The 72,089-nt window shown below is 42.0% G+C and overlaps 1 protein-coding gene across 1 annotated transcript; it reads right to left on the reverse strand.

Moving 5' to 3' along the window:
• Positions 1-17,613: 17,613 nt before the first annotated feature.
• Positions 17,614-19,788, reverse strand: LOC311495137 (leucine-rich repeat-containing protein 4C-like; the record flags this gene model as incomplete). Its single annotated transcript, XM_084554482.1, has 1 exon — positions 17,614-19,788. The coding sequence occupies one exon, from the start codon at positions 19,786-19,788 to the stop codon at positions 17,842-17,844; it is 1,947 nt and encodes a 648-aa protein (XP_084410608.1). The 3' UTR covers positions 17,614-17,841.
• Between the last annotated feature and the right edge of the window lie 52,301 nt (positions 19,789-72,089).

The following is a 72,089-nucleotide window of genomic DNA, read 5'->3' on the forward strand; positions in this document are numbered from 1 at the left end:
TTTAATTTAAAAACAAAAATGTCCTCCTCTGTCACCATCTATAAAGCTTCTCGATCTCTATCTGCTATCTAATAGGCAACAATGCCAGAAATGTTGTACATTTAACATTCTGGCACAATATAAAGTACAGTAGGTTAATATGGGTCATTTAATCCTCCCCATCTGCCAGAAAACACATTTGTAACATTCTTCAAATCTGAGCGAGTGTGTCATTCCTTTGCACTCGATTAAATCATCGAACCCAATTCGCAGATATCCAGGGCCACAGCTATTGGAAATTTCAAGCGTCTCCTCTGCCAGTCATCATCACAGGCCATAAAATCTGCGGCCCCTCTGCTGGTTTCTTACCTAAGGCTTGTATTGGCAAGAGGCTCCAACAGTATCAAATCACTCAATGTGCATCATTGTATCATTATGCGAGAGTATTATGCACACATACTGAGAACCATTTAGGGGGAATTTATTACTCTTGAATAATTCATTCCTGTCAAATGGTCATTGCTGTTGGCGTACATTACTCAAAGAACTTGGATTACTAATGAGCATTTTTCAGTCACATTAGTGCGGAGCTTTACGACTGTTGAGCGAAACAATCAGAATCAGTTATGTCGTACTAAACATCCTATTGGTTTATTAGGTTGTATGCTACTTTAAAGCTGCAGCACAAAAACTGCAAGCAAAGTACACTTGCAGCTGGCATAACATCATGTCGTAGCATTTATATTGCATGGTGTCTGTTTTTTTAAGTCTTAGTCCACCTGTGATAGTTATCCAATTATTTATGATTTTGTGTTGCACCTGGTGCAACATGCAGAACCTACTGGCATTTGCACCTAATGACAATAAATATTAGGGTAATACTTGGGCAAGTAAGGGTCGAATCATGTACTTATTTATTTATTTATTTTTTTCATCTAAAGCATGTGCTTAAACAACAAACAAGAGGGTTTGAATGCACATTAACATTTGTACGGAAGCGTATTGCTGCCACACTTTAGAAAAAAAAAGGCTCAATATTATGTAATTACGTGAAAGTTTCTTGTTATAACATGATATTTTTCACGTTTTAACAAGATAAGTATCACGTTATTACATGAAATTATCACGTTATTTCATGATAATGATATTTTCATGTTATAACGTGAAAATATCATGTTATTTCAAGATATGATATTTTCACGTTTTTACATGAAATTATCACGTTATAACGTGAAAATATCATTATCATGAAATAACGTGATAATTTCATGTAAAAACGTGAAAATATCATATCTTGAAATAACGTGAAAAATATCATGTTATAACAAGAAACTTTCACGTAATTACATAATATTGAGCCTTTTTTTTTTCTAAAGTGTGGCAGCAATACGCTTCCGTACATTTGCATGCAGTAATGGAGAGTAAATGGTGAATGATGAGTTCCATTCTGGCTTAAACACGAGAATCACTCCAGCCCTGCTTCTTGCCTTCATTTACTTGTAGAACCATTCTTTACTTTCATTTCATTATTTTATATTTAAACCTGTTATTTTGTACACATTTTGTTCCGTAGTGTTGCTTTAAAATATTGACATTATTTCGCAATTTCCCATAAGGACATCCTTCTCAGAGACTCAATATGTTTAACATCTACCGAACAGAAACTGATGGTTTCCATTTCAGTTAATTGATGATTGGTTCTAGACCCATATACACTGCATGACTACTGGGTTTTCCGCTCCACTCCGACAGAACTTGGCAGCAAGTCCTCCAGCCCAAACAACTATATAGGTTTTTTGACAGTACCCTACGCTTAGAGCCATAGGAACGTCCAGTACTTTTATCACCACAATATCACCAACTGTTGTAAAGGCACAGTAATTTAACTCACATAAATCCCATGGTTGGATTATTTTGTTGTTTTATATTTAAAATACTTTTATTTTGTTCGTGTTTTTAATCTTAAAGAGGTGCATAATGAAGTGCATAATCTAAATTCTAAAATCTCTTTGTTCAAACGTAGTTCACTTGTTAAACAGGTTTGTGTTTTTTAATGTACAATAGTAAAGGTACCACCTGCAGACTGGGGTGTCTTATAACTCCCTCACTGTTATTGGATTTAATATTTCCTGCTATACAGAGATGACATGCAGCCATGCATTCCCATACCTGCCAAACAGTTTTTCCACTAAGTGGTTCAGTATATTAATTACATAAACTTGTGAATGTCAAATAATTCCTATGAGCTGCACAGGCTGGCGGTGAGGCTTTAATTGCTTTGACATAAAACAGATCTAAGTTTTAAATCTTTGAAATTCAAAACTCACTTCAGTGGAACGTTTGCTAAACAGTTAAGGACAGTGTAAAACAAGCTGCTATAAAAAGCCAACGATTTAACATACAGTACATAACACATGACCGTAAGCCCCTTTGATTTATTTTTTTGCCCTTTTAACCTCAAAGAGGTGCAGAATTAATGATAAAAACGTACAGAGGTGCATGCAAATGAATACTGTAAAATAAAAACCTCACACTAGTTAAACCCAGATTTATTCATTTTTTTTAAAAATGATGTATTATATACTGCATACAATGGCGAAGGTACCGCCTGCAAACTTCTAATCACCTAATTAGTGACAGGGATGTCTTATTGCTCCCTTGCTGAGACCATGGAAATGATTTTCGCCGCTATGCACATGACATGCCGCTGTGTATTCCCATACCACCCAAAGATGTTTGCGCTAAGTAGTTCACTGTATTGATGAGATCAACTTGTGAATGTCACACAGGTCAGCTGCATAGACAGATTTTTTTTTAATAGCCTCAAGGTCCAAGAGAAAGCTGAAGCCAAACTTGAATCCTTGCCATAGATTCTGAACTCTGGGTTTTGATGTACAGTACGCATAAGGAATAGAATATACTGTCCCTTTCCCCCCTTAAAAACAGACTTTTTATGACTTCTACAGGCTTTCAATACTTGCAGACATAACTCCATCCTCTTTGGAGGTCACTTGTACCGGGATCAGTGTCAGAAAAAAAAAAAAAAAAAAAAAAAGTTTGTTGCACTTAATTTTAGCTGCATTTTATATTTAAACTTATTATTTTGTACATATTGTACGTTCCGTAGTGTTGCTTTAAAATATTAACATTATTTCACAATTTCCTATAAGGACATCCTTCTCAGAGATTTTAGCTGTAGTTCAATATGTTTAATATCTACCGAATAGAAACTGATGGTTTCCGTTTCAGTTTATTGATCATTGCTTCTAGCAGAGACCCATTTACACTACATGACTACTATAGTTGTTTTTGGGTTGGAGGACTTGCTGCCAAGTTCTGTTGGAGTGAAGCTGAAAGTACCCTGCGCTTAGAGCCATAGGAACGTACACTGTACTGCCAAAAGTATTCGCTCATCTGCCTTTTCACGCAAATGAACTTAAGTGACATCCCATTCTTAATTCATAGGGTTTAATATGACGTCAGCCCACCCTTTGCAGCTATAACAGCTTCAACTCTTCTGGGAAGACTTTCCACAAGGTTTAGAGTGTGTTGGGAATTTTTGACCACTCTTCCAGAAGCGCATTAGTGACGTCAGACACTGATGTTGGATGAGAAGGCCTGGCTCGCCGTCTTCGCTCTAAATCATCCCAAAGGTGTTCTGTTGGTTTGAGGTCAGGACTCTGTGCAAGTCAGTCAAGTTCTCCCACACCAAACTCACTCATCCTTGTTTTTATGGATCTTGGTTTGTGCACTGGTGCGCAGTCATGTTGGAACAGGAAGGGGCCATCCCCAAACTGTTCCCACAAAGTTGGGAGCATGGAATAGTCCAAAATCTCTCGGTATGCTGAAGCATTCAGAGTTTCTTTCACTGGAACTAAGGGGCCAGCTCCTGAAAAACAAGTCAGACAATTGCCGTTCTAATGGCAACCTCCAAACCCAGATTCGTCCATCAGATTTCCAGATGGAGAAGCGTGATTCATCACTCCAGAGAACGCGTCTCCACGGCTTTGGATCCAGTGGAGGCTTGCTTTACACCACTGAATCCGACGCTTTGCATTGTACTTGGTGACGTACGGCTTGGATGCAGCTGCTCGGCCATGGAAACCCATTCCATGAAGCTCCCTACCAACTGTTCTTGAGCTAATCTGAAGGCCACATGAAGTTTGGAGGTCTGTAGCGATTGACAGCCATGCATTCCCATACCAGCCAAACAGTTTTTCACTAAGTGGTTCAGTATATTAATTATATAAACTTGTGAATGTCAAACAATTCCTATGAGCTGCACAGGCTGGCGGTGAGGTTTTAATTGCTTTGACATAAAACGGATCTAAGTTTCACATCTTTGAAATTTAAAACTCACTCCTTGCTAAACAGATAACGGTTTTGACCAGGACAGTGTAAAACAATCTGCTATAAAGGGCCAGTGATTTAACATACAGCACATAACACATGACCATAAGCCCCTTTGATTTTTTTCCCCCCTTTTAACCTCAAAGAGGTGCAGAATTAATGATACAAACGTACAGAGGTGCATGCAAATTAACACTGTAAAATAAAAACCTCACACTAGTTAAACCCAGATTTATTCATTTTTTAAAAAAATGATGTATTATATACTGCATACAATGGCGAAGGTACCGCCTGCAAACTTCTAATCACCTAATTAGTGACATTGATGTCTTATTGCTCCCTCGCTGGGACCATGGAAATGATTTTCGCCGCTATGCACATGACATGCCGCTGTGTATTTCCATACCACCCAAAGATGTTTGCGCTAAGTGGTTCACTGTATTGATGAGATCAACTTGTGAATGTCACACAGGTCAGCTGCATAGACAGATTTTTTTTAATAGCCTCAAGGTCCAAAAGAAAGCTGAAGCCAAACTTGAATCCTTGCCATAGATTCTGAATTCTGGGTTTTGATGTACAGTACACATAAGGAATAGAATATACTATACCTTTCCCCCCTTAAAAACAGACTTTTTATGACTTCTACATGCCTTCAATACTTGCAGATTCAACTCCATCCTCCTTGGAGGTCACTTGTACCGGGACCAGCATCGGGTGCTTATCTGTAAAAACAGTGTGGAACATTTGTACTTAGAGGTACACGTAGAGGTGCACATTTGAAAGAAAGGGAATCTGTGCGTGCTGAACAGGGTCGGTCAGTCAATGCATCCCACCGTCACAGTTTCCACGGGAACACAGACACAGAGCGGTGCAGCAGTCGACACTGCCTCCAGTGATCGCCCACACAGAAAGAAGCTTGATCATTATTGCGTTTGTTTTGTGTATGCGTCTGCATATTTCTGCATTTAAGAGAAGCAGAGAGACAGAGAGAGAGAGAGAGAGAGATGGGATTTATATGGCTTGCTGGGCACGTCTGCTGTACATGCAGCTGGGCGGCTGCTTTGCTGCATTGCTGCTGGTAAGTTGAAACATAGTGAACACGCCCTCAAGAAGTAATTCTCCTCAAAGTGAAGGGAAGCTCTGTGATGGAGAGTGAGTTTTGCTGCGTGCTCAGAGTTTGAGTGCTCCTGGAGATCAGGAGGATGACAGTAGCTGCACTGTGACTCTACTTGTCCTTTAACAGGCGTGTCCTGATTATAGGACAGAATCCGCTGTCAGATATATCAATTGTCTGTGTGCTTGCTTCAGTGTCTTAAGCTACTAAAAAAGCTGTTGCTTTACCTGCCGTTACATTTAATACAAGTACAGCATTCACTAGAAAACCTAGCTAATACTTACTGTGACTGTATGTACACCTGTTGACCCACCCCTGGGGTGGGGTAATGTCTGGTTTTGTGTGGAAAGAACAAGTGGTATGCCCTGCCCTGTTTTTCCTGTTGGACATAAAAGTCGTCTCAAGGTCCACACAATTCTTTTCAGTCTCATTTTGCTTAGTCTTATTTAAAACTTTCAATGGTGTGTTAAAACATACGTGCACTGAGTTATTGGTATTTTCTGGATTCGAACTGGCAACTGAAAATATTCAAGGATTTTGCTCAGAGATACTGGGCCGTCGTGGTAATAATGGTGCAGCTCAAATCATGAAGAAGGTTATATTTCATATTTAATTGCCTTTTCCTTGATGTTGCTTTGGAGTGGCATATATTCATACAGTCAAGGGAGATTTAATTTTTTTCCTTCTTTTTCTGTAAAACTATTTTGCACTGGTTTCTGCCGGTCTTGGAGGAAGAGATTACTGCTTTGATAAAATGCGTTCAAAATGTTACTAAGTGCACTTCTTGGTCCCTGAAACAACATCTCGAATCGTCCTTAATGGATCTCTTCAGTAAGTAAGAGTATTACCTACAAATCCCAATGCCTCATTAGCTGTGAAAACAAAACTATTTGGATTTCAGGACTGCACTTTCATAGAGGTGTATTGAACTGATACTTGAAGTCCACTGTGTTACTCAAAGATTCATTAAACTAATGTCAGTTTCACATCCACAAGAGTGCCTCATGCTTTGATCACAGGAACATGCCTTTCTGGATTGCTGTGTTTTCGAAAAACAAAAATACACTCAGAGTGTTAAGAACAGCGAGTCCTGCTTGATCCAGCTTGGATTGAAACCTTGTGTTTATTCTCCCCCGCGGAGCAGTGAGCACTGGAATTTGCATGTTCTAGTTTAGTCAAGATGAACCGAGCAACCCTACAGTGTGCAATATAGGCTGTATGAAAGGCCACCCCAGCAGCATTCACTTTTTCAGCGACTTAAAGAGCAACATGACATTAAAAGGAAGTGATTAGCTACTCACAGTGATGCCTCAGCTTTGATGTTATGGCACCCCTTCTGCCTTAGTCTCACCGCTACTGAAGTAGAGCTTACTCTCAGCATCTAGCACGGCTTCTGCTGCAGCTTGCAGCCCTCTGAGGCCTTATCTGATAACGGAATAGAGGGCAAGGTGTTTTCGCTCGCTTTAAGTGATGACCACTTCTATCATTTGAGAACCCGGCCGTCACTTCTACCCACCCCTAGACAGTCACTGGCATAAATAGTGATCGAGTTAAGATACAGACCTAGAGTTTTAATCATTATAAGATACAAACGCCACACCAATAACAGTTCTGTAGTGCATGGTATTTGCCAAGTGACTATGTGCAATGCCTTATTTTAAACAAAGAACTCTAAAGAACAAAATCCTGTTTTTATTAAAATGTAAATGGGACGGGGTTAATAGTGTATATGACCGTGTGTGTTGAGTGTGCAGAAATTCTTAATGAATCCTATTTCTTCATGAACCCGTATACTTACCCATACAGCAACTGATTAAGGATGGACTGTGTAACCTTTACTATGCCGTGTGCTAATACAGCACAATGGTACGCCAGGGTCCTTACGATGTAGAACTCATTCTTTTTCGATATCATCTTGAGCTTGTCTGATGTCATGATGCAGTATCTGCAGGAAAAGGGCAGCCGGAGATCTCAAAAGAGGCTTTGTCATCTTGGGACTCCGGCAGCTAGTGATCCCAAGGCATCAGATGCAGAGTATAAGGGTACACAATTAATCAATCACATGGGCCATATGTGTTCAAGTCGATTCCAAGTTACCATTTTACATGCCTGCCAAACAAAATAATCCACTAAGACATATGCATATACACGCCCCAAAACACCACTCAAAATATAACCTTTTTAATGTGTGGAGCCTTGAATTTAATGTAACAGAAGAAGATTTTTTTTCCAACTTTATTAACACTGAATTCATTCATTCATTTATTCATACATTCATTCATCTCCTGTAACCACTTGTCCTGTGATAGACTGCCGACCTGTCCAGGGTCGGTAGTCTATCACAGAGAGACAGACAACCACTCACAGTCACATTCACACCTACGGCCAATTTAGAATCACCAATGAACCTAACCAGCATGTCTTTGGACGGTGGAAGGAAGCCGGAGTACCTGGAGAGAACCCACGCAGACACAGGGAGAACATGCAAACTCCACACAGAAAGGCCCAGTCTGCCCATGGATTCGAACCCGGAACCTTCTTGCTGTGATGCATCAGTGCTAACCAGCACCCCACTGTGCCGCCCCAACACTGAATTCATTCAACAAACCCAGGTCTTCAATGCTCCAACTTTTACGCTTTTAAACATGTTCCCTCTCTGTCATCGTGGCCAATGTTCCAGTACCTTACATGCACCCCAAGGGGGCTAGGAAGTGAGGAAAGTGGAAGCTCCTGGAGGAGATCTTATTAAGCAGTGTGACATATAAATGTCACCTCCACATGTTGCACACAGGTGTGCAGCATGCCATTAGGAAGTGAAGTCACTCAAGACCTCAAGACCGACGCTATTGGACCACGGATTCCTCATTTGGCAGATTCGACTCTTCCATCCTCGCATCTCTTGCTGCCTTCAGATGGGACTGTGTTCACCGGAAAGGTTCAGGTCATGTGGTACGCACAACCTCAGACCGGACATTTCCGGACGATAAGGCCCGAGTTGTTACTTGGTGGTTTGTTTGCTAAACCGTTAGCGTTGCTGACATACATTACAGTTTTTTTCAGTCGCTAACAAGCGTTTGTCCAATCAGTGGTCACATTTTCAAAACTCTAAACACAATTAGCACAGCATCGGACTTTTGTGGCCATACCATTCACACATTTCATGTCATTTCCACACAATATGCAGTCAGTGAACACATTTTCACAATGCTTACATTTTCTTAACAGACCAGCTGTACCTCCCAACAAAATTATGGATTGTTTTTGTATTATTTACGAATGTTAACACACAACATCCAACAATAGCAAAAACAATATTCCAAACCTTAGATACAGTATAAAAACCTCTTCTTCTGCAATGATATCAATTCAAAAACAACATATCTCAGCTGATAATACAGTTTTTTTCAATCGCTAACAACATGGTTTGAAGTCCACTGTTGAAGAAAAAAAACATCCAAGTCTAGTTCCAAGTTTGCTGAAGTGGTGCAAGTTTATTGGAGTTCCAGGTCATGGTGAGCCTACCGACACAGAGTGGGTCTGAGACCAGAGACTGACCCTGAATGTAGGGCCAGAGCACAGATATACCCTGTCCCCAGGTGTGGTTGCATATTGGTCAGTCGAGGGCAACTTTACACAGGAGGGTAAACTCAGTGGAGGGGCAGAGGTGGCTCCCAGACATGGTCAGAAAAAAAGGACAAAAGGACAAAGGAGTGACACTCAGGTAGTATGATCAGGAAACTCTGATCAGCAGGGGAGCAGAGGCAGGAGGGATCAACATATGGCTGGAATTGCCCCAGACGTGTCAATTTCAATGTCCCTTCTTCACCACCCAAGACTGGTACGTCTCTTCCTTCCACCCTATTCACCTTTCCTCAACCCCATAGAGGAGTTCTTTTCTGCATGGAGGTGGAAGGTTTATGACCATCAGCCACATGACCAGATGTCCCTCCTTGAAGCCATGGATGCTGGCTGCAGTGACATCACAGATGATGATTGCCAAGGGTGGATCCGACATACCAAGCGGTTTTATCCCAGGTGCATCGCCTTGGATAATATCAGATGCGATGTTGATGAAAACATGTGGCCTAACCGTGAAGATCGCAAAGATTAGATACAGTAATTTTGTGCTTTTTTTAGTCCCCCCCCCCCCCTTTTTTTTTTTATCTGGGCTTTTTCCTGTTGTATTTTTTGTTCAGAATGCTCTTGTGTGTTTCATGGATATTTTGTTGCTGTAATGTAAGCAATACTGTAAAACTTTTTCTGTTCTATCATACTGTAAACAGTATTTCTACTGTGCCTCCTGTAGTAAACAGTAAAGGGAAAAAAATGATTTGCTTTTTACTGGAATGCTTTTGAATGTGAACATTACATGTGGACATACAGTTCCCGACCAAGAAATTTAGTGTAAAAAACAGTGGATTGCATGTTTTGCATGCAAATACCTGTAAAACTGAAGCATAAAAGTCTATGCAGTTTTTGTAATGTCAACAATAGCCATTATTTTGAAACCTGGTGTACTTTGATTCATTGCATGTACCTTGTGAAGTGAATTCTTTGACAGAATAATTTCATTTTGAGTCATATTTCCAGTGTTTTGGTATAAAGTTGGTGTGTGCAGAGAAAGATGTGTTCTATTTTGAAATGAAGAGTTAGTATATATTTAACAAAATGTGTTTTTGACAAGAAAATTATCCATTTGGCCAATTGTGTTTTGTAGGCATGAATTTGTGTTAAGAGTTTAGAAAAAATATCTGAAGTATGGGTAAGCGCTTGTTGGCGATTGAAAAAAACTGTAATAAACGGCTGATATTACATTTTGAGGCCAGGACTTTCAAGGTTATAACCGCACCTGTTTTGAGGCAGCATCTCTCTTATTTCCTAGGTGTGAGGAGCTTATACGAGAGGAAGAATGCCGCATATCCCTACCATCCAATACGAATCGTATAATATTGAGTATCAGCCGGTCCAAATCCCGATCCAATCTTAATTCAACAATACTTCCTCTAAAGGCTTTTCTTTATCTTACTTGCATTCTGCTAGATCGGTTGTGCACCATGTGACTGTATTAAGTGCAATAAATGGGGCTGTCAAAGTTGATGCGGTCGGGAGGGTAGCTTGTACCTTGGCTGCAGAACCTCCAACAGACAACGAAAACCTGTTCCGTACTACAGAAATGGGGTGATCACTGAGCGGCGTAACGCTTGACGCTGTCTCAGTGATCAGTGTTTGTTGTTGTTTCGGTGCAGCCTTTGCCTGAGTGTCATCAGGAGTGTATTCCTTCTTGTGATTTTGTAGGTGGTAAAATAAGTTATTAGTATTGAACAACAATCTCCTACAACCACCTCAGTTTTTAAGCTAGCCAACCAGCATTAAAACATAAAGGGAAGAAGATGCTTTGACTCTACAGGGATGTGGTTTATTATGGCTTATGGCAGACCTAAATAAATAACTACAAAAGATCAGGCTTGGCCGATGCCCGGTCCAGATCTGATCATTTTATTTGTCCACTGCTCTCTCCCGATCACCTTATTTCAATGTCTAGACTTTACAGACCCCTATTATAAGCACCTGAACAGTGATCTTTACTCATAAATACTTAAGTATATCATAATATTATAGTGTATAATGAAAATTACCACCTAACTTCTCCTTAAACATTTAATTTAATGACACATTTTTCTGCACAGTTTTCTATTGGAACTGAAATATTGCGTGAGAAAAAAAAAAAACACTAGCATACCAAGCGATGCGCTGGCATTAAGCACCCATTAATTTACCCGAGCCTCAGGAGCAGAATAAATAAGAAGATGAGGAGTTTAATGGTGCATTAGTGAGGAGCCAGTGGAACAGACCCTGGGCTGCTGTTTTGAATAGACAACTGTTACGAAAACACACTTCAAAGACGAGACCAGTTGGCAGCACGCATCGTAACGTTTCCTTGAGGAGCGCGACTCTGCCTGCTCATCAGCTGACACAAATGCACAACAGAGGTGAAGAGGTCGCATGAGTCCGCTCGGGAATAGTTGTTTGAGTCTACCTTTACAAATTTGCAAAGAAATTATTTCCCGTCTCGGAATCATGCAGCGATCACATTTATATTCAAAGTGAGCGAGCAGCATGTGTTGCAGAGTTTTCAATTAGTGGCTGCCAGTTAATGTATCTGATTAGAGACCTATTTCTAATCAGGTTCAGTTGAGCCTTTGTTCGTGCGGTATTTTCTCCTGATTTCTGTTGTCACATTAACGTTAACAGCTTTGTAATCCCACAGAACACGGAGCTTTTTTATTTTCACACTTGGTTTGACTGACACTCCCTGTGCAGCGGCTTTACCCTTGACAGATACATCTAATCAAAATTCCCACTGTGAGAAGAAGTGCAAAAGTCTATTTGCGTCAGTCTTTCTCACGTGTCTCACACTAACTCTCACACAAATATGTTGAATGAAGAATGGTGATAGATAATAATGCTGAGTAAAGACTGTAGGTTGGTCAGTTCAGTGTCAGCATATTTATGGTTGATTGACTGGTTGAGGGGTCTGGTATTTGATTGCTACTTGCACATGTATTGTACTATACACTGATCAGGCATACTATTATGACCACCTTCCTAATATTGTGTAGGTCTCCCTTGTGCCTCTGAAACAGTTGTGACTCATCAGAGAATGGACATGGGCCTTCTGAGGGTGTCCTGTGGTGTCTTGCAACAGAATGTTGTTAGTGGGGGCCTTTGGGTCCTATGGGTTGATGGGAGGGGCCTCTGTGGATCAGGCTTCCAGTGCATCCCACAGATACTTGATCAGTGTGGGATCTAGTGAATTTGGAGGCCGGGTCAACACCTTGTGCTGTTCTTCATGTTTTTTTTGAGTGTTATTGCTATGGGGTGGGGATGCCTGGTCTGGTCTAGGTGGTCTAAGTTCCCCAGCAGAACGTTGTTTTGTCACAAGATGATAAATGTGATTTACTTCTCCTGTCAGCGGTCTTATGCCTGATTTGTGTATGTACATTTACAGTAAATGCATTTGCTTTATTTATGAATCAGTTTAGTCATCACTACAATGACTTAAACTAGATTTTCACATTTAATTTAATTTAATTTGACTAATGCAGCTTTTACAGGATCTACGGCGAACAGTCATTCTACTGTTGAATCAATTAGACGACGCTAAGTGCGGAAATCATGTCGGCGTCTTACTTAATTTCTGCCTTAACACAGCCTTAAACAAGACCATCATACATGTAAAGCGCCTTTAAAGGCAAACATTTAGGAAGAGGATCACATGAGAGCTGCACCAGATTCCTCACATCTACTACTACTTCCAACATAAACTAATCAGACCAACTGTCATCCAGCAGATATCAGTAAACGGAGATCTACTATATCATACAACCTGACTCTGGTCCATCAGCTGGACACATGTTCTGCTGTCCTGCTCTCCTTGTATGAAGAACAACATAGTGATTGCTGGATTGTCTACGCAGAAATGGTAAAACAAATAAAACAGTCCTTTGCGTGATGACTTGACTTGATTACAAAATGATCTGAATCTTATTTTATCTGGCTAATTGCCGAGTGGAACAGTCGGTCACGGATGCTAATGATGGAGATATTCATTTGTAAAGTGCAAGCATCTTGTTTGTCTAGTACTAAAATTTGCTTTGGATAACAACATTAGGTGTTTAATATGGTTAGTTCTCCATTAGCTTAAAAAAAAAAAAAAGGGGGATGTAATGACTGAATTTTACAATAAGCTTTACGTAGAGATAAGCAGTTTGACGATGACTTCCGTAGGGTATGGAGAACGGTAATGTCATTAAGTATACCGTGCGCTTGGGTTAGAGGCTAAAGGGACCAAGATGTTCATCATGTTTCTTGTCGTTGTTACACCTCATCATCCAAAGACAGGTCCCACTGTGTATCATTACCACTGTTATCACTTATTAGATTTCCGTTTCCAGCCAGTGCCAGTGGTGTAGACTAAACATGTGTCAATATGGCTGCCAAACGATCATTAAAAATGAGAAAACACCTCTTGCCCAATTACAGCTGGGATAGGCGACCCTCTCGAGGACAAGCAGTTACGGGAAAATGAATGAATGAATGAATGAATAAAAAAGAAAAAAGAAAGTTAAGGGCGGCACAGTGATGTGGTGGTTAGTACTGATGCCTCACAGCAAGAAGGTCCCGGGTTCGAATCCATGGGCCTTTCTGTGTGGAGTTTGCATGTTCTCCCTGTGTCTGCGTGGGTTCTCTCTGGGTACTCCGGCTTCCTCCCACTGTCCAAAGACATGCTTGTTAGGTTCATTGGTGATTATAAATTGGCCGTAGGTGTGAATATGAATGGTTGTCTCTCTCTCTCTCTCTGTGTTAGCCCTGCAATAGACTGGCGACCTGTCCAGGGTGTACCCCGCCTCTCGCCCGATGACAGCTGGAATAGGCTACAGCAGACCCCGCTACCCTTCACAGGAACAAGCGGTTACAGAAGACAAATGAATGAATGAATGAAAAGAAAGTTAACATATTTGTTAGTGATTTGAAATATCACATAATGACACTAAAGTCGATTTACTGTATAGTCCAGTCATTCATAGATCTTGTTTATTCTGCCCGGAAATGTCTTAATTGTTAAGCACGTCAGGAAAAGGTGCAAGGACAACCTAAATTTTCCTTAAGTATTTCTGCTTATACACCGATGCCATGTAAGAAACCCTTTAGATTGTTACGGTCATGTCAAAAAGGGTTAGGGTTAGGGTTAGCGTTGTATGCTTGTTCAAAATCATCTTACATAAAGGAATTAGTATCAATCTCCCTTGTTTTGTCTCTCTAAATGTTTGCTTCACAGATAATTGTTTGGAAAAGGTTTGCACGTATTGGAAACATACAGTTTCAAAAGTCTATAGTATTAATGTTACGCTGTTATGCGTCAGTCCTCTTGTGGCATAGGTTGAAAGCAAGAATCAGACAATACAGAAAAACAACAATAGTTTATTTTAACCATATTTTGTGTATGAACTACAAACTCTGGTCTCTATAATCGATCTCCATATCTTTTAAAGGTCATGAAAGTATGATTACATGAAAATCAATCTCTTATTCTTTTACAGCATGTTTCTCTTTTTTTTTTCTTCCACTTTTAGAACAGGTTGTTGGCACATGTAAAATCAAAATTTTTTAAAAATTTTTGTTTTTGTTTTATTTTATTCTCAAAATGTATTTTATATAAATCTACCACTAGAACAGCATTCCCTCTCAGAAAAATAAAAGCAAATCATGTGGAAAGAAAAGAAATACTGACCAAAAATATTTAGATATCTTACATACATGAGACAGCTTGACTAAAATGCAACAAATTTACCATTGAAATTTTCAGACGATTTACTTCCAACTAAAGGCAAAAAGGGAAGATGGTTACAGCCTCCGACGTCAACCCGAGTGGTATTGTGATCCACAGCCCCCACCACTACGAACTTAAACATAGAATAATGACACAAACCCGGCTCATTCTATGGTTTACAGATGTGCCAGACTCCACACAAGTGCAATTATTGGATGAATAGTGTCCGGGTGGAAAAAACAACAACAACAACAACAATGGTATTGGCTAATCAATTATCTCATTCAGTCATGACTAATATTACCCGGGGACCTCGGGTTTATTTAGAAAATCTATCCCCCCATTTCTGTATTGTGCGCAGCACATTCACACTGGATAATTAAACTATTGTGTTTCCCCTCAGATTTACAGAATAAATCTTAAGTCGTGTGGTTCTGCGCGGATTGAATGACGGCGACTAGGACGCCGTTGCTTGCATCCTAAATTGTATCAAAGCTCTCATTAATAATAATTCTTTATCTGGCTGAGGAAGAAAAAATGGAAAATAAAACTGCTGTACTCTTTCCTGCAAAACTAATATTATTAAATTTGTGTTAGGGGTATGTGTTTGCTACGTATTACGAACATTTCATTTTTGTCATATATGATCCATGTTTATTACACATCACAGGTACCCCAGGTAATACTCGTCCTGTGCAAATTGGGCTTTTGATTACTCATGTTTAACACCGTTCAGTTTTTGTATCCCTCTGAGGCAAACTGTATCTCGTTTAATCTCTCTACTTGCTGAAGCGTTGCCGAGTACAGCCTTTTTCTAACCGAGGTTAAAAGCTTTCTTTCTGAATTGAAACCGGTCTCTGTAGGCTCTAAATGTTTGTCAGCTTGACAGGATTTTCTTAATTAACTGACAGCTAGACGCACGCTCTCCTTTACTGTCCTTCGCTGTTTGGAATTTTGAAACGAGGCTAGTACAGTATATTGTTTTGACCAATGGAAGAGGAGGAGGCAGGTTGCCGTAACACGCTTACTGCTGGTAAGCTTGGCAGTGTCCTACACTGTTACTGAATTGGAAATAATGTTTTAGCCATATTTTGGTGAAACATGTGATGAGCACACAGACGGACCGCAAAAGAAGTTGCAGAAGGAGTGGATTGACCTTCTGTAGTCTGAAGCTAACCACAGCATTGGCCTATAGACGATGTATGATGGAAACTTTGGGTGGCGTACCAGCTTCCAGGTCAGTGAATCCTCAGAGAGTACATGACACTATCTGTGACCACAGATTCTTCGAGGCATTATCTTATGTATCAATCCTGATGGCACCTTTATTTAATAAAAACACAAAAGCGAGTTAAGCATGACGGCGCCCTGACCTTTTTGATAGATCTGACGGTTGAACAAAAACTCTACTTCCTTACTAAAAATAAACCTAGGGCCATCTGCCAAATGTCTGCCAAACCCCTGCATTTACAGTGCCTGCCACCATTTTTCAAAAGTGGGGACTTTGAAATGGCTTCCAGGCCGCGGGCACCTGCAGAGCTGTGTCCATCCAAAGCCCATGGGCACATCGATTAAAATGTAAATTGTGTTGTCGCCGAGCGAGAGGGCGAGAGGCAGGTGCAATCCAAACATCTGGTTGATGACCGATCCTGCGCGCTCACCCCTGAAGTCTCTCGCAGCATAAGCCTCGCCACTCAGGGCCAACTGTGGTTGGCAAGGGGCAGGGTGTGAATCTGAGGCTGCCAGGCATGGCCTATGTGGAAATGTGGCACGCGGATGACAAGCAATGTGCTCAGACAGCTGTATAAAGGGTTTAAGCTCTTTCTTCAGCTCATCAGTCTGCTTCTGACGGCACCCCTATAGTGCCGCAGATGAGGTAAGGGGTCCCAGCATGAAAGAGGTGGCTTCAAAGCAGTCATCCTAATATGCAACAGTACAAAGCACAGTAAGGTATAGGTGAGGCCTTGATACATTGGAAACATTTGGAGACAGTGGACTTTTTTGCCAGAATTTAAGATAATCTACTGTACATCTACATTCCCAACCTTCCTTCAATCGCAAATATGTTGTTTCTCTCTTGCGTCAGCGTCATGACTTTCAGAAACTTAATTCCTCTTAATGCAACTAATGGTATGTTTTCTATAACAATCCGAAGATGTCTCTGAGAAGCTGGGACTCCAGTCAAGAGAATTTGAGATTAGGTAGAAAATTATAATTTTGCATATACATTAGAAACACAAAGACATAGAGATCAGTGAAATTTAATTTAACAAAAATGTACTTCTAATAGAGAGCCTCAACTTTTACAATAGCAGAACACAGGACTTTGTTTTTTGTTTTTCTCCCCTCAGCCAAGATATTCAGTCTATTGATGACAGAGCAGAGAGGGCCTAATGTACGCGACGGACATAATTTAACAGTGAATCGTTATCAAATTTCATCACCGACAGCTCTGTCACTCACTGCAAAACGATGAACACGTGTTTAATTCATCTCGGTTACAGATGGCCACAAAATATCTCATCACTTGATCCACAGCTGGAGAAAATCACTGATGTGCTCTAGATTTCTTTGATACATGGGGGAAATTATGTTACTATCTCATCTGATCCAAAGTCTGCAGTTATACCAGAAAAAAAAAAGATTATAAAAGGAACAGTAATTTGCTTTTGCAGGATTTTTTTTTTTTCTTTTTCAACAGATGTCTTATGACAGTTTGAAAGCATATTAGTAAACCAATCTTGTGACATGAGAGGAAGAAAAGGAAAAAAAAAATGAATTAAGTGCTGAAAAAATAATTGCAGAATACAGTTTTTTCTTGATTTAACCACAATATTTTTTTTTTCTTAAATAAATAACTTCTGTTTTTGTAAAGACACTTTTTGAAACAGTAGACATACTCTAATTCCCAAAGTCATTGAATTAACGTCACCGGCCGCTGATTTGCCAAACACATGAGTCTGTTCCTCCGTGCTTGAGCTGCAGTCCTCACAACCAATTGTCAGTAATGTCCTATCAGTAATTCCTGTATATAGTTCCATCAGTTTTATAATGTTTCGCCAAAGCATTAGATCTGGGTCTCTTGTACATTGTCTTTTGAGCTGGCCCGGATTAACAAAGGTTCGTGGGCTGAGCTGTGTATCGAATTGATAGTGGAGGCATGGTTGTACGCAGTCTTATAGGTGTTATAGTGGTTGAGGTGCTCGTGCTCGAGAGGGGGCAGCGTCAAGTGGCCCTCCATGCCCGGGCCTCCTGTTACACAGTCCTCGTCCACGTTGATGATCTCAATGGTGCGTGTGGGTGCGTGGTGGTTCTGCTGGTGGTGCTGTTTGCGCATCTTGTAGAAGATTATCAGCATGACGGCTGCCATGAGTGTGATTGCAACGAAGCAGCCAATGATGATCTTAGTCGTCTTCATTACCTCGTCCAGGCCGTTCAGGGAGCCCTCCCCGCCCAGCTCGGTGACGGGGATCGTGTAAGTCTTCTCAGTGGCGCGGGTGGAGAGCGGGGTTCGGACTGTAGTGGTTGTTGTAGAAGTGTGGGTAATAGACTCCCATGAACCAGCAGAAGGTGTGGGGCCCACCTTGTGTTGCACAGTTGTGGTGAAGCCTTCATTATGCGGTGTCTCTATTGTCTCCACTGTCACTGTGGTGAAGTAGCTGAAACTGCTGTTCTCTGTAGAAGACACATTGAGTGTGGCAGATGCTGTTGTATTACCTGCAGAGTTACTGACCATGCACGTATATGTGCCTGTGTCCTGCATGGTGACGTTGGTGAAGTTCAGTGTACCGTCATTCAGCACGGAGATTCTGACCTTGTATGCGCCGTGTGTCATGATGGAACCATTGGGTGTAATCCAGCTTACTGAGGTCAAGGAGCTGGCTCTGCATTTCAACTCTGCAGCGCTTCCCTCTGTCACATTTAGGTCTGCGGGAGGCTCCACAATAACAGGAGCATAACAGTGAAAGTAATTCTGGTCCAGCTCGCCAATGTATCGTCCCTTGTGCTGGGCCGGTGAGCTGCAGCGGGCACAGCAGCTGGTGTTTGCTGGTACCATCTCCTTAAGCCACCAGCTTAGCCAGAGGATGTCACAGTTACAATTCCATGGGTTGTGGTGCAAGTGCACCCTCTCCAGGTGATGTAATGGAGTGAAGAGATCGTGGGGCAAGAGGGTAAGGTTATTGTGGGCAAGATTGAGTTCCACAAGTGACTGCAGGTCATCAAAGGAGTTCCTTTCTATGGTCTGGATCTGGGCATGCATCATCCATAGCTTTTGCAAGTGAATGAGCCCTTTAAATGAGCCAGGCCGGATGACAGATAGCTGGTTTCCTGACATCTCCAGCTCATCCAGCTTCACCAGGGGAATAAGATTGGGGATTTCCTTCAGATTGCACATTCCCAGATTTAAGTAGCGCAGATTGCTCAGCCCTTCAAAGGCCCCCTCAGATATGTAGGAGAGCCGTTTGAGCTCCCCAAGGTCCAACCTCCGTAATGAGGGCACTCTGTTGAAAGCATAGGAGGGAATGCTCTCAATGGGATTATTCCTCAGCCAAAGCTCCTTTAGTTTGGACAGGTACTCAAATGCCCCGTTTGGGATGGTGGTGAGGCGGTTATCAAAAAGCTCCAAGGTATTGAGGCTGGCTAGTCCATTGAAGGCCCCAAGCTCAATTTTGCGTATGTGATTTTTGCTCAGCTGCAATATCTCCAGATGTCTTAGGTGCTTGAAGCTGTCCACCTTTATGACCTGAATGAGATTTTCTTGCAGATTCAGGTAGCGTGTGTTGGTAGAGATGCCATCAGGAACATCTCGGAGGCCTCTGCGGGTGCAGATGACTTTGCTGAACTGGTTGCTACAGGAGCAGACAGACGGACACGTCTGAGCACGTACCAGTCCTGCCACCACCAGCAGTTGGAGGGCAAGGAGCAGCACAAACAAAGGGTCGGACAAGGCCCGGTTCCACCTAGGACCTCGCATCGTCTGCTGCTGCTGAGAGGAGGTCATCTTGTTTAACATTCATAATTCATTGACTGGTCTTCCACTCTTTGGAAAGAGGATTTGGGCCAACTGGAATGAAATGAAAGGAAAAAAGAGAAGAGTTTAATTAGATAAATGAATGCAAAAGTCTTATTCTTAACGTCTGAATTACTCCGAAACCAGAATAGCAACTCCTAATCACACACATACAGTATGCTCACACACAAACTTCCAACTATGATGGAGTGCCTTAACATCCATTTTTGTTTCAGGGTGCACCGTCCTCACACTCTCAATTTCAGTCACATAAAACTAAATCACAATGAAGCTGCCGACTTCTGTTCTGTATCTCTGCAGGAGGAGGAAAGGAGGGAAGAAAAGCAGCTATGACTGCTGTGTTGTGTGATTTATATTTGAGACTGAGGGGACATAAATAATAAGGAAGCTCACCACCCACCAGTCCTTCAATCGAGTCGAGATATCTGGAAACGTCTGATTACAACTCACAGTTCCTCAAAGGCATGTGTGCGACTGGAATGTCAAACAAGCAAGCCAAAATGGAACCGGGGAATTTGTTTGTGTAACTCTATGAATCATGCCAGAAGAAACCGTGGTAACACAAACAATGTATTCTTTGATTAAGATTTACTGTGTGGAAGAGAGAGGATGCTGCAGCAGCCATGAGTGTGGCTGATTTTGTGTACGTTAATCTTATTTTCTACTCAACATTATCAGCATTCCTCAAAGTGGTTCATGTTTTAATTATTGCACTGTGAATAATGGTTAAAAGGCTGCTATTTATACAGTATACAAGTTCAGCGAAAAGATACAGTAAAGGAAATGCAAATTACCTTCGATGACAAATATCAAACTATACAAAATTAAATGTAGTTGTATGTTAAGAAGCTTGTGCAATCATGCTTTCTTTTACAGCCAGGATATACCCCCACGATCAGACATTTATGCTTTAGTGTCGCATTTATGCTTTCATTACTGTAGTTCTTAATTTTCTTTCCTTTGTCAAGGAGCTGTAGATATTCTAGATCAAAACACGGTAGCCCATCTTTTTTAAAAGGACAAAGTTTCAGGGAGCATATTTCTCCAGCCTCTCTTCAGTGGGTGCCAGTGGGATTTGGAATACAATGTAAAATTTATCAGGCTCTTCGCAGTGAAGCCCCAGCGTGGCAGCTGCATCTTCATAGAAAGCTGCAGTCGCTCGAGTCGGCTAAGCAGTAAGTCCTGCATAATTTTGTACCACAACTTTGGAACGCAACCTTTTCAAAACTATATCATCAACATCTTTGTTTGTAAAGCATTTTGTAACATTTGTGTATATCAAAGTTGCTATATAAATGAGAGGGCAGCACCGTGGTGTGGTGGTTAAATATGTGGTTAGGTTAATCTGTGATTCTAAATTGTCCGTAGGTGTGAGTGCGAATGGTTGTCTGTCTCTCTGTGTTAGCCCTGCGATAGACTGGCGACCTGTCCAGGGTGTACCCCACCTCTCACCAAGTGACAGCTGGGATAGGCTTCCCCCCCCCCCCCCCCCCCCCCGACTCTCCAGAGGACAAGCGGTTACAGAAAATAAATGAATATATAAATGTCTACTACTACTGTGTTTAACTGTGTTTCAGTGTAGGTATAACATTTCTGTCAACAATTCATCATTTTATTTAAGTGGGTCTACTGGAATATATTTGGACACTTGTACGTACAAAACTGTTATTTTTCTCATAGTGCATCTTGCGCCGTCACCCCCTTTTCACCCTCTGTCTGAAACACTCTGTTGTAGCTCCTGCCTTTATAAAAACCACTTGCCGCCATAAGCCATGTCTGCTCTTTAGTGATTTGTCAAACCGAAAAACAGCGTATTCCCTGCCTGCACTTTTTTCGAGGGGTTATGAAACTAGCTGTTTTGGAACTAAACAAGTTGGTTACATAGAAAAGTTAAATGAGTAATGGCGGGCAAAAGCGCAAAAAAGGCTCCACTGTTCACTAGCTGGGCGATTTCTGTATGCATATGCAAATACTATGTATAGTCCAGCGACAGTTTGACAGTTGCTTATCATGGAGTTCATTTGTACATTATCTTCTCTCCACAGAAAGCTGGATACCTTTTTTTCTTTCTGCTTTCTAAGTGAGTGACAGGGAAATACTCTGGGCAGGTCGGAAGAGAGTCACAGAGCTAACACAGATAAAGAGAAACATTTATAGAGTCTCTAATCTACCTGACCTGAATGTTTTTTGAATGTGGGGGAGGAAAGTGGAGCACGTTCAGAAAATCAATGTGAGCACGAAGAAGGAGACGTAAACTCCCAACAGAAAGTGTTGGGGTTACAACCTCCGGTGAAATGTCGGTAATAAATACCGGTCTTCTGCAGGAATATGTGTCGTTAAGCTACAAATAGCAAGTCTGAAAATTTGACATGAAGACGAGTCTTGACAGACACAAGTTTTAATCTATAAACAGGGCTCATATGAGCTCTAAGAGACAAAGAGTCCTCCTGGGATGTGTTTGATGACTAAAATGTAAAAAAAACAAAAAAACTGTCATATTTAAAGAAGCAATTCACAAATAAACATTTCTATTTATTGTCACTGAGTCAGCTGTCACTGATGTGCGTGAGTGTAGAAAGCACATTATAAAAATATACAAAGGTGTGTGACATTTTTAAAAGGATAAGCGTAGCTGTAAATAGACCAGAATATTTCCCTCTTTTCAGTTCTAAGCTGGGGAAATGGTGTAGACAAAGACGTTAGAGCAAAGACATTAGGCCAAAACCGGCCCGCAAGAAGATCTAATCTGGCCGTGGCATGAATTTGCAAAGTGCAAAATGCAGAAATTACATATAAGACTACCAGTATTTGGGAAGGCTCATTAAGTATATGGAATGTCCTGTGTTCAACCTGGTTCGTGAACGCACCATGGTCTTGTGTCGTTAGTGGTATGGACAGGTGTGAAATCTGTTTAATTAGCCAATTAGTGATGTTCAAGTTAACCTACCGGGTAACCAGGTGGATGGGAACGAGAGGAAAGAGACAGAGTGAAAAAAAAAGTCACCACTAAAACTTAGTTCAGTAAGCCATAGTGTTTTAAGATAGTGTGATTTAGTTAAGTGCCTGCCTGCACGACTTAGTGTATTTGTTTTCTGGAGGGACTAGACGCTCAGTGGGAGCCTTTTTCTGTCGGGAATTCCACTTAATTGATGCTAAACCGTGACCACACTGCGGACTGTTGCTAGTTAGCTCCTCATGCTAGCAGTATGCGAGACTTGTTTGGGAAACACCTGTTGCACCAAGCTGCTGAGAACCTGTTGGAGGCTTATGAACATGGCTAGAGCCAGAGGACGTGTTTCTTCACCACAGTGATAGGACACTGCTGAAGGAGGGTTTTTCCAAATTATATCTAACAGCCTTCTGCATCCCAGGAACTGTGAGTACCGTTAAGACACTGAACTGGATTCAAATGAACTCTAACATACGTGTGCGCCAACGGTTTGGTACCATTGACTAATCTATTTCATTGATGGATTTAAGTGATATTAAATTCAAAGGTGGGGACCACCTGATCAAAAATAAATGTGTGTTTCTAGAAGTACCATTGTGATAATGTATTTCCTTTTAACAAGTATGGACCTATGGGGCTACAGTGGTTTTGTTAATGCATGGGAGGCTGAGCTCTCATGGGCAGAATAGTTGTATATGAAGCTAACCAGGTCTATCTCCATCCTAGAAAAGTCAGACATTCTAACTGCTGCTATACAAACACCCCAAATTTAATACTTTCGTAGACCTGTCATCCATTCACCTCCCACGCAAAGAGTGATTACTAAAATAAGAAAACAGAGTGCTACAAAAGTAACTGCTATTCCTGATTTGTCCTCTGTCATAGTAAGAGTAGCGCGTAGTTGCACTAAAACAAAGGAAAACATTTGGAGTTGTCATTATTTATAGGTTATTGTACTATAATAATTCTGGTCCGTCCCACTTTAGATCACATTGAGCTGTATGTGGCCCCTGAACTAAAATGAGTTTGACACCCCTGCATTAGAGTGCCCAAAGGTGCGTTAGAAACTCTTGACAAATAATACGTTTCAGTCAGCCGACAAACACGCGCAGACACACAGCAGATTTTCTTTCACTTTGCAATATTTTTGCACGATTACCATGACAGCTAATTCTACATGAATGGAGTTGTTGAATTTTGTGCTTTCATGCAGTTTGCAATAGAAAGCTCTTCACTTAAGAAGGAGAAAGCCATTACTGTAACTACTGATTAATTGTTAGATTACTGACTCCATTAAATCTTCAATTACAAAATTCAAATTCCAAGCAGCCAAAGCCTTCGGGCTCAAGGAAAAACATGTTTTCATGCAGGAGACCAGGCATTTGTGACAGGGATCACACACCAGGCTGAACATCACATTCCATTCTTTTTTTTTTTTTTTTTGGGGGGGGGGGATTAAACGGTGGCACAAAACAACAGACTATAGCACAATCTGCTTGTGTTGTTCTATTGGAAATATTCCCATTATAACTGAATATTTTCAGAAATATTTATGGCACTATGCAGATAAGAACAATGCTCTTTCAAGGTGAAATTCCATCAATAATATGAGCTACGAGATGAAAATATGCCGCAGTTAGGATTTTTGAGCAACTCTCCCTCAGTCCATGCATCTCATCCAACTATTTAGTCATCCTCCCCTTTCAACAGATCAAACCTCGAAAAGAGATGAACAATGAATCAGCAGAACGGAATCCAAATTGTGGCAGCAGAAAAGATGAAGCTGATTTACAAAAGCAAAACAATCCGTCTGCACACTCTCAATGAAAGGAGCAAAATTGGATTCACGCAGCGCAGTGATGGAATTAGATGAAAGGGGATAAGGGAAATGAGATTAAAAAAAAAAAGATGCATTTTTTAAACTTTTGTCCTAGCAGATTATGAACCGACGGTTGTTTCTTTGTCTGGCATAGGAGTACTAAAGCCTGACCCAGATTAACAAGGAGTGCAGACAATTGAACGGCAAGATCTGCAACATTTGTGAATTGATTTGGTTTATTAAAGGGAAACAGCTCAAACACGGCGGCTAATTATTTAAAGAAAGACCATGCTTGGCTATATAGCGCTGTTCACTAACATATTGTCTTATATGACAAAGAAGCACATTTAAAATTACTAATCAAATGACGAATGCATATGCTAAAAACATCTGAGCTTTGTGTCCTTGCAGGATATGACCGGCAGCAAAGAATGGAAGAATTGAATAATAATGGAAAAGTATTGAATACAAATTAAAACAAAAGAAGCTGCTAAGGATGTGAATGCATTTTGGATTTAAGAGGGCGATATAACAGTGATTCGGTTGCACAAAACATAATATACATTCTTTTTGCGTTCGTGTAGTACGCCTTTATGCGCACAAGTTCGAAAAGTGTCTAATTACCTCTCCATGAACTTATAATGGAGAATAATTATTGCTGCATTGTCAGGCTCTTTGGCGATTGAGCCCAAAGCAAAGTCAAATCAGCTACTGCGAAACAAGCACATACGAATGTGCCCCGTGGGAAAAAATATAAAATAAAGAATAACACCAAGCACACATTAGCCCTTACGCGTGGGGCTAATGTGTGTTTGGTGGGAGTTTCATCGACCGGCCAGCTCTTCAGTCTTTTTCTCACAAGCCTTTCCTTGGCATCTGCCGCGAGACCACTTCCAATGAGAACGCCTTAGAGACAAGTGACTCATCTTTTTGAATGACACAACTAATCAATATGTATACAGCCGCCCTGGCCAATATTGCCCAGCTCTCCTTGTCATTCAAAACACATAGCCACTCAGAACAATGACCAGTCTTCTTAGTCTTCACACAAGCTTCAACTGAAAACAGCTTTATGTATCTTAGCTTTTTTTGTATTAATGATGAAAAACACTTTATTTTAGAAAATGTGTCCATGGAAAATATAATTTTCAAAAGGTAAATGGACATATCAACACAGAATTGATGCTGGGTTACTAATCATGCAACAGTAATAATGACTTATATCAGCAGATTACTTGGTGCAATGCACTTGAAGACAAACTACCTGTAGCATGAGGAAACTGTGTATTAAACAACAGCCCTAATACTAAAATCTGTCACGTGGAAGACATTTAACAGCTAGCCAGGATTTATATTTTAAATGTATTTTAGATAAGACATTTAACTTCTCAGTTTGCATGTTTTGCTGTGCTGCAGATTTCACCAGCTCATAGTCCCTGGCATTTTAATGAGTACTCTAATTCCCGAGTCTGTATCACATATTGTCATTATAAATCAGCCAGAAAGGATTGAATTATTTAGCGAGGCTACAGGATATTCAAGGCCCCTAAAATAGGTCTGGTGGCGTCACTGCTCGGCGCAAAGCGAGCCGGCCGGTTTTCTTCCGCGTTCCCTCTGCGGTCAACAAGAATTTCCTGCCTTCACTCTTCACAAACACTTCCACGGCTTCGTCTGAAAGGTGCAGAAAGTGGGAGGGCGCTCGCTCAAGGCTTCCTTCACTCAGTTGCTGCTTGAGTGGCTGCTGATTATGAACTTTTCGGCGAAGAGAGAGACTGACAGAAGCTTTGGCATTCACACCGCGCGGCGTGGACGGGAAAGGGTGATGAGAGATTGCGGAGAGACAATTTTGACAGAGGAAGGTCGGCACGTACGGTGGAGAGAGAGAGAGAGAGAGAGGGAGAGACAGAAAGAGAAGGAGGGGGGGAGATTAATGAGATATAAATCAAATCAGGTCACTTCTTGATAATGCCAGCAATCTTGCAACGGTTCCAAATATAAACCAGAATCCTTTAAGGGTTCCAGTGTGGGAGGGATACCCACCGCATGCACCGAGAGCCTTCATTTTTCCTTCTCCCCAGCCTCACAGCATGAGCACATCGCGGCCAGTGCAGTAAATAGATTAGACAGATTGAAGGCAAGCCCCTGTATTCTATCACGTAGTTGCATTTAGTCATGTTGAGTTGAGTTGATTCAGTCTTTTTTTTAATTTATTTTTTTATCTTGGTTAATTAGTATATCAGAACTTTACTGGGGTAAAGAAAGGACACCACATCCTCCCCCTGAGCCACCATCACGAGCTGCTGCGTATCTGTTGAGACAGTCGTGTTAATATTTTGAAGATGAGAACAGTGTGTCACTTAGTGTGACTCAACTGCTTTGCTTCTATATTTGTAATTAAATGTTTTTTTTTTTGTTTAATTCATGCTTTGCCCTCTAGATGAGACAGCCCTTGACAACAAGATATCAGTAGGAAAAATGCTGTATACATTTGCTTGCTCATTTTATTAGCAAGTAATTATCTTATCTTATTATTCTACATTTACAGAGGCTATTTCACTTTATAATTAGATTATTTTGAGCCGCCATCATATACTGACCATATGAAGTTAACACATTTATGCCCAATTATCTCCTGTACCAAGTATATTTCTGTAAGTGTAAATTTCAGTAATTAATACACAGTGGAAAGCATAAAACTTTCCCGCAGAAGGAATATATCAACCTTTTCTTCTCATGCACTCACATAATTAGCCAGTTGTTATTTTGGCAAGGTTTAAGAGAGATTTGCAAAGAAATAACTGACTGCTGCTTCACTCCTGACTCTTTGTCTGGGGTTGGTACGGTATAGTATAATACCGCTTGTATACGCACTGATCAGGCATAACATTATGACCACCTGCCTAATACTGCGCTGGTCTCCCTTGTTCCCTGCAAAACAGTTCCGACTCTTTAGACAATGGACATTGGCCTTCTGAGGGTGTCCTGTGGTGTCTGGCAACAGAATGTTGTTAGTGGGGGCTTTCGGGGAGGGGAGGGGCCTCTGTGGATCATACTTGATCAGTTTGGGATCAGCTTCCTGCAGGGGATGGCTGCTGTCACCAAGGAGTGTCATTGCTATGGGGTGGGGGTGCCTGGTTTCGTCTAGGTGAGCGGTGCTTGTCTAAGTGACATCCACATAAATGCCAGGTCCAAATGTTTCTCAGCAGAACATTGTATTGTCAAAGAATGGTCAATTTTATTCACTTCACGGTCAGTGAAGTCACAATGTTATGCCTGATCAGTGTATTATAACTTCCATTATTTTCATGAATACTTCTGAGCTTGGTTAAAGTTCAACTTCACTACTCAAATACGATAAGATACAAACATTTATGAAGTGCTATTTGAATTCCATAGCAGCCGTATTTGAATCTTTTAGGTATGTTTGTGAGGATTGTTTCCTGCACGTACAAGCTGTTGGACCAGCTGCACGCAGTGACTGAGCTGTTCATGCATTATCATTTATAATTAGCTCTTCCCTTTGTTGTCTATTTTTGCACTGTAAAGTTTGTGACTTGCCATTAGCCGATTCTCAAGGGAGTTTCACCGTGAAATCTCTTAAAACACTGTGGACATGTTTACATGAAACAGCCGCTACACCATTTCCATCCGATTCGCGTATCAATGGACGGCCTAAAAAGTCATTACAGCTATAAAGTCATCTACTTTGCACATTTGCACATTGCACATTCATATGCACTGTATTCAGTACCCAGTACTCTGCTTTTCCACCGTTCAGGATACAGATGAATGCACTTATTTTAAGCTGCAGTAAAATAAAGCGTTCAGGGATTTTGAGAGGGGGGAACAAAAAATTGGCAAAAATTGTCATACTACAACTCTTTCTCTGTGTCTTTTGTTTTAACCAGCCAAGTGAGACAGTGCAAGCCGAGTACTTTGAATTGGTGCTAACTAGCCAAGTGAGACAAACTGACAGCTGCTCCCCTGCCCACAGCCTGACATCCTTCCTCTCACAGCTTGTCTGTCTCATCCGTAACAAGATGGTGAAATGAATTTGATGCATCTAACAAATATTGATTTAACCAGCGTACCCTTCCTACTCAGTTGATCAAACACTTTTCAGCAAGAGAATACATGTAAATTAGTACACTTGCATGCCGAGATGAGTCCCAGCTCAGGTTAAGAATAAAGGGGAAATGTCGTACATAAAAAGTACACTTTGATCTGGAGGTTTGGTAACTGGGTTGCTGCTTTTTTTTTAGAAAAGAAACATTATATCTGTACTATTTATTATTTTAATCCCATGCAAATATGCTAAGGGGTGTTGTGACTTTCTTCTGTTTCAGGGTGAACTTTTTGTTCTTGCAATTATGTACAAGACACCATGCTGCGATGGGATCACACTAACCACAGTGCTGGTTAACATGCTGACGTTCCAGCCCTTGTGTACTTAGTGAGTTCTTGAACAACATCCGTCTTTGAATTTGGCCTTCATTGCGATCTCGACTACACACCTGTGAAGTTTTTGTGACCGAACCTTTCAAGGTTCTGATTACACTGCAATTACACTGACAAGACGGACACATAAACACCTGCCAAAGTACTCCAGAATGCTTTTGAGGTACACCGATCAGACATAACATTACGACCTAATATTGTGTAGACCTCCATGTGCCTCCAAAACAGTTGTTTGCCACTCATCAGAGAATGGACATGGGCCTTCTGAGGGTGCCCTGTGGTGACTGGCAACATAATGGTGTTAGTGGGGGCCTTTGGGTCCTGTGAGGTGAGGGGAGGGGCCTCTGTGGATCAGACTTGTTCCAGTGCATCCCACAGATACTTGATCAGTTTGGGATCTAGTGAATTTGGAGGCCAGGTCAACACCTTGTGCTGTTTTTCATGTTTTTTTTTTGTTTTTCCTAAACTGTTTTGTGTGTGTCTGTGACAGGCTGCATCCTGCTGGGGATGGCTGCTGCCGTCAATTAGTGTCATTGCTATGGGGTGGGGGTGCCTGGTCTGGTCTAGGTGCGTGCTACATATCTAAGTAACATCCACACAAATGCCAGGTCCAAACGTTTCCCAGCAGAACATTGAATTGTCACAAGATGGTCAATGTTATTTACTTCACCTGTCAGTGGTCATAATGTAGTCCCTGCTGCAGTATCAGCAGGTTCAGGGAAGCATTGGGATTTCTCAATTGTGGTGCAAGCCATGCACATGTGTTTCTCTGTGCCGGGCAACAAGCGATTCTGCTCCACTGCTCTGCGTGCAGATGATAATGACCAAATGAATTTATTCCCTAAAGGTTTTCATGTGCTTTTAGTAAACAGCTGTACATGCATCCACTCCAAGATGGTCTGTATTAATAATGTCAGGGGAGAGATATTGAGAGAACGGCACGGACAGAAGCAGGGGGATCAAAAGGATCAACACCTTGTGGTGTTTTTCATGTTTTTTTTTAGTTGTTCCTAAAGCGTTTTTGTGTGTGTGCCTGTGTCAGGCTGCATCCTGCTGGAGATGGCTGCTGCCATCAAGGAGTGTCATTGCTATCGGTGTATCTTATAATACATTATTAGTAATTATGTGTTATTTCATGCCACATTTGAGTGCTGACGCAGGAAAAGGTTAACAGACACCAGAAAATATGCAAGATTGTGAGTTGGCCACGAGCTACCCACCATAGCAGTCATAACAGCCCAACTGCTTTACATGGGTGCCAAAAGGAAGCTGGGAGTGCTCCTCAGCGCTCCGCCGCCTGTCTTAACCTACTGCAGGTGTCTCTAGGACCACAAATATCGTGATGACACATACACACACACACAGGCAGACAGACTAACAAGGTGACAACATAACCAACCACGCTTTCGGGGCTGGTATAAATCCAATCCACGCAATTAAATATGTCTCCAAGACTCTGCGCTCCAGGGGCCGCGTTTCCAGTTCATGTCATCTGCTTCAGCAATCTCTCAATGCAGAGTTTAAGTTCTGCGTGACAAAGAACAACATTTGCCAGCTTGTTAACACCAACAAACAATCCTAATTTGAAACAATTAGTCTACAGTGAAACGAAAAGAACAAAAACAATAGGCATTACAAAGATACAAACTCCTCTAATGAGCTGTTGTACAACGTGTATTTAGCTGTATCAGGACATAGTCTCTCTTCTTATTGTACATACACATCTACTGGCATTTAGAAACTGAACTTCAGAAATAGTTCAATATCAAGTGACTTTTACTGTATTTCTTTGGAGAATGCAGATCTGTTTTGGACAAAGGGGTATAACATGCAACAACAACATCTCCAGTCAGAATGAAACTGGTCATTTTGCGGTGGTATGCGTTTTACCTTTTGGCCTCTGAAAGCTCTGAAAGCTCTCAGTCTGGAAAAAAAAAAAACACAGAGAGTGGCACATTCAACCAGCTGCTTGCCGGGCACTGTCAAAGCTTGAGTGAATTGCTCTGGTCTCTTTAGGGTTGAAAAGACAAATCCATAAATCATTTGAATCAAATTGGGCGTAAGGATCAATCAAGCCACTTCACAGCAGGTTTTTCTATAGGTTGTACTCAACCTTAAAACGTCTGAGTGTTGCTGTGTACCACCAGTATCACAGTATTAAAGATACCAAAAAAAAAAACTTCTGCTAGTCATGTTTACCATGGTAACAGAAGAAACATCCTTTGTAAGATTTGACAGTGGAGATAGGAAGGTGACGTTTGAAGGACACAGGCAACAGAGAAACTCAAATATCCTTGTTGTTTAAGAAAGTATAAGGGATGGGATGCGTCCATGATATGTGTCATTAAACGATCCAGAATCTATGAATATGTACGGTATTTACAGAATACAATTATAACAATTGTGTACAACAATTATGAAATAGTTGTCTCCTATGGAAAAGTTAATCATACATGCACCGGTGGTTTTGAAGTTCCACATTTATCTCAAGTTGCATACGTACTTGACTCTTGAACTTTGGATTGTACTTCTGCAGTGGATGTACGCAGAGCCAGTAGCCTATTGTGTTTTAGACATTTTACTTGTGCACTGGAGTGTCAGCATTGTTCTGTAGTTACGCTGCTAAAGCACTAGTGTCTGGAGTCAACGCCGCTGAGTTTCATGTCTGCTTCAAACAACAGCGTTTGGAACGGAGAAGCTCGTGTTGGAGTTGGACCCATGAATGTTGAACAACAGACACAAAATCACTACAGTGCAGATAAAATAGGAGACGTCTGAGTGGGTGTTGCGTAAGAGGCGAAAGGAGGGGGGATTTTCTGTGCTTGTATGGCCACAGAGAGACGTCGATGAAGAACGGCGCAGGTGTCGCCGCGAGATGCAGGAGGTGTATGTCAGGCTAAGTTGCAGGGCACGATGGAGCTAAAAAAGTCAACATAAAAGTGAAATAGCCAGCAGAACACATTTTTCACTGCAGCTGGGCCAAGAACAGTGAGCAGTTCTCGTCTAACATACATAAAACAAGCATTGTGCATCATTAACTAATATTCTGAAGACCCAAACTGATTTGTAAGTATTTTGTTATTTGGGCTTTTTTTCAGTGTTTGAATTAATGTTAGACTGTGAAAAACAATTTTCCGCCTCATAATTAAGGGCTTCTCTGTCAGTTTCTATCTCACAGAGTCGGTGAATGGTCTGTATCATGATATGGTGTCAAGCAGTAGACATCGACTGATTGTGACTACAGCCGGTGCTCCTTCAGCTCTGCTCCCTGCACCATAGCATTTAGAAAGAAAACTAGAAGAGCTGGTCCACCAGGTCTCTCACTGACCACTGCAGACACACTGTAGCCCTGATTATAACTGCAGCCTTGAGGTGACATGGCCATTACTGTGACTGCAGATGTAGCCACAGCTGTACTTCGGTTGTTACGAATATAACTATGACACATTTGTTTGTAATGGGTGTTAGTTGCACTGACTACATGCAGCAGTTGGAGTGCATGCAGTGATTGTTGTGCTGGTTGGTATTTGAAAGTTGTATTCCTGAACCCCCGCCGTGTGTTTGTAACACATGTATCACAGAGGCACCGCAGGTAGTAACAGCTGGACACATCCAAAGCACAACATATTGAGCCCCAGCAGTAGGCAAAGTCCGAACAATAGCCAAATCCAGCCAGAGCCAGAGCCAGGCAGAGCAGTTGCGGCTGTGCACACAACCACTGGTTGTATTATGTCCGAGATCGACCTTTTAAAATGAGTAATGAGCATTAAATGCTTCATGTAAGGTGTATCATCTCTGCTTTTGGTCGTATCTGCAGAGTGTTCCCTCTGTTAGCAGGCAGTGCAGCATAACTGGACTGCGTGGTGACTCCACAAGTATCTCCCTGAGTTCTTTCACTTCTCCTCTATGCAAACATACAACTTTTCACAGTACACAGTGACACATCTTTCTCTCTTTTTGAATGAGGCCATCGTGGGTGATGATATATCACTGAGTCAACATTCTGGTATGAGCAAAATAGTGGTGCGTCACCGGAGCATGATGAGCAAGAGGCGTATCATTACTTCAGGGCATCACACTTGCCATTCTGGTTCAGGCAAGTTCTAAACAGAGACACAGGAAATGGCCTCCCCCTCAATCAGAGGATGGCCCCTGCAGTGACAGCTTTTCCTGACGAATGAGGCACAATAGTCATTTCTATTGGCCTCTTTGGACGAAGTGCCCAAACCAGGAACCTGTTTATGACTGCTGGCCTTGAAAACACATCCACGGACACATACAGTACGTACACATGTGCATTTGCATGAACTGGCGCATGCACACTAAAGCAAAGTCACACCCAGACATGTATCTGTTCTTTCCTACACAATCTTTTTAATCCCTCTGAATAAAAAAAATTAGAGGACATTTTAACTGCCGCACAGATTCTCAGGAGGATTTGTGTACGTGTATTTGTGTGTCCGTGCCGCGCGCTTTCAGCATGTGCAAATTTTCGCAAGCTGTGTAGGTGACAGCCTTCTTGTTTCACACTGAGTAGTGTGTCGGCGATGGGGGCTCGTGGGTGACAAGAGATATTGATAAAATCATTCTTCAACCCCGTGAACATTTCAGAGAGGCTGTGGGCAGAAAATGGCCACTAACTACTCTTCAAGGATGTCAGATGAAGGGAGTCCGTCCCTAATACTGCTGTCACTCCCGTGTCTGGCTGAGGTCAGGGTTAGCATGCATCACTTTGAGTCCGTCCGAGCCACGCAGAGGTCATTCTGAAGCTGTGAACCCAGACGTCCAGGCAGCGCACTGTCCCTGTGATTGAGTTTGGGCTTTAGAGAGCATGCGAGATAAGAGGGAGACAGTATCTACAAACCAATAATAACACAATCCATCCGAATCACTGATTGACAAAATAAATAGTATTGTGCATTTATGGTCAGGCACGGACAATAACTATATCACTTCCCAGAGTCAGTGAATTTAAAGAGCAGAACTCGATGTCTAGGAAAAAAACAAAAAAAAAAGAAAAGAAAAACACAACATGTCTCTTCCCCTGCTCTGAACATACGTCTGATTTGAAGATCTATTCAGCGTTGACATGTTCAAGGGCACAATCTTGTAATGTCCCGTTGATTGATGTGTCACTGGTACCTTTTTAACTTCAGCTGGACTGAAGGTCAGTTCTATAGAGAATCTATTAACAGAGAGGGACGCATTAAGGAGCTCCAAATGTCAAATAAAAGGTGTTTGATGCATTTTATTATGGTAACAATGAGAGTGGGGGGACCTCTGGTGGTTTGGAAACAATAAATTACAATAAGGATTTTCCTTTTTTTTTTTTTCTCCTTTTTTTTTCCAACAAATAAAAGAGATCCATTTATCTTGATTTCCATGAATGTAAACGTGTGCTCGAGGGGGTATATTTACTATTTAATTGTTATTTAATAATTGAAGGGAGATAAGTAAAACATAAAATTGATTTTCAGCTTTGGCATTTTACGCTTGCAGGTCTGTGTGCGCTTGCGCGTGTGCATGTGTGTGTTCATATGTGCTTCGACTTCCAAGCTCTGAACCAGTCTGGGCCACGTTTTTATTTTTATTTTTATGGTTGACACAGCAGTTGGAATACTATTGACGACAGTTTCAGATAAAACTGCATAAAGCCCCATTGTACCTTTATTTTAAATAGTATTCTACCATTTCTTTTAAAATTATTTGCTCACTTATTAATATATGATTCCAGTTTGTAAGTACTCAGAGCCATTTTACTAAAACAATAGGCGTAAAAGGAGAACTATGTTATGTTTTGTTTTTTCACCTCCCACATTGACACTTTTTGCATCAATATAATAAGCAAAAGGCTATTAAACTATTAAGCTAATCCTATCGGTGATGTCCTGATATGACACTATAGTAAAGTTGGTATGCTAAGTGTTTGTCGCTCTAAAATAACAATGTCTTTCATTCAGTAAGACCGACCAGACCAACGCTTGTGAATACAGACATGGAGAACGGCATCAGCTGTTCTTTCTGAAACTTGTTGCCAAAGGAAGAGGCTACATTTCAGGGGAAATAAAAACACGTCAATTGATTCCATTGCACAAATTCAATATAATTTCCATGAAGACATCCAATCTCCTGGCCTACTGGGATGGATATAGAGGGTGGATAAAATAAGAGAAATACCACATGAAAAGAAGCTTTGAAGTAAGGGAATCACAAAAGCAACTATTCATGCGAGTCATATCAAATAAGTTGAATGCCATTTAGCTTTTGGAAAAAAAAGGAAAAAAAAAGAAAAAAGGTCTGACAGACGGCACTTTTATATGCAGGCTTTCAAAGCATCACAGGGGAACTAACAGAGTTTTGGAGAGGCTGGGTAGTCGGTGCTTGATTTGCTGTTGCATTGGCTGTAAAAAAAAAACAAACAAACAAAAAAAACACTAGGATGATTTACTGTGGCGGGGATAATAGACGCAGAAATTATGACAACATATGGCCGGCGCAGACAAACGGCACCCTCAGCCTAGAAGAACAATGGTTGCCAGCAAAAGCTGCCTGACACTGTGACAGGAGTTCACAGCAGAAGTGGATCAGACGTGTAGTGCAAGTTACATGCATGAGTTACAACAAGGCTGTTCGCACCAGAGGCATATTTCTCTGTGCAGTCCAATAGGGCTCTTAGATAAATAATATATATATATATATATATATATATATATATATAATATAAAGGAAAAAAAGGCCTGACATGAAAGGTGAAATGTCTTGTGCGAATAGACGTCGTATGAACTTTGTGAGTTACCAGCATAGAAGCACTGCTGAGAGTCATAAAGTTTTTCCTATATTTCCACTTAGGTAACTTTCTGTCTCACTTTCCTAACACATTGAATTCACTGACTAACTCATGCATCGAAGGAGCCACATGCGATTTCACCATGATTGGTTAAAGTCTGTAACGCCCAGAAATTTCTCCATCAGTCTGATTATTTCTGAACCCTTAATTTATGACATTAACTTGTTATAAATAAATTCTGTTGCTTTTAAAATTCATGTCGCACGTTTGTGAAATAAAGTACTGCATGTGCATTATTTTTTATTTTTTTTTTCGGCTTAGTTTATGGCAAGACTTGGTATTTCAGGTTTATGGACCATATGCTTTCTGCACCACATCTGCTACATACAGTAAAATAAATTCAAATCATGACTAAAAATGCAAAGCTACACCCGCACCAATCAATCAAAACTTTTGGCAAACAGATTAGAAAACAGATTGAACAAAAAAAAAAACATTATGTTTTGCCATCTTTCACAATACATGATTCTAGTCAGTAGAGTGTCTTTGGCTAAAAAACAGTTTCAGTGCAGCTGCAGAGTGGTTCTGTGTATGAGACAGTTAGACAAAGACACATAAAGATCAATAAAAACAAAAATCTAGCATAGTCCAATAGCTCTTGACCACAATTTGTTGTTCCGCCAGCTAGATGGGTTTACACTGGAGTAGAGTATACCCAAAATACCATTTCAACCTTTTAATAATGTGCAATCCTCATCCACATGGTATGGTTTGCTATCTTTTGGGAGTCATTATGCCCAATAATTGCTCTACACGCTCGTAAATGCAGCCCCATTTTAAAAGACTCACTGCACCCTATGGTGCAAATATTTCCCGCATAATGCCCCCATTTTCCAAGATGATTATTTTTCTGGACAGGCTGGCAAAACAAATTCAAGTGTGGTCTCAGTAGATATACAAATTATTCAGCCTTTATGGATTAAAAAATATATAAATAATAATAATAAAAAAAAATCAATCACACAGTCTCGCAAGGTATTCCTGAAGGAACAAAAGGCTTAATCTTTTGGAAATACAATCCAACTACTCATTAACAACCTCCCTGGATTTTTTATTTATTTATTTTTTAAAAAACCCAAAAGCAAAAAAAGAAAATATGCAGATTCTTCCTCTGCATTTAACCCAACCACACGTTCACACGGACGCGGTGTACGCTCGGAACAGTCCATCCATTCATTTACCTTCTCCGCTAAATCCTTTTCATGATCACAGGGGGCTGGAGGCTAATCCCAGCCTATGTGGGACAGGAGGTAGAGAAATACGCCGGTGATTTATAGTTTCCAATCCGCCAGAATTAGACACCTTTGTACTGTGCTGTGTTACCACATTTGAAGATGTGCACCAGCAGCAGTTTGCTGAGATAATAAGCGTGATTTATTTTGGCTGAAATGGTCCATTCTCAAGTACGCTGAGTGAAAAAAGTCAGGTGGTTCCACAGTGAAATAGTTACTTTAGTATGAAATGACAGAGTTATGTCGTCTCTTGTAAAAAAAAAATGGTTCTACTGATCACTCTGAAACAGTTGCCAGTTAGCCCACGTCTAGCCCTCTCTAATTCACTTCTTACCTGCCGGTTCAATCACAGTTCCAAAGGGTTCGGGTCGTCCTCATGTTAATTTCCAATCCACCATAATGCTGGCCCTGCAAAGAGAAAAAGCAAACGGTAAAAATACTTTAAAGTACATGACACATTTAGACTGATACTGTACAATTTGTGGCCAATCCATTTTGTGGACTCTGTGGAATATGGCCCATGAATAATGCACTGTTTTGGAAGGATCATGATGTATCTACTCAACTACCAACAATGCGATTTTTTTTTTTTAAAGCCCCAGGACAGAGTACACCTAATTCAAAATTCTCTTTACTGTCTCTAAATAATCATTGAGTCATCTTGTTAGTTTTCCTTTCAACCACTTCCTAAGCGCGCTCTGCTGATACTGATATTTTAGTGCCTTTGAGAACCTCCATCTAACAAGAGGGACTTTACAGCATGCTACTGTATGTCGGAAGAGTTCACTCCCCAGGGACAAGGGGACGGTGAAAGCCATAAAGCCTCACAAACGCACACACACGTACACATCTACGCGCGCACACGCATACACACAAACACATAGCCTGAACACACAGACACGTATACACAGTCAGTCCCTGTTGAATAAATTATGGAGGACAAAAGCAAACCGGGATAAAACTCTCCATCTTGCAACGCATCCATTAGTGTAGTGCAGGAACTGCGAGTGGAAGTAAGTGTGTATTCGAGTCACTGGAATATTTTTTTGTGTGGGCCTGTCATGACCTCAACGTTTGTTTTAAGGTCTATGTCATTTATACAGCATTCATTTCCACATTACGGTTGCATTATATCCTGAATAACCCCTAGCTAATGGCCATAAAATGCTGTAAAAACACATCTATGCCTGTCCACCTGATGACAAAACAGAACATAATAAAGCAGACTGGGACTGACTTACAATTAGTTACCTCTGTGTTTAAGACTGCCAGTTGAATTGTAATGATAGCCAAGGGAGTACCTTTAGTCCAAGTCTAAAGCCTCCCGCTATAAACAACACAACTGTTGGAAATCATCATCTTTGTATGATGCAGGTAGCAACTGGGTCTCATGTCTGCATAATCCTCCTTTCTGTGACTGCACATGTGACTGTTGCTTGCCACTTTGATCATTAAGGTGATAGTATCCTATAGTATAATAATATAGTACAAAAGTGTTATGTTAGATAGTTTACAGGAGAGTATAGATCCAATATGAAACTGTCAGAAGGGTGTGATTGAGACTACAAAGCATAGACTGTATATAAATATGTACAATGCGCAAATCCCCACTTCCTTGCACTGGTCAAACTGACGCTATTTTCCCGAGGATACGGGCGGCGCCATCTTGCGACTTTGGAGCCAGAGTCTGTGACCTGCCCACACTTCCACCAGACTCACTCACTTTTTTGTTTAATTAATACTGCACTCTGCTCTGCCTCCACCAGTTACAAGGAAATGTTGGATTATACACTGTACTTACTTATTTCTTTATTTTTTCCAACTATTATGGTCCAACGGGACTGCTTTACAGAGCGGTTGGTAACTTGTAGTCATCATGATGTCACATCCTGTTTCTATAGCATCAAATAACTAACTAAAATGAAACTTCTTCGAAAAATACACTTGAACATGCATCGGTATTATATTAACTACCTAAAATGACAGAAATCATCCTGAAAAAAAGTATTCTTATTATTCTAAAACTATTTGATGTGTTCTTTTGTGTTTTAACTTGGCCCAAGTCCCATCCACTAACATGAAAGGGGTAAACCTTATGACCTATACTGCAGCCAGTCACCAGGGGGAGCTCTACTTACTTTGGCTTCACTTTTGAGGAGCTGTTCCTCCACCTTTATACAGTCTATGCTACAAAGCCATTTGCAACTTCAGCACCATGGACAGCACCGTGGATTTATCAGTGGCCAGTGGAGCTAAATTTTACAAATTCTGAGTGGTCAGTATGAAGGTTTATGGCCAAAATGGCCAAATATTTGTAATATCTTCTCTACCTTTTGTGTAACTGATCAAAATCAGACCTCTTTTCTTTCAGTTTACACAGAAAAAGAACCATTTCTTGTCTTTAACAGCCAGTGTCTGTGATGCACTCTGTCCCGCATGTGACAGCTCGAGTGGCAGTAACGTCAAAACAGTGTTTGCTTTGCACAAACATATTTTAGCGAGTGACTCAATAATTTTGCCAGTAAGCTAGCCCAGACCGATGCCTGTATACTGCACAGTATGCAAGCAAATACAGCACAAATGCGGTTAGTCAAACAAGGTAACGTATGTCCAGACACAATTCATGATCAACTCTTATTGGATGTCAGATAACGTGATTATGTCTGAATTTAAAGGACATTAGCAGGTTAGCATTATAGCACCTTAAAAGCTAAACTTAAATGCTGGTGGAGTACGGGGTGAAATTGAAAGACATTGCAAAATAACATAATTTGCAGCGCTGTAAGTTTAGGAAGAACTATCCACTGCTGCCTGGATTAAACTTCACTAAAAATGACAAATTGTGCTCACAAAGTACATGATAGCGATGATGGATATGGACTTTGTTGCTGCAATCATTATCATTGTTGTTATTATCTACATCATCAATATTGCAAAACCTCACCCTTCACATACACACACACACACATGCACACAGAACACCCTCTGGCTTTCCTCCTCCTTTGACAAAACTCTACATCACTGCATTTTTCAAAGCACATCTCGAGTTGGTGTTTTGGAACGCGTCTAGAAGACGTATGTTCTTTCTAATTAAGAAGACAGAGCCATACTCAAACTCTAAACATCCGGAGAGTCTGCTCTGTCAGAGGCAGCTGCTATTTCATTGGAGGATGGGGTTCTCTGTGATAAGGGAGTAGATCAAACAAAACATGGTGTGTTTCTTTATATTTAGTCTGTAATGTACTGTAATCTAATAAGTTAAGAGTTCAGCTTCCACAGCTCTGATGTGGTACTGTAAAACGACAACCATTACAATTTATCAAAGAATTATCCAAATTCAGCATTGCTCTTCTCTGGAAACCGGCATAAAAGTGTTTTAAGTTGAGGAAACATCTATTATGTGATTTAATACAGATAAAGGCAATTTACCATTTCAGCTGTATAAAAACCACAACAACAACTAATGGAGGCAGGTAGAAGATTAGCTCTAGCATTATATCCTTTGGGTGGCGCAGAATGTGATTGACTCTGAATCACAAACATTCACATTGCTGTGGTTAAAATGAAAGCTTTACCGCCTATTTCCTGCAGAAATCGCATTTCAATTTTACTGCCACTTAATATTTTTTCATGAACTGCGGCGCAAAAATTTATTATCTCACATTCAGAATCCGTCAGTCCAATAAACTTCTGGTTGTCTTTAAGGTTCTATCAAAGACCCACTCAGACGTTTTTCTTCTCCTTTTATCTCCCCTGAACTCACAGAGATAAAGTCCCTCTCTGAAAGAATAGTAGTCCAACAAATCAAGACTAATGTCGCTGTATTCTGCTCCAGATCTCAGCATATTTTGACCCCCAGGTCACACTACATCACCCGCTGGAAATGACCAGAAATGCATGTCAGGCTGAAATCAATTGGCTGCACAGCCGCTCGTTCAATTAAGATCTTTGGTGGGGCTGGGCAGTGCGGTTTGCTGTGTGGTGAGTGCAGGCTCCCAGAGGAGCTGTAAGTGCTGAAATCAGCTCAGCTGAGCCTGCCATTTGTCATTATCTAATGGTAAATCCATCTGGGTCTGGTAAAGGGCTCCCACCAAATCACTGTTCCTTACACAAGTGACCGTACGGAACAAGGAAAAGGATAGATAGACAAATAGATAGATAGATAGATAGATAGATAGATAGATAGATAGTATTACAAGAAATACACAGTCTTGTTATTAAGTATCTCCACCATGACTTTATTCTTTCTGATTTTCAATGACCCGCAGAATCTCTGAGGTTTGCTTCGACGTTATGCAAATGCCCACACGTATTCCAAGCCATATTTTCCATTAGAAAAAAAAAATAAATCCAAGGAAGACGATGGTGATGAGATAAAACAAATTAACGGACTTTAAAGTAGGCATTAAAATGGAATACAATTATCTGGAACAAAGAAAGCAATTTTGTAATTCTCTCAATTACATGATCTGGGACTTAATTAAATTAGAATGCAGCTAAATCTGTGCCTTAATATGATATTAATTAATGCACGTCCCGCCATTTGTCAGTAGACAGTATGAGAGCTTACAGGCTTCTCTGGCACATTCTGTTTATTCCTGTGTGTGTGTGTGTCAGTAGTCGCTGCCAATGACAACCAGACTTGGGTGAAATATGGATAAATAGTGTATGGTGCTGTAATGTGTGCTAACGGATGCTAGAGTCTCTTATTTGTATGTGAAAACTGGTGAAGGATGATGTTGTTTTTTTTTTGTTACATGATAACTTCATGTACTGCCTGTCAGACGGACACAAAGCAATCCAATTTAAATGGCTGTGGGGCTGAGGGATAACGGCAAGACATGATACAGCGCACACTGCACTGTGTAGCCCAACATATTACACCCGCCACACACGTGCTGATGTGCTGTCAACGCGTTTTAACTTGTTGTTTAAAGGAAAGGCTTTTGCAGGCCGTGGGTAGCACCACGGCTTAGAACCCTGCTGCACCAAAGGGACGCCGCAGAGAAACTCATTGCAGAGTGGAATTAGTGCAATCAGGGGAGATATGGAATTAATATGTCTGATTAAGTGCCTGACTGAATTAGCATTCGGAGTCCAAAGAGATTTCAAGCAGGACGGGAGGGATGGGATATGTTCTGAGAGGAAGGAAGCCTGGAAGATGGGGCTCTGGAGAGAAATAGAGCGGCAAAGACAACAAGAGGAGGACGAGGAAGTCTGTTGGCTCACTCAGTTGTGTCTCTTTGACTGAATATGTTTAACAAGGAAATGTTCTTTCTGCGTATCTGGAATGGATTCATACTCATCCCCCTCTCTTTTGTTTTGTAAAGATAGCAGCTGTCAGTTGTTCACGGTGTGAAAGGTAAATCGTCAAGAGTTCTGTGTTTCCCATCTTAACAAATATCCAGATTTTCTAGTTGTTTTTTTTTGTCACATAGAAGCCTTCATCATAAAACGGCGTAATAATCTGACGACAGAAGTCGGCTCTTGCACCAAGCGCGACACCAGCGATTTAATTCCTGGAAAAAAAAAATTCAAATGAGTAACATCTGAAGAAAGAACAGAAGGGGGGAAATGACTCCTAATTTGTCAGTTTTTTTTTTTTTTGTGTGTGTTCTTTTGATTGCCACGGAGCAGGCTGGCCACTTCAACCACTGCTCTCATCTCTTCCTGGAGACTGGCACACCCAGTGACTCACCACGATGTCCGTCAGACCAGATGAATAACTGTAATAAAAGCTCGACTCCTTTCCTCGCTCCTCTCCTCGTCCCCCTCCAAGTGTCTCTCACATTCTTTGCTCGCGAGTCACACTCATTTGCCCGAAAACTTCTCCGTACCACTTTGCCCTTTCTCCTTAATTTGTATTCACCTTTTCTTCCATTCCAAGGATTTCATTTCTTTGCCTTACCTTGCATTTTTCTTTATTGTATGCCCGCTCTTTTTACCTTGATCCTTCACTTTCGCTCTTTTTTTTTTTTTAAGAGTGATTGTGTCTGCTCTTTTTTTTTCTTTGTTAATTAACAAAACCTTTTTGCTTGTACACTCAGTGTACAACAAACATTTGAAATGCATATGCTTATTGCGTTACTGTGCCGTGCCTCCTGTATCATTTAGGGCGTTTTTTTCTTCAGCTGCTTTTGCCAGCCTTTCAGACATTTCGAGGGAAAATTTCTAGATTGGTAATTTACTCCCGTCTCTCTCTCCGGGGCTAACCACGCTGTCTGTGTCTTTCATCTTCCCTGCGCCTCCTCAAACCACTTTCTGCCTGACTTTTCCCTCCGCCTTTTTGGTGTTGGTATTGTGTCCCTATTTGCCTCCCTCCGAATAGCTCCTACTTTTTGCCGTCTCCAATGTCCTTTCGTCTCTGTGTACTGTATGGACATCTTTGTGTAGTTCCCTCATCCCTAATGACAGGGTCTATGTACAGGTAGTTAGAACTTGCAAATATTTGTGTTTCTCAGAATAACTGAGGTTGATTTTTACGTGTGTTGTTCACCATTACTGGCTGACAAACATTAGACATGGATATTCATGGTGCATGGGGTTGGATCTCAATATTTTATGGCCTACTGAACCTATTTTAGACTTATTATTTATTTTACAGTAAACTCTTTAAGTTGCACATGTCTTTGTTAATGTAATTTGGATAGGGAGTCCTGCACGTGGGTCTCTCTTATATTCTCACAGAGCTTTCCTAATTAAATAGCATATTTGTGGTAAATTTGGTTAAGAAAATTAGCATTTCCAAGAACACGCCACATTCAGGACTCAGCTTAACATCACAATAATTTTTTTTTTGACTTGATCAAATCAATTCTACACCTCCCAGAGAAAGCTGCATGGCTTAAGAACTTAAGTGTTCACTTCATGTGTGTGCTCCTTTGTGACAGCAACACTGTCTGCGTGGTGCGTACCCGTGCGAAGGTGAACCATGTGTCATGTTTGCTTCTTTGTTTCTTTGCGGTAAATGTCACAACTGCGCTTCAGAAAAGTAAAACGTTTCACATCGCTTCTCAGCCGCACACGAAAGAACCCAGCACATGAGTCAGAACAACGACCCGTGAGCGCACGTGTGTCCGTTTCGACGCACTCGGACAGTTTTTCACCCCGCCGTCCGAAAATCCACGTGGACACGTTTCCCCTCGATGTGCAGAATCACACAACGGGCTTGACATAGGGCTACATATATGAAGCGAGAAGCAGAAAGTGCCGAATGCAGGAGTGTAGCTTGCCCCGTTCCCTGCTGGGCTCAATGCAAGCAATGCTAAGCGGATTTACAGTACGATATCAGCAGTAAGCAGAGCGTTCATTACAGGTATCAGGAATTTAAGTTGATAATGGAGTTAAGAAAGGAAACGCTGACGTGCTATCAGAGAAAGGATGTAACACTGAGGCCAGATTATAACACCGAACATTATCATGCTAAACAGAGGCAGCGCGGAAGATGGAGAGGAGGAGAACGAAAGAAAGGGAGCGTCCGTGCATTAGATTGCGTCAGCGGCTTCCCAGAGCTTAACTGCAAAACTGTTGTGGTGACTCATATAACGTTAACATGTGAATGCACAGAGGCTGATATTAGCTAGCTGTGTGCCGGCAACCGTAGCAAAAGTATGAAGAAGAAAAAATGTGTAAACCGTGTAATGGAGAAAAGCTGACACGTGGAAAGTGCTCAATCAAAACCAGACATACGCACGCGATACTTCCTTTTTCTTCTGCTCAGCTTTTTGCAAAGGAGACATTAAATGGCAAGGATCACTTGTCCTTGGACGCTGTGTGAGTCTCTTCATCTTGACGAGATTCAATCCATCAGCCTATGCTTTTCGGAAACAGACTAGCTTCAGTGCCCAGCAGCACCGGTCTACAGTCAGCCGGCTGTTCTCGCACAGGGAGGCCAAACGCTCCACTGTTGGAAGAGATACTAAGTACTTTTCAAATGTTACGTATTCCACGTATAAAAGCAGCACTGCTCTGTGAACCTTGACGCGTGTTAATAACAGACTTGGAGCAGGCAGCACTCAGATGTCAGGGGTAGACTGATGCATCTAATGCTTCAGTGTGTGAGTAATCGCGGAGATTAATGTTTTTAACTGAAGATGAAAAGACAAAACGATGATGCACGATAGGATAGAATTTTACATCGATTAAAAGACTTACACATGAGACCATTTAAAACAGAATACAATATCGCACTGTTTAATAGTGGGAATAGCACAAAAGATCAGGATTGTTCTGTACATGCATAAAAAAAACTGAACCAGAGTCAGGAAAAAAACACAGTTCCAGTCATGTTTGGGGGGTAGTATAGTGAGAGCAAATCTGAGGCTGCCATGCGGGATTCATAAAATATTTATTCTAACATAAAAAAGTACTAGTAGCTAGAATATTCTCATGGTACTGTACTTACTATGGGAACACGTCCATGTATGTGTAATGAAGTAATGTTTTAAATATTCAGCCTTCCTAATATATGCAAAATGAACATGCTGTGGTCACCTGCACTCGGACACGGTATTCATCTGGCTCCGTGTGGGGAAAAAGGATGGAGTTAAAGAGGGGAGACAGAGCGATAACTACGGGGAAAGTGAACAATGCTCTTGGGAAAGCTCCCGTTCTCTCTCAGAGGAGAGGGAGGCCGTCTGAAGAGGTTATTTATTTTTCATCTGGAGATGGAAACTGAAGAGCAGTGGGGAGAGCCCCGGTGGAATTACTGACTGGAGATGTACCCTCCCGGGGCTACTGTCTCTCTCTTCTCCCCCTTTCTCCCTCTCCCCCTCACTTTCCATCTCCCACCTTTCTGATCTTCACCAGAGAGCTGCCACTGTCTCTCTGGGAGTAGGGGGAAGAGGGGAAGGAAAAAAAAAAAAAAAAAGAGGAGCGGCTCAGTCTCGATGCCATCTTTGCCTGCCTCGCAGTCAAACTCCATTCATCCCACACTCCTGTGGTCTGCAGAGCTCTGCTCAGCTTTGCTCAGCTGTACACGCACCGAGCAAGCTGAGCCGAGTTGTTCTTCAGACTCCTCCCAGGCTTGTCTGTCTCTACGTGGGAAGCATATCTTCTTATCCCAGCCCTCCTCATTAACAGCATTCCCATCACACTCCCGAGTCATTAAAAGAGCCACTTGTCCTCCTTCATCCCCTCTGGTGTTTTCCTTTCATCATTCTATTTCTCTTTTTGGATGAACTCGCAGTATGGATGTCTTGGTTGACACCTTTACTCCACCAGGACCAGAGTGAATTATTGTGAGGCAGAGAAGTGGGGCTACATAAGCTTTGTAAAGCCGCCTCTCCGCGGCCCGTTCCAGGCATTCTGGTGTTGTCTTGGGAGCCAATGAAAGGCTGCCTCTCTGTTCCCTATTTCTCTTAATGAACAAAGGTGTCAAATGCGTTCTTACATTCAGGTCATTTGGGAGGTTCCCCATAGCTGCAAAAAGTCAAGATGCTAAAAATAAGAGTGCTGCAGAAAGTATGCAAGGGGGCTCATACTCTTTCAGACCGATCAGAAGCAGTCGCTTCCCCTTTCCAGCATCCAGGGAGGGTTCCAGACCTTGTGTCAGTGCAGGTTTTCAGCAAGTACATAATTAAGATGACACTGGTGCTTCACTAAAAGTGCTCCTCAGCAGCAGAGCTCCCCTGTAAAGAAATCTCACCTGGCCAGAGCGCAGGACCCCAGGAGTTTGCTGTTTCCACATGCCGTTTTTTTTTTTTTCCCGGATGCTGTGCCACAACAAGGACCCTCTCTACTATCTAATTTTATAAGCTGGATAAGGAAAGGATGAGAAAGGATCATATGCTTTTGAATTTCCACGGAAGGGATATGAGAGAATGGGGCGGTGTTGGCGGGGGGCTAATAGGACACCTGCTGCAAGAGTACAGAGGGGCTTGTATGGAGACACACTCTTCATTATTCCTCAAATAGAAACAAGCCCAGTCTCTGCTAATCTCCCTCACAACAGTAACGAGAAAATGGACTCTTGCTTTCACTGCCTCTCAAAGCCACAAGCTAACAATGGCTGCGGAAGAAATCAAATTTGCACCCCCTCACGCGATAACCTCCTTATTTTTCTTCCCCTTCCCTTGTCTATCCCTTCGCTCGGCTCTCTCGTCTTTCTGTCTCGCTCCGCGCCGCGCTCCATCCCCCGCCTAGTTAACTTCATTGGTCGGAGGGGAAGAATGCTGAGGATGCAGGACTAAGGAGGAACCGGCATCAATTAGAGTCTAAAGTGCACTTTATTTTTTGTCCCCGTATGCCAAATTAAATTACGCTATAAATAAAAAAAAAAAAAAAAAAAAGCGCAATGGAAAAGCAATGAACTTTAATTATCGAAGCAGAACCTCGAGCATGGGTCATTGCTCACTACACTCCGGTTCAGCGTGCGCTCTCACTCTGCACATGTGCTAGCTTGAGGCCACTGTTTTGATCTTCTCAGAGATGTAAATTCTCACCAAATGATTCTCAGTTTTAATGATCAAACCTACGCGGTCAGATACCGCTGTTAGTACATCTTCCTGCCCCCCTTCACTAGGTCCAACACTTGTATTCATATAAGCGGTCCTGCAGGCATATTTATCCACGTCATCTCAAACGGTCTCTCATTACTCACATTTTGCACGGGTGAAATATACCCTTTTTTTACATTAAATGGAAACTCAGCCGTTACTTAACAAAACATGATAACACAAAAATCAAGTCACTTGTTCAAAGTCCCTTTGTAGTCGCTTTCCTATTCCCACGGTCTAGTTCTGACTGGGTTTGCATACACACTGTGTGTTACAAAAGAGATTAAACTACTTGGATAATTCAGCGGAGAACACTGGAGACACAGTGGGAAACAAATGGAACATGATAACTAATACGGTTCTTCCCCCCGCGTGGGTTGGATGGATGGGGTAATGCACATGTCGGAGAGCTAGCGAGACACAGAAAAGGGGGGGGGAGAGAGTGCGAGACAGCAGCTGCGATTCCCCTCTTTTTTTGGCAGGGCTGCCAGGTCAGATGGCATGGCGCGACCTTGGTAAATAGTCGGTCACGTTCGCCAGCGCTCGCTCATTTTTTTAGTTGCACTTTGGTGTGCATTGTAAACTCCGACCTGCACCGAAGTAAAAAATAAATATATGTGGAAGGTCCGAAAGGAATGCCAACATTTACCTTTGACTTGACTCTACTAACCTTCCCTGCTATAATAAAGAGTCAACAGAGATTTGAATAAACCAGAGTCATTGTGGCTTAATAACAAGTCACAATAAAAGTGTATCACGTTATCACGCTTTCTTTCATAAGGCATATTTTTGTTATTAGAGCACAGTTCCACCTCATAATCGCCGCTAAATATCACTGAGATTTTCAAGGTGCATGTAAGGATGTGGGATTCTAGATGATTAATCTAGATACTCTGTGATTAAAGTCGTTTGGCTTCATTAGTATGGAGCACTTGAGGATATCAAGGACATCAAGTAAAAATAAGAGAATTTAAGGGGTGAGAGGGAGGAGATAAAATAGGTCCGTCGGTGTTACGGGAAAACAGATAAGCTTGCGGAAATGTCCTTGTTGACACCAGGGCGGACAATAGCACCCGACAATATGAACGCGCCGCTAAATTTCTCTACAGTGCAAGGGTCAGTTCTGCAGGATTCTCGTTTAGATGGAGGAACATCAGCGGAATCAGTGTAAAAAAAAATGGAACTATCCATTCAGATCTGAAGGACGTCAAGACAAGGTTATGAAGACAAGGTCGCGGACGTCATTATGCAAACATGTATGTCCTCGCTAAACAGGAAACACGACGAATGAAATCTTTTTATCATAACATTGCCTTTCCATAACAATTTAACATACCGGCCACCTTGTCGTTATATTTGATGAATGTTACCGTCCCAAATTCGGACAACCGCATTGCCATTGTATGACGGTAAAATTGGATACCACTCCTCATCTCCCTTGATAGTTGAACGACACCAGTGGTCATTTTCTTAACCCTCAAACGCGTGGGTCATTTTTCAAACGCTATCAATTGTTCGTGGCCCCAGCTCTTCTATGGGAAGTCATACAATGAAATCACATTTCTGGTAACCTTTGCAGATTATATTATTGGTCAAGAAACATACAAACATATGTTTTCATATGATTTGCTATTCATGAAAGCCATTTACATTTAAGAATTTTATATCTGTAAAATCTTATCGTTCGTTCAGCCTGCGGTAGTTTCTCTAAGAGTAGCATCTACCAAAGAATGTGGTCGGCTGGTATGGCACCATTCCACTGTTTTCCTTAAGCTTATGCAGTTCTGTTTCTGGACCAGCTAGACGTTTTGATCATCCATTTTGGATTTCCTGGCCTCTGTTGATTTTATTCCAGCATTACGCCAAATTTATCCATAAGATAATTTTCATCATGTGGTTGATTTTTTTTTATGCTATCACTTGCTTACAGAACCAGAACAATGCTGAACAGTGTATACTTAGGGGTTAAGTGCTAAATGTTGAGCAGCAGTTAGTAGTGTGTGTTTTTACTGTCTGTAATGATTTTTAAGTGAATGCTAGCAGTAATAGTTCACTAGTTGACTTTGACAACACACCTCGGACCTTAATCCAGCATGGTTGCATTAACAAGGATGACCTGGGGTCCACAGCAATGCTGAAGGTCAATTTTGTCTTTTGGTTTGACGACATGTTCCTCTGTTACACTGCAAAAAAGGGGCGTCTGAAAACAAGATAAAAACACTAAATCTGGTACTCAAAACAAGTGAAATTATCTGTCCATGCACAAAATGGTCAAAGACATTAAAGTCAGTGTTGCCAGTTATGAGAAATACTTTTTGCAAGTTTGCTATTGTTAGCCGTTACAAGATACTAGTCAGATTTTTTTATTTTTTTTTTATTTTTTTTATGAATTCCTTTATTATTTTTCATTTTGTAAGGCACTGAATGTGCTTATTTTTCAGTCTACGCTTACATACTCGGTCTTTGAGAGATATGTTATTGGTATTTCGCAACTTTGAAAAAGGTTTTTATTAGTTCCTCCAGGACTTATTGTGTTTGGGCAGCGGTATATAATACAAAGATCAAGTCCATTTTGGTCAAAGAAAGCTTAGATGACTCACTTTTGAACTTGTGAAATATGCAAGACTTTACAGTTGTTCAGTCAAGCACTTACAGACACTAAGATGACCTTAGGAATCTTGTTAATATTATAAGTCAGTCACCAAAAAAAAAAAAAAAAAACTCAATGAACAGGAAATTAATCAAATGATGCAGCCCTCCCCTTACGCATACTCACACACATGCACCACCTCTGATTTTGTTGTTGAAATAGGCCGGTTATACAATTGAATTATGGTGAATCATCATGCGTTAGTGTCGTCTCCTGATGGCTTACATAACCGGGATTTAATAATAAAACAAGCGCACAAATGCTCTCCCGCAATACTACTGGTGCTCCCTGTCCAAGAAAAATGGTACCTTGGTTTGTAGATCTATTCTGGGAATGACTCAGGCAGAGAGCCATAGAAATACAGAGCGAGAGAGAGAGGGAGAAGGTAGAGAGATGAAATGAACCGAAGAAGTACATCTCCCCTGCCACGCGCCTGCCGCTCACCCTGAAAAGTCACGGGCGTCTTGGCCGCCGAGGTTTTTACAGATGCAGAAACGTCTCGGGGCTCGTGCGTTTAATTTGGCATCAAAAAAAAAGCACGGATCAAAACAAGGGAGTACACAGCTTTGTTTCAGACTTACTCACAAGACAGGGTGAACTCGAACACATATCCCATTACAGCTGATGCCGGAGCACTGAGTGCTACAAGACACGTACAGCGCTCAGGACTGCAGCCGCACCAACGCATCGCCAGGGAGTGCGACTTCAGCCAGCAATGAATTCTTAACGTGCTGCATGTGTGAAGAGAGCCGACAGATACAGACGCACCAACCTTGTCTCTTTAAAATTACAACAACAAAACACTAAGCTGCAACCGCAAATACACTTAGAAGGAAACATAAATGCTGTTTACTATCAAGAGAAATTGTTGTTTATTCCTGTTTGGCAAGTTGAAGATATGTTGAAAATGAACATATTAGCAGCATGTTCACTGACAACGTACTCTCACTTGAAAACTTACGGTCTATCATGACAGTGCTGCACTAAAATAAGCTAGAATGGCTTGTTTTAGAGCAATAAAGGCGGTAATTGAACTGAATTAGCTTTTTGGTGGCAGCAGCCTGTAGTGCCATTAAACTGGACTGAACTAAGCAAACTAATTGAACATCAACTTGTAGTGACTACAGCGTTATTAAAGAATAAGAATAAGAAAAAACATTATTGGTCCCGCAATGGGGAAATTGCAGTTTAAACCCCTTTCAGCCAATGCGTATGCTCATGTGTTTAAGATTAAGATTATACACTGGCTTAATACAGTTTGCACTGACCGGAGACACAGCACGATACTGCAGTCTCTCTTGAACTCTATTGAAGTGCTTTTTTCACCCCCAGAAACTTAATCAAAGATGGCAGATCATAGTCTCCGGTGAAAGAGTTGTTCATTTTCATCAAACTGAATTCCTTCCTGATTGCTTCAGTGCAAATGCATAAATTTAAAAATGTCCCCGTGAGGATTTTCAAGCCAGCAACTATAGAAATGTAACTGCGGTCTATGAGTGGTTTAGATATGGAATGACTATAGCTTCTGGTGCGCTTTCAGATCGGTCACCATATTAACGACACAAATAATTTGCATTTCTTCTTTTAAGTATGCAAAGTGGAATATGACGGGACACTTCACACGTGTGTGTTTTTATGTAAAACCTCTGACAAATTTGGCATCCCTAAACCTTCACTCTTGACAAATTACTGGCGGACAAATTACAGAGATTCAGCTGGAGGCGAACAAAAGCTCAACTGAGGGACACGCTCAGCTGGCAGACATTTAACTTTAGCTGGAAACCCCCGGAGTGTGTGTGTGTGTGTGTGCGTGTTTGTGTGTCTATAAAGAAGGGAGTGCAAGGCAGGGAGAGAGACTCCATGTTAGCAGTCACATCACATCACAGTTTGCAACCACATTGATTAAGAGAGTTACCATGCAGACTAATTTGGACACAGAGCAGACTAAACGATTGGCAACTGCTGATTTTGTGCGAGACTTTAAGGGTCACTTCACATTTATATCACCAAACACGTTTTTTTTTTTTTTTTTTTTCCAATCTTATTATTTTAGGTATGTGCACCCTTTGCAGGCTCTGGTGTATGAAGAATTCTGTATGCACATGTGTGGTAATATATGCGGAGTCAGTTATTGTGTGTAAGCTCGTGTGCAAAGGTCTGCAGGGGGACAGCGTGTTAGTATGTTGTATGTGCGTGTGGGTGTGTTATTTATTTCTCCCTATTTGAGGATGTGGCCCTTTGAGAGACTCAAAGGAAACTCTATTGTAAACCTTGAGCTACTGAGGGACTGTGAGAGCCAAAGCCATCCATCAGAGCTGGACATATCCCCCATATGCAAACAAATGAATTAGAGCACTCTCCGCCCACTGGGTGTATGAGCAAAATAGGGTGCGGGGATGTTAAGAGAGGTGAAGGAATGCCATATAATAAGATGAAGATTAGAAAACCCTCTCGCTGCGCCAAAGGGAAAGGACAGGCAAATACACAGATAAATGAGGAATAAGGTCAAGTGAATTGGTTTTGTGCAAATGAGAGAAAGCCAAGGCAGAGCTGTAAAACTCATCGCTTCTTTTGAAGTGTATGGAGCAGAGGACGGCGTGCCTGCATGATCAGTGGTTATCCCTTAAAAGGGTCTGTAATCACTGGAAGTGGTTGCAAAAGAAACCCAACTCCACGCAGCTGTGTGTCACTTTTTGCAGCTCCGTGGTGCTGTCGTCCTCTAGGAATGATTAACCCAGAAGAGCTTAATATAGCAAGGGAGGAAGAAATAGATGGGAGAGAAGGATGAGTGAGAGAGGGAGCAGGGCATAGAGGACATTATTGAATTCCGTGGAGAGTCTACTCTTTACCTCTGCACATCAAACCGTGTTCACCGCCGTTTAGCAATCTGTCTGCTAATTAATCATGCACTATAATCAGTCAGAGGCACTGGGAAACTGTGTGCGTTTGTGAGAAAGCAGGTACACTGTGCGTGTTGGGACACAGACACACACACTGAGAATGAAAGACAGACTACATGTCATGCTGCTTTGGGCTTCAGTGTTGTTGTCGGTGGTTGCGATGCACAAACTAGCTTAAACTGCTGGTTTATCCATGCAGTGGAAAATACGGAACACATTTCACTTTATGCTGTTCTTATTTTAATCAGTCTCAGCACCTACAAGTTATTTTGTGCTAATCACTCACTACCGTGCTGAAATCAGAGCTATGAGCAGTGGATATTGGATCTCTTGTTTCTGGCCTAGAGGATCATCTACTCGGTGAAAACGGGTGCAATATTACTTATGCTGATAATGATCCCGACAATGGTGATATCACAGTGATTGGAGGTGGATTGACTGCACTGCTGCCAGGGCAAGCAATCATGTCTGCAGCTATTCTGACTAATTGTGACATGGTGGCAGTGGCAGCAGGGGTGGGCTGGGTTAGCATCCGACACAGAACACCAGCCAAGCCTGCTAGCTCGCATACAGCCATCAGCGCTAATCTCCTGCTATGTGCTAACAATAGCGCTGATGTGCTTGCTTTCTGGAGGAGCTTTGCTCCCCGCAAGCCTGCCTTGTTTGCGCGATGCCCCAGCAGCCAGCCGCCTTTAGCTTTCCTATTACCAAAGGAACAGTAGAGCTGAAATCAGCCGAGGTATTGTTGCTGCCCTGGAATAGCTGTGTGATTGAAGGCGCACATGTTACCGGATTCGGAATCACACGAGCTGGAAAATGCGGAGGATGTGGATAAACAGGTCTCTAAACCAATTACTTAGCATAAAGAACATTTAGATTAGTGAGAGAGAAAATGTGAAGCGGGTTAGTGGAGATGGGAAGGGAAGTTACAGTACTTAGTGTTTAACAGAGGGGAATAAGAGAGTTTGGGAAGAGAGAGAAAGAGGACAAAGAGGAGCCAGTCAAAAGTGCTACTGGGGTTAATGTTTTTGACCGAATAACACCAGTTTGAATTACACAACCCAAGCGCTGTTCCTCGGTGTGTTTGTATGACATGTGCCGAGAAAAACGCGGATTCCTTTTAAAGATTTACATCCACTGAGAGACATGCACGTCTTACCATAAAAGCTCTACTTTATATTTATAGTGCAAGTTCCACTTACTGCGGCACAGTGGTGTGGTGTACGTGGCCTTGGGGCCTTTCCGTATGGAGTTTGCATGTTCTCCCTGTGTCTGGTGATTGTAAGTTGGCCGTCGGTGTGCATGTGAGGGCGAATGGCTGTCTGTCTCTCTGTGTTGGCCCTGCGATAAACTGACGATTTGGCTTCGTATTTGTATTAACACTTAGAATATAGCATGATCTGCATATTGTATGAAATACAGCCTCTCATTAGCCATACAGTATTAAAGCACTTGTTGGTCATTTTTAAATTAAGGATATTAAACATTTAACTCCAACTGATAGCTGATGGTAGAATGAATTGCTTTCCCACATGTCTGTAGTTTAAAGACTGTCATGTTTGGGTGTGTATATACATATAATACTACTGTATGCTACACAGGATATCTAATTGCCTCTACTCTACACTCATACATACAGACATTATTTGCATATGTATAGATATTTATAAGCATATGTCATCTACCACATTTCATAAGGTGTTTAAATCCCAGCGTTGACCCTCGGGCCTTGAGCTTAAAATGAGGCAAATTAAACTGGACCTCAGCTGCACAGAAAAATCGAGGGCTCCCCCCATGGTATGTCGAAGTATAATCCTCAATTTTAACACTCTCTCAAGCTTTCATTATTTGTTGTTTCTTTCCCCGCACCCTGAGATTATTCAAAGACACGCGGGTAACGTGCGAAATGCCACGGCTTCTGCACATTTCCTCTAGCTGCCCTAACACCGGTAAGCAAACTTGTCATTCAAAACGCTAGTTCACTGCGAAGTCCAGAGCGGGAGCATCATTATGTCAGACTCTTCCTTGATTAAGTTGAGAGACGGAAAGAAGGTGTCCCCTACCCCGCTAAGCTGAATGACAGCCAAAGACACAGCTAGAGGAAGTGGGACTGCAATGTCACACACGACACCAGGTTGGTAGGCATCTGGCAAGTGAACATTAACTTGCTGTCTGATTTCACAAGCCGGCCTGACACACCGAAAGCTACAGCAGCCACGCTCGGCACACAGGTGGAGTGTGGAGCGAGCAGCAGTCTTCTTGGCCTGTTACCCATTTTCAAGGTGAGGGAAGCATTAAACTAAGTGGGTGATACATTTCACAATCAAATAAAACAGATAATGCCTCGCCTGTAGCAAGTTCATAGCCATGCCAAAATACAATATGGTGACCTGATCCCACAAAGGTTATATGGGATGTGTTGAATCTTCAGATATTATGATTGCACCTACAATTTTTGTTTGTCTTTTCTTAGAATCGCCTGATTTAATTCATCTTGATTCATTTCACAGTGCTGGCAATGGTTGATTACCAGTGCGATAACATTTACGTTTTGCTTTGAGGTTCAATTAAAGTTGGCATAGTTTGATTTCAGTATCAGAAGTCAGGGACGAGTCAGAATACGTGTTTTACGTTGGCCCTAATCATCTTCTCTATGGCTTCAATCGAGATACCATAGCTGCTATTGAAAGATATTACACCAATTTGTATATTATGTATAAATCTCCCATATCAATGCATTCTGTTTCCTACACTCTATTTAGCCATTTACGGAGCATGCTTTAAATTAAGACTCTGAGCCAGCAAAGCACACATGTTCTGGGTTTTTCAAGTAGATCTCAGAGCCATAGTAACCATGGTGTTATTGATGCGTCGACTCTTCAGCTTAAACCCAAAGTCAATACTCTCTGTATGTCTATTTTTACAGTACGGGGATGAACGTGTCCGTGGGCCAAATACAAAAAGCTGCAAGAGTTCTGCAAGAAGCCGGTGTAAAACATTTTACATACAGCAACTATCATTTCATTTCCGGAAGTCCACACTGAACTTTTTAACTGAGACATGCAAAACAATGCAGTTCTTGTTAGCGTTGCCCCATCAATTAATTTGGATTAAGGTCCACTTCACAGACGCTGTAATCACAATGCAGCCGATCCTTTGATGTCGGAACGAGCGAGTACAGAAACGGCAGAACGGTCTTATGAAGATTTGTTCTTCTATTTCACTACTGAGAACGCTATATCTCCCCTAAGTCAGTGAATCTCGTTTCCCTCACAATGATGAAATCCTCCATTGTCACGTTAAATGAGAGGATAGAAGATCTTCGCTTTTTGGGGCAAAAAGAAATAGAAAAAAATATATAAATACGTCTCCTCCACACTTCTCCCCATTCGCCCGGGCCGTCCGCTGAAGACTATTTGCATTTTTGACGTTTATGGGTGCGCTTCCAACGCTTGCAGTGTAATTTATTTGACTTACGCAGCTCATTTACAGATTGATAGCTGCCATTCTTAACTGGCTATAATGAATGCCTCATCGCGAGCACAAAAGTTACGGCGCTGGATCTGAAGTTATGCCAGAGTCTCCACGGAGCCCCTTTCATTCATCATTAAAACCTAATTTGTCTTTGGAAGACAGAAGCCAGCGTAACACCCCCTGTTTTTATGCATCATTTTAGCCTGTACAAGGAAATTACAGTTTGCCATTAAGGTTCATCGTTCAAAAGCGAAAACAGAAATGAAACTAAAAGAAGAATTCCAATTAGGAGAGAGTCGGGCAGAATGGGTAGCGCACTGTGAAGCTCGTCCCCGGGACACGAAGTAAGTGTAAGTAAATGTTGAGGCAGCAGTTCATGATTTATACATCCCACAACTAAGACGTGACACTTATTTGTCCTTCAGAAGACCTTGTCCTGTTGTATCAGTCAACCGGACGTGTCCAGCGTGGTCGTGGGCAGACTGCGAGAGGAGGAGCGTGTTTCCGTTCTGCATCCTTATTGAAGAGTGGTTTAACCTTTTTTGCCGTGGGGGACGCCTCACATTCATGTGACCTCTTTTAACTACAAAACTCCACATTCCAATTCAAGCGCTGAACAAAGAAATGGCAGCGCAAGATTGTGCCTTACAGCAGAAATAAAAAAAATAAAAAAAGCAATATGATGGCTAGGACATGATAGGGCCTTTATAGAATAAAGAACGACCTAGACATGAAGCTAATGAAAACAGAAAGAATGTGACTCTCTTTTGTGCTCCGATTAGTGTTATGCAAATGTGGACCACACCGATGGGGGGGAGAAGAGGAAGGATTGCATGCCAGTGACCGTAGGAGTCCCACCTGTTTCATGAGGCAAAGACCTTTTTCACCTGTCAGCGCTGCCCTAAAAAACAATAAGTCTCCCAAAGGGCTTTGTCATCGTCTGCGACAAACAGATGATTCTGGATTTGCTTTTGAAACGGATGCACGGACCACCTGGTTTCCAGTCTGTAATTCCTGTATTTTTTATTTTTTTTTTAACATACAAAGAAAGACGATTACCCCACAACACTTGCCTGTAGATCATATGCAGATTTAAATTGACCCTCACCTTTCCATATCAATAGCATTCAGGGCAGTGGGAAACCCACATCATTGATACGAGGCTGCCAGCGCCGGAACTGCTTTTCAGGAACACAAAAGGATAAATTAAAGAAGAGCCGTAAACAGTGATCAACCTTTGTTTCCGACGCCCACGCCTCCATCCACATCAATACACGCACTCCATCATTCACGTACGCACACATTGGTAAACCTCTGCACCGCACAGCCCCAGAGAGAAAAGGCAATCCTCACACCTCATGAATATTACAATGAGCTGGATCTGGGTCATTAATATGACACAGTCGTTACACTGGAGCCCAATTAGCAGTCAACATAAAGCCTGGAATGTTCCCCTGTTACTATACATAATCACTATATCACTGCGACAGACTCCCGAGCAGGGAAGGATCAAACCACACATGCGAGGTATATCAAGGATTCACCTACAGATAGCGTGACAAGATAAGGAGGTCGCTGTTGTTTGATGATATTCAAACAACATTTAGGAATATTATAACTGAATTCCACACTGCGTAAAGTCCTCCATACTATTAACTGGCAGTTATTTGATATTGTAAAAGGGGCCGGATGAGCAGTAGCGCTTTCGGTGACGCTTGGCATTAGATTACTTTGCAATTCAATTCAGTTAGGAAGTTAAAAGTGAAAAGAAGAACCCGAAAGTTTTCCGGAGAGAGATGAATCCCTGCAGCTATGTTGCAGAGATTCACGTTGCCTCCTCTGTGCTGTCACCCTTATTAAGGGAGCCACCAAAATATGATTCCTTATTGGCACCTGCAAACATTGGTTAAACAGCAAAACCGGAGGCACAACTGCTGAGGATTAAACCTCTATCTATACCTGGACCAGCGCTTTGCCCCCACTTGATTGGCGCACCGAAAATGACTGTAACGACCTGCCTCCTATTTTCTGATTTTCATTGGAAGATTCGTGGATCTTTAACAAACTCAGCCCTTCTTTAAAACAGCTCGAAGGAAGATTGCATTCAAGGTAAAACAGATGCATTTATTTGACTTCAGCTAAACAGTTTGCCTCAGTCAACATTATATAACTCAACACAAGCCCGGCTGTATTTTAAAACTTAATAAACTCATCTTATTTAGCTTTTGTATTGCAGGCATTTTACATAATAAACCTACTCAGTTTCCATTAAGACATACAGTATCTGCCAGTGGTTGAAATTATGTTAATTTATTCAGTAAAATAAAAGGAAATGTGACAAGGCCTTGAATGTTGTGTGACTTTTTTCTCTCCTCAGTGACAGACGGGCTGCAGCCAAACGCTGAGGAGTCTGGCACAGGCTGCAGGAGGCTAGCCATTGGGCTGTATGTACATACACACACACACGCACGCATCAAGCATGATTAGCTACCTCTCTGCTGCCTTTCCAAGCTACTTAAATCCATCGATTTAATTTAGAGTTTCCATTCGTGAGAAATATTACACACTGGCACGCAGATCATCATAGATCAGGACATTTGCTGTTATGTGGAAATTGTGCTAGTTTGTCTTTTCATTCGTAGCGACCACTGTTGCAGCCTTTTTATGAGCTGAGTAAGGTTTAAAAACCAAGGAGCTATACAATTTATCATTTTAAAATCAAGTGCCCACACCCACCATCTTCTTTCCTGACAAGCTGTTTGCAAAGTGCAAGGGTTTCAGTCTACGAGGTGGCATCTGTTTAGGATTAATTCTTGTCTGTGAAGGGGCTTGGACATTAACCAGATATGCATGAGCATGGACTCATCCGAGGTTTTCAGCTGCATTTCTTTTCTTCCTCACACTTGCAGCGGAGGAGCGGACTGACAGCCCCTGTCACAAGGCCTTGACCTGAGCAGTGAAACAGGCTGGTACCTCAGCAGACTCTACGGAGACAACTTGGATTAAATCAAGTGTAAGTCAATCCTTGTCAGATCACAACTATCATAGTAGGGCAGCCTTGCCTACATGCAGGTGCCAGGATGAGTGACACATTAAGGTCAGAGACTAACAGGGTGAGTGGGTAGTGAGGAGGAAACGCAGAAAGATACATACACTCGCTGATAAAATAGACGGAGATATAAACACATGCATCGTGTTCGCGTGCGTGCACGTGCGCTCATGGGTGAAAACGGATAAATAACCATAAGCACGGTGCACAGAGTATACAGTCTGTTCTAGAATTAGTGCATCCTTTCGTGCTCCTGCGAGGTTTTTGTGCGAGGTGAGTCGAACATTTAAGGAGGATTCTGTTGCAAATGATCAACGATTCAACGACTGCAAAGCTCAATAGCCTAACAATGTGACTGCAAGCCGGGGTGCGACCATGCTGTGTTGTATTGGGGGTGTTTGACTGATGACCAGGCTCCTGCTGCGCGGCTGAGTTGAGCTACCATCTGATTGCCAGCACTATTGGGCTTATGAGTAAAAAAGCAGATCCGGCAGACAGACGGCGGAAATCAACCCAGATGTCCAGATCCCAGGCACTCATTCTGCACCCTTGGGTCTGCAGAAGGCACCAGTTTAAGAGGGCACGCGCATGGACTTTAAGGCGCATGCATACACGCGCTACTGTTGCAAAAGGCTGCAGAAATATTTTCTTTATGATTATACACTTATGTTCGTGACACTCCAAGAAAGCTCTGCGTTACTTTTGATTATGGGAAATTTCATGTACACTTGGCTTTCAAGAGCGTATTTGAATATCAGAACTGAGGCCGAACCTACTGTTTCTAGCATTTACTAAGTGTGAAGGTGTATAAACGTCCCCTTTTCTCCAGGAGCGCGCTCGAGTGAATTTTAAAACCATGCTGTTTTTTGTTATTTTTTTCAACCCGTAAATGAACACCTTCCTCTTCAGTGGCAATGGAATGATTCGACTGCGCCACACTTGATGTTGTTAGTGCAGCTTACTGTAGCTGAGGGTCAAACACTGATGAAGGCTACTGAAATGCATTGGTTTTTAATATTACAACACTCAGAAGTGTTCTAAAGGGGAAGCTGAATTTTTCATTAAATCTTTTTATTTATTTTTTTTGCTCAATTTGATTCATGCACATTTCAATGGTTGCAAGGTTGTGATTTTTTATTTATTGTTTTTTATATTTGCCTGACAGTACTACCCACTTCCAGGTTTCCTGTATTTAGATCCTTTCACCCGAGGAAACTCTACTAGAAAATTAAGTGTATCCTACTCTTAACGCTGTCTACGCTTTGTTAGGGAGCAAGGTGTGGAATCTTCGCAAGTACCCCTGCAGATAAAGCTTGCAATTTGTTATGGACAAAACACCGTATGTAAGAACAGCTTCTTCTCCACTGGGAGAAAACCCATCAGCTCGAACGGGTCAAGTATACGTTACCGCTACAGGGCATTTTCTTTTCATCTCAAAAACAACACTGCAAGTGGAAAGGTAAGCAGTGCATCCCTCTGCACACACATCTTTGAATTCGCTAACCCCACCCCCCACCCCCCGCAGACTGATTTGACTCAGAGTATTCAGACTGCATATGAAGACACGATTTAAAGAACCCAAACAAGAAACAATAACTGTAATTGACTAGTGGTCTTTTCATCATAAAATAGCCTACAGTGTTAAATTCAGATGGTGTCCATTGACAATCTCTATTTTAGCTGGAGCTCATGAGCTGCCTAGGGATGCGCTAGTCATGGTTCTGTTGCTATGCGACTGCTAAAAACCCGTTTGAAGGGCATCTCTCCAGTTCAAATGTTTTTTAACTTTGAGTGTTTAGGGCACAGAGCATGCGCAGCCCACTCTGTATTTCACTGTCAACAACAAAGGATTGAGTAGACGGCTCTTGAGAAGTAGGTAGGTCTCCTTTCCTACGCTGCCTTCAATTTTCTTTCTTATTGTATTTAGCTTTTTCCCCCCCAGGAGTACTTACCTAAATATCTCTACCTCCATAAGGCAAAAAAAAAAAAAAGCGAGGCGGTAAGAGATAGCCCGCTCCCCACATCATTTAACCTTTTAATTTAGCAGCAAGAATTAATGCGGTGGCCACGGCCAGTATCACTTTAAACAGACGCTGCCCAGTTGCCCTGAAGGCAGGAACAATGACTCCTCTGTGGCGCATATGTATATATTTTTGTTAATCTCTGCGTGCGTGAGAGAGAAAGCGAAAAAAAGGTTTATATGGAGAGAACGTGTTGGTGAGTATTTGGTCCGTACTTAAGCAAGCTGTTATTCACAGGGCCGTCACATCGGCCCTACCTCGGGTGCTGTCACTCTCATTTTAGAAGCATGTGACGTTCCAGTGAGGTCAAGAAAGGAGAGGCTGGCAGGCAGAGGAGAAGGTGAGGATTACTAAGTCGAAAAGACACCATCATCACAACTGGCAAGGTGGGTGATGTAAAGCAAGTGGTGAGCAATGATGCATCCCGAATTCGGGTCAGTGCTCTTAGCGGAATTTCACGAAGGAAGCGAGGAGAGGCGGGCGAAGCGGTGGAGTTGGAAGACTTCCTCTTTGGCCGTGAGTCACAGCAGCGCAAATATTTGCTATCAAAACAACAAAAACACTGGGAACCTACTCACAGTTTTGCCACACTGAACAGATGTATCTATATTTTACTTAATCCAGTCTTGTTCCAGTAATAAGAGCGGGAGCAGTGACAGAAAAAATAAATAAAAAAATGAAGCAATGCTCTCTGGCCTCTAGAATGACAGAATGGCACTTTTATGATGTCTCCCAGATTATTCCCTGAGATGGATGGGCTGAGCTGGTACACCAATTGATTAATCCATCGACTGGTGGAATGCGGTGCGGCTGTCCCCCTGCTCAGCTGTTCTTTCCCAGGACAGAACATTCAAACAGACATGTTGGAAAGGATGACTAATGAGTAGGACTACTGCAGATACCATCCACGTCTGCCTGCGTATGTGTGCAGTGCCCCACAATGCTTGCTTCCGTCTGGTTGATAGAATAGATCAGATTATAAAAGCATGTAATAGTCTCAGGTTCAGATAATTGTTCACTGTGGTTCGGCAGATATCAGATACAATTGAGTTCCCGATCAGGCCGTTCTCAGTAAAGACTATATGAGGATGTATGTACAGATCCAGGAATGTGACAGATTTGCCACATTTAGCCACGGCAATCTCTTCCAACGATTACAGTTTAGTTATTTATTTAGATTTATTTATTTGAATAGGTGAAAAACTCAAAATAGGAGTCCGTGACTCACTCCCAACACCATGTCACTGGTCAGTGTATCAGAGGTAACTCACTGCAGGCTTACCAAAGCATCTTTTGGATGTCAGCCCCTCTAAGGTGACTCTTTTCTTGCTTACCCCCGAAGCTATGGAGGAAAAATCAACACGCAGGTCCCTTAAGAAATGAAATCATCGGCCATGAAACCCTTTGCAAAATCTCCAAATTACCTCACCACCTTTGTCCTGATCTCAAAGCCCGTTCTCTGCTGAAAGCTGACAAGCACGGACTTGTGATGTGGATTCAACTTTGTCAGATAACTAGAGTTGTGTCACAGCAGATATTCATGTGGGAGAAGAAGAACTATGACAACAATGAGGATACATTACTGTATACTGTATGTATATTAACCACTGGTAAATCCAACAGAATTATCCTCTGCAGGCGACTATAGGAAATTAAATCCAAGACACAAGAATATTAATGTGGGTTCTTGAACAAACTTTAAATGCCAATACATTGTTTTAGCTCTGATCATATGTTATGCCCCGTCTAGGGTGTCTAGGACACAACATGAGTCAAGGCCGTAAGAGGCGTAACACATAAAATGAATATAATTCCCTTTACAGTTGCCTTACCATGTCAGTGTCATACTCATAGAAATACTTCTTTTGTCTCCAGCATCAAGGCTTTCACCAGCTGTCTGGTCTCCCACTTGAGACCCCCAGCATCGCCCCACTGGGGGTCTGCTGGTTTCCAATACAAAAGGCAAGGGAGAAGATAGCAGATCGGTGTAACTGTTCCCCCTTCCAAGTGAACGAAACCCCCTGAGAGACTTTATACCCAGAGAAGATGAAAAATGTAGGGGTAGCTCCATTATTGATACAAGTCCCCGACAGTGAAAGAAATGAATGCTAATGGTGTCCTAAGCTGGGCTTTGCAGAGATTAATCCGATTTGAGAAATGAACATTTTTATTATATGGCACAAAGTGGTGGCCTTGATCTGAACTGAGTCACCGGCTGAGGAGGGGGGGAAAAAAATGACAAAGGCAGTGTGGGAAGGGAACATGGGTACGCAGCCTGTCGCTTTGCAAGACCATGGCACCTCATTGCAGTGGTGCCCTTTTCCAGATGACAAGTTCATTAATTTTCTGACACGGCTGCTTGGAATGATTTTCAATAGATAAGTCCGACAACAATGGCTGGAGAAATTGGACGTAAAACAGATGTCTATGCTAGCAGCATTATCTGCCGGAGACTGGTTTCGTGTGAGCAGCAGGAAGTCCCACTTGGTCCCTCTGCTGCACCTGCTCTAAGGCTATTTCCCACTGCTTAGAAGGACTAATAGAGACACACAGGGGATACAGCTGTTGTCAGTCTAGCAGTCTCGTGAAATAAACCAACACTAATCCGGAGGTGCCCCGTGAATCAGTCAATTTGCTACCCATGTTGGTTAGATCTTTATATAGACCATGACATCCCAAACCTACAGCGCGCATCCATCTCCAAGTAAATCTCCACAGAGAAGAAAAGGTTTAAGGGGTGTTAAATAGGGAGGAGGAATAGTCTCTCTCCTTATTACCATGAATCACTCTGCGCCAGTCGCCGACAAACAACTGCAATCTTGGGAATATGTGGCGGGGATTTATCATGCTAAAGCCTCTGACAGGGCAAAAACATAAAATCAGCAGTCTAATTTGTCTCCCCAAGGTGATGTCACTCCATCATACGGAGGGCTTTTCTTTCAGTGGGTGAGTAATGTTCGCCATGTTTCTCACTTTCACAGGTGAGAGATGCAATTTATTCTTTGTCTGGGGAGTGACAGGCACCTCTATTTATGCTTTTACCACCAACACTGGTTTGTCACCAACACGACAAACATCTATTTTTAAGCTCACAGGGTACAGAGTTCAAAAACGGCGATATGAAGAGTTTAACACGTGTTTGGTGGAGGACAGAGAGACAGATCCACAGACAGATGGACAGACAGATAGATAGATGTGCAACACAACTGGCCTCCTAACTTCTTGTATAGGACTGCCATGCCCCCTTAAAATGTCTCTGGATCATCTGTTGCTTAGTTTCACTGTTGCTTAAATATTATATTCAGCAGTCTAGCGGTTCAGAGCCCCGATCCATGCACTGTACCCATCTATGTCTTGTCTCCAGCTGAGTAAAGGATGAGTGAAGACGACGGATTTTAATTTCAGCACCGCGCAAAAAAAAAAAAAAAGGACAGCTCCCTCCCAGCCTTCCACGCAGGCGGCGAACAAGCGCCATTTGTGTGAAGCAGACGCAGAAGGAGGAGGGTGGTAAATAAATAAATAAAGAAATACGAATAAACTAACAAAGGAAGAGAAATAAATAAATGCCTGGCCATTTAGTCAAAAGTCTAAATAACCAGAAATGGTGTGCCAACAGATATGCCAGCCAGCCTAATCCATTCTGACCCATTCTTTGCATGCCATTAAGTATTTCTCATAGGACACTGTAGCATCCAGGCACACGTGCTAAATATGGCAGGTTGTCACATCCTGAATGTAGGTTGAGCGCATACAGGTAGACTGGAGGGACTGCCAGACGGATGTGGGGATTGCAGGTGCCTGGTCCGCATTCAGCGTGTGGCAGCGTGGAAAACCCGAACCACCACGCGTTCATTATTAGACTTTTCTTTTCTATAAAAACGTATGCCACACTTTTCGACACACACACACACACAAAAAAAACCTTAACTCTCGATTCGATCCTTGCTGTTCGCGGCGTCTTGGCTCGATGCTGGCACGCTCAACTCAAGGGCGCGCATTGAAAGCAGGCAGACCAATGCGAACGCGCGCAGCCTTCCCCTATCTGTCTCCCCAATCAACGCACGATTAGAGATCTTTTTAGTTGGAGGCCGTGATATCAGCGAGTGTGAAACCTTGTCAATGTGGTGCCCCGATTTAGTTGAGCTCATCGCAGCCACCAAAAGAAGAAAAATTAGAAGAAAACTACTACATTTGGACAGGAAGAAGGGGTGGTTGTGTTTCAGAGATGAGTGACACAATCAGACATACATTCTTTACACAGCCACACAATGACTTACTTATTCTCGATGACACCAAGGTCTGGAGGGTCTCTGCTTTAGACGGAGAACAGCCCCTCTTCCGCTCCCTCCCCAAAAACTGCATCGGAGAAAAAAAAAAAAAACCGAAAAGAAAAAAATCCGCAATTCTCAGGCGATTTTGCAGAATCCGTGGTGGCACTTTCTTGTCAGACTCATTACGCTCCTTCTCTCAAAACGACGTGGTATGTAATCCACACATTAGTCCCGATGACATGCAATGAAGTCTCACAGTGATAACGTACCGGATATTTCCCCCTTTTTCTTTTTCAGGTCGCACACAGCACGGAGGCACCTACAAGTGCCATTGTTGAAACTACTCTCCCGATGCAAAGCGATATATATATATATGTATACACCTTCGGAGGTTCCAGATTTTCTCTAAATGATGAGTCTGGCGAATACAAAACAGCCTGATTTTTATCTTCTCTCGGCTCGAAATTAGGAGTTTAAAGTGTGACCTCTTCAAAAAGACACGCAGAGTACGGCGAACCTCGTGAGGTCAGCGTCCAGGTGGACACGTCCTGAAAAGCCCGTCATTTAGACCGTGTGACAGACCACCATCCACACACAAGACGACAGAGGTGGGGTTATTTTTAACGTTCCGCTCGCTCACGTCTCAAAAACAACTTTTACACCAAGTCCCTATTACTTGTTAGTCACCAGCCCTGATTAAATTTCACCGCACAACCCAGTGCGGACTTCAAGACGCTTCTTTCGGTTTCCCCTTCTGGATACATCGACGAAAGAAGTCCCGCAGTGTGTGGTGTTTGAATGGGTATCCTTTGCATAGGAGAGGCGATAAAGTTGGAGCGATTAAAATGCTCTCTTCAGTTGGATCCGTTCTCCATATTTGATAAGGGAAAGGCGTTCATCTGGGAAGGTGAAGAAAGAAAAAAAAAAACAGCGAGTATCCTCCAAAAGCCTATGAAGCCCCATCAGAAATTCAAGCAGCGGCTTCAAGTGTGAAGATCCTTCGCTGTGTAGCAAAAGCTCGATTCCTACATGTCTTCAGCACCGAGCCTTGATCTCAACCTGTCTGGACGGGAGTTATAGTTCACCAAAAGCAGCCATCACTTCTGCGCCCTGGTTCCATCTATGCGTGCATTTAGGCAATTCGAGCCTCGCCTCGCCATCGACGGGAAAACACAAGGGGGGGACCTCTTTTCGAGGAGTATTATCCACAAAGTGCCGATCGTCCAAGCCCTCCCGTCTTCTCCTCCTCTTCTCAGGACTGCGGTAGTGTTTTAGGCAGCTTCAGATGCGCTCACAATTTGCCCGGTTCCAGTACGCGCTCGGCTGTATCCCCTCTGTGCGCTCGGCAGTGCCTCGGCGCGCTCGGCATTTTCCTCCCTAAATAAACACGCACGGCGCAGCCCGGACGGACAATGAATTGATAAGTTCAGGAGGGGGGCATCGTGTAGGTTACCTCCCACTGACAAGCTGTTTTCTCCAACTGAGACTGTTCCGCCAGTCACTGCCGGTGGTTCGACTGCGCCGTCAGCAGCAGGACTGGAGCAGAGAGGGCAGGGAATATTGTTTCCCCCCTCTTCCAGTCTTCATGTTGGTCGCTCAGTTTGAACTTCTGGAGCTTCTAAAAAAATGTCTCTTCCGCTGGAGCTTGGACACCCGTCTCCCTCTGGAGGCTGACTTTCCATAATTGCTTCCTTACCTTCGTCCTTCTCATTCAGTGGTCACTTTTAATACGGGGAAACAAATTATTGTTTGTGTGCTTGCGTGAGAAAAAAGCAAATCAGAGAGAGAGAAGAGAGAGAGAGAGATTTAGTTAGAGTGGGGATACAAAAAGAGAGAGAGATTCCCCCCATGTGTATCTCGGAAATGGGACACGACTGCCACCTACCGGCTCCCCTCCCCTCCTCGTTGTATGATATTGTGATAGTGGCCTCGGGCTGATTGTCGCAGAGGACTGCCATGTCTCCCTTGACAGACTAGGTTTTGTTTATATAGGGTTATTTATACTTTATCTATTTGTATTTTAAAATGCTGTAGGGCACAACAGGAGACACAGGCCTACATGATTTTTATAGTGAAGAGTATCCCCGCAGCCACAGAATGGAATAAACGTAAAGCACATAAGTTGAGTGCATATATGACAAGTATAAGAATCAAGCAAACAGATTCATGCCTGTTACAATCTCTCTCAGGCTTCGGCACTTCAGACCCTATTTATAAATGCTGGCTGAGTGTTATGAATTATGAAATAGGCCTACGCGATGCAGATTTCTAGCATGGCGGCAGACACTGGAGACTTCAGGTCTTCAGAAAGATTATTGCTTGTGAAGCATTTATCTCAGACAACCTGCTGTACTGCACATATTATGCTAAACTCAGTCGCATTAAACAACATTTAGAACGGAGCCAGGGAAGAGGTTGAATTCGCACAGAGGCCAGAGCGCGCATCCGCAAAACCATGCGATGGTGGATGTGAGAAAACATTTGAATGCCAGACCAAGGATCTGTCCATCTAACTGTCAACATCTGATCTCATTTCCCCCCCAGTGCTGAAGGCGTTGCATCATTCATCTGTCTTCATAACTGTCGACCTGCCAGTCTGTGTGTCTGGCATACGGCAGTAAGGAGCACCTCCCTCTTGTTTTCCAGTCGAAGGAGACATCATTAAATAACTCCCTTTTTTTTTTTTGCTCCGTTCTTCTCGGCTCTGATCAAGTGAGTAAATCAGACCTATTAATGTGCAAATACATTTTGCTTTTTGGGACAGTTGAGCAGTATTTTGTATATACCTTTGGAGCCGGCAGCATTTGCACATCATTCACATGTAATTGCTGAGGTAATTGTGTGAGTGCTCTCTTCTATTATTTGTGTCATGTTGCCGTATGACCGTCTTGCCTAAGGGTTTGGATTTGAAGCTTTTAATTCTCCACCAGCTACGTGTCTGTGGATCTGTAGAGATCACTTGTTACTTACTTGCTGTATGGGACCCATCACTGGAGGCCATGCCCTTTTTCTTTATTTATGGAGCTTTTGAGACTGCAGAGTCTCAGCTGGTGGAAGTAAGCTACTTCAAAGTAAAGCTTTGGGATACGCAATGTTGTTGTTTTTGTACAACTTCTGGTTCTACGGCCTCTATCCTTCAGCACATTCAACTTGAAATGATATCATAGATACATGATACTCTCTATACATCACCAAGTGCAGGACTGTAGAGATACAGCTTATTTAGAACAATGAGCAGCAATGATTCCTACATGAGCTCACCTGTGCATTGCGCTTGATTGGCAGGAGTTGGACGGGTTGTCTGTCAATATGAACAGCCTAAAAAGGTTAGTTGCACATGTGCATGGGTAACTATGCTAGGAGCACAAGTTGATGAGTGGAAAACGTCTTTTAATAGTGAATAAGACACCTTTGTGTCTGCACAATAAGTCAAGAATGCTCTCTGGGAAGTAGACACATGTTACTAAGTCAAAAATCAAGAGAAGACGTCAAGACCGTGACCTCAAAGGATTCACCAGGGTGGGAACCAGTTTGTAAAAATCAAAAGAGAGTGGTAGAATATGGGAACAAAGTTGTTTTGACAAAAATCTACTTATATTAAAATGATAGAATGACAAAAGTGTGAATGTTGTCATGGATTGATGGCTATCAATGGAAGTGGAACACCGGCCATTGTTGATGATTCAGCTCAGATTCAGCAAATGCATCAAAACTCACTGCACAGCATTTCATCATTCTACTAGTAGTACTAGTAGTACTAGTAGTACTGCAACAGTGCTACTAAAGTTGTGTTAACATTAACTGGCAGTGTAAATATCACCTGTTCTCAGTTCAACGGAGCTGCATTTCATTTTCTGGAGACTGAAATAAAAGCAGAAAGAACGCACTACAAGCAAGACCTTAAGGTGCTGCAGTGAAGGCTGAGGAGAAAATCACCAAGGAGGATACCAAGACTTTAGACAGTTATTAACTGCAATGGATTTCCCACAAAATATGAAATATTCATCTGTTGAGACACACTGGGTGCCTGTCTGGTTACTTTTGAACCATTCAACTGTGGGCACTGTGTGTTTAAAGGCCTATATATCGCACACAGCTCTTTCCACATGAATGTGTACCTACCGAAACCGAAGCTGGGATCTGGGACTTTAGTATACATTGTTTTATTTCAAACTGAAAGTGCTGCTGCAGAGAGCACAGAACAAACTCAAACAAATAAATGCATATACTTATAGTCTTAACTGTATTTGAAACGCCACGGCAAAGATCAGTCTGTCCTTGGAGAGAGTTAAAATGTGTTCTGCTTCCATTGTAAACAATATGACCTTGTTCTTTGAAAGGGCAAGACAGATATAAGACTCATGGGGCCAGTTATTCTTGGAGTGGCAAGGACGGGTAAACCATCTTACTTAAAGGAATGCTCTCCTAGAAATTGACTGAAAAAAAAAAAGCAATGACAATACCGACGTCAATCACAGGCGATGGGTTAGTACAGAAAATTATATATATATATATGGATATATACACAGTATATGTACAGTGTACGTGTGTATATACAGTATATACATTGATCAGCCACTGCATTATGACCACTGACAGGAGAAGTAAATAACACTGATCATCTTGTGACAATTCAGTGTCCTGCTGGGAAACGTTTGGACCTGGCATTCATTCGTGTGGATGTTACTTAGACATGTACCACCCACCTAGACCAGATCAGGCACCCCCACCCCATAGCAATGACACTCCTTGATAGCAGCAGCCATCCCCAGCAGGATGCAGCCTGACACAGGCACACACACTTTAGGAAGAACTCACAAAAAAAAACAAAAAAACATGAGAAACAGCACAAGGTGTTGACCTGGCCTCCAAATTCCCTAGATCCCAACCTGATCAAGTATCTGTGGGATGCACTGGAACAAGCCTGATCCACAAACAGTTCTGTGTATTACACAGATAGCAACAGTCTAAACAAGCTACATGGATAGACACTTTGTCCATGAGCTCCTGTGGTGTTGGTTGCACCAACAATATCTTCAGAAACACAGATCCCTGTTGAGTCTTTCGCTGTGTTCACAGTGTGAGAAACAAAGTTACCAAACAGTCGAGTGTGCCCGGCTACGTTTTTGCCAAGTCACCTTTCAAGTGCTCGTCGACATTGTCACGTCATAAACTGATTTAAGAATGAAACTTGCGATTCCTTGACAGTTTGTATCTTCATAACACCAGCTTCCTTTGAAAATTACTTGTAGCTGCCTACTTTTTCCACTGGTAGCGTGAACATCGCGTAAGGCAGAGAAGAGTCCACTAATAAAAGGTCTCCTCGCCACTATGGTGTGTTGAAAGCTATGGTGTTAGAGCAGGGATGAAAAGTAAAGGATTTCACTGCTAATATATGCTCATCGGTAGACTCAATGAGGTAAAAATAGATGTCCAGATAGGAGTGAAGAGAGAGACTGAAGGAATGCTGTTTTTTTTTTTTTGCCCTTAACCCTTTATAGGGCGCTCACTGAAATACTTGGAAATTCTAAATTTCAACCCTAGAGTGTTTTTTTTTTACTTTTTTGATATTTCTTGAAATTTCTGAACAAATGTAAACATGTATATGGCCATTAGGGACTTGTCAGCATACACATTATCACATTAGACAACATTAGGACACTTTTTCTTGGTACCCAATAAAGCAGTTACGCTCAGCGTTCATGGAGAGCCACATTTGACCTGAGAATGTTGCCTTGATCTTTGCTGATTGCCTCGGTGAAAACCACATGCTTCTCAACCACACTGAGAGGCACGGGTACGCTGTTTAAAATATGTGCAGACAATACCAAATATGGTTCCTCGCCCTGTAAAGGGATAAGAAATTAGCGGACCACATTTTTCTGTTGGTTTAGTTATGTACTGCTATTTTACATTAGAGTCTATGGCTTTTGTTTTCATCTAAAATGGGGAAATGTGTTGCAAGGTGCAACAAAATCCCCACATGTGCCAGACCGATTTAACCAATGTCTAACAGTGGCTACTGTACTGTGGCATACTACACTCTCAAATTTCCACCTCAACACATTTTTAGGGTTTCACTGTTCTTTCAATAAATCGGAAATAAATACTCCTCC

Source organism: Chelon labrosus (genome assembly GCF_963514085.1).
Source record: "Chelon labrosus genome assembly, chromosome: 11".
NCBI classification, from domain to species: domain Eukaryota; kingdom Metazoa; phylum Chordata; class Actinopteri; order Mugiliformes; family Mugilidae; genus Chelon; species Chelon labrosus.